The sequence below is a fragment of the Hordeum vulgare genome, chromosome 3H (assembly GCF_904849725.1).
Source record: "Hordeum vulgare subsp. vulgare chromosome 3H, MorexV3_pseudomolecules_assembly, whole genome shotgun sequence".
Taxonomy (NCBI): domain Eukaryota; kingdom Viridiplantae; phylum Streptophyta; class Magnoliopsida; order Poales; family Poaceae; genus Hordeum; species Hordeum vulgare.
In genome coordinates this window covers 524,051,947-524,123,103 of record NC_058520.1, presented here as the reverse complement: position 1 = coordinate 524,123,103, position 71,157 = coordinate 524,051,947, and the positions used below count along the sequence as shown (strand labels likewise).

The following is a 71,157-nucleotide window of genomic DNA, read 5'->3' as shown; positions in this document are numbered from 1 at the left end:
ACACCCCATAGACCAGTTTTTGCCAATGCGGGTATCGCTGTTTGGAAAGAGTTAACACCTTGCTGATAAAATATACTGGGCGTTGCACTGGATATTCCTTCCCTTCTTCCTTTCTTTCAACGACCACGGCCACACTTACTGCCTTGGAATTCGCCGCGATATACAGAAGCATAGGCTCCTTTTCAGTCGGGGCTGCCAGGACCGTCGGGTTAACCAATTGGCATTTCAGGGCCTCAAGCGCCTGGTCTGCCTCATTTGTCCACACGAATCGATCAGACTTCCTTAATAATTGATAAAGAGGAATCGCCTTTTCCCCTAGGCGACTCACAAAACGACTTAAAGCCGCAATGCGACCTGCCAGCCGTTGAACTTGATTAACATTCGCCGGCTTTCCAAGAGAGGTAACCGCTTCGATCTTGTCCGGGTTAGCCTCGATGCCGCGCTCCGATACGAAGAAATCCAGCAATTTTCCGGCAGGTACACCAAAAACGCACTTGGTAGGATTTAACTTCATCTGATATACCCGTAAATTATCAAAACTCTCCTTAAGGTCTTCCAATAGTGTCTCCCCCTCGCGAGTCTTGATCACAATATCGTCGACATAGGCATGGACGTTGCGACCAATTTGGTTACGAAGACAATTCTGGATACAGTGTTGATAAGTCACCCCCGCGCTTTTGAGTCTGAAGGGCATGGACACATAGCAAAAGGCCCCGAAGGGGGTTATGAAGGCCGTCTTCTCCTGATCTTCCACGGCCATCTTGATTTGGTGATATCCTGAATAGGCGTCCAGAAAACACAATCGTTCGCATCCCGCCACCGAGTCAATGATTTGATCGATGCGGGGAAGAGCGAAGGGATCTTTGGGACAAGCTCTGTTGAGGTCTGTATAGTAAATGCACATACGGAAAGTGCCATTCTTCTTGAGTACCAACACCGGGTTAGCCAGCCATTTGGGGTGTAAAACTTCCACGATGAACCCGGCGGCTAAAAGGCGGGCGACTTCTTCTCCAATCGCCTTGCGTCGTTCCTCGTTGAATCTGCGAAGGTACTGCTGGACAGGTTTGCATTTTGGGTCAACGTTAAGATGGTGCTCAGCGAATTCTCTCGGTACACCAGGCATGTCAGAAGGTTTCCATGCGAAGATGTCCCGATTCTCACGGATGAATTCGATGAGCGCGCTTTCCTATTTGGGGTCCAGACCCGTCCCAATGGTGAACTGCTTGGATGAATCGCCAGGCACGAAATTGATTGTCTTAGTGTCATCCGTCGGCTTGAACTTGAGGGGCGACTCAGAATCTGTAGTCGGCTTCTTGAGTGGTGACATGTCAGCCGGGTCAACATTGGCCCGATGGTGCTTGAGCTCTTCCGCCGCACAGGCGAATTTCGCATAAGCCGCGTCCCCTTCTTCACATTCCTTTGCGATCCTTCTATCTCCATCAACCGTGATGGGTCCTTCAGGACCAGGCATTTTGAGCTTGAGGTAGACATAGCACGGGCGGGCCATGAAGCGGGCGTAAGCCGGTCGCCCGAACAGCGCGTGGTATGGGCTTTTCAGCTTGACCACCTCGAAGATTAGAGACTCCGACCTGTAATTCTGCGCAGTTCCAAACGCTATTGAGAGCCTGACCCGGACTATGGGATAAGCCGACTTGCCCGGGATAATTCCATGGAAAACCGTGGTCGAAGGCATCAAGTCTTTCTCCAATAGGTTCATCCTCTGGAAGGTGTCGAAGTATAGGATATTGATGTTGCTGCCACCATCCATTAACACCTTTGATAGGGTGTAACCCCCCACTTGGGGAGCCACGACCAATGCCAGGTCGCCCGGGTTATCTATTCTTGGCGGGTGATCCTCCCTGCTCCATGTTATGGTCTGCTCGGACCAGTGGAGATATCTCGGAATCACCGGCTCAGTTATACTGTACGCCCGGTGACTTACATTTTTATCACGCCTGCAAGAATTAGTGGTGAAAACGTGGTACTGCCCATTACTTAGCTGTTTTGGATTGCTGCGGAAGCCCCCATTGTCATCCTGGTCTTGTGGAGCCCCCTGTGGGGGCGGCTGCTGGAAAACTCCCGCCGGGTTGTACCGCCGCTGGTGGTGCACCGGGTACTGGCCGCCGCCTGGTTGCGGGCCTCCCTGAGCCCCCTGTTCGGGAAAGCCGCCGAAGGGGTTCTGTCTTTGGTTGGACGCGGCGAGTTGGTCCTGGCGCCGGTTTGGATCTTCGTTTTGGCTCTTCTTGATTGCCTCCGCCCGAAATTCTCGCATCACGAAACAGTTTTCCCAAGAATGACTCGCCGGGCCGTCAGTCGTGGCGTGGTGCGGGCAAGGGCCCTTGAGTAACTCTTCTTTTTGCCATCATTAGCATTGGTGTTGGTGACCAAATCCGAGGGCTCCTCCTACGGTCTACGCTTGCCATTGGTCCCCTGATTGTGACGGTTGCGCCCCTAGAAACGGGTATGATTTTTGGACGACTCGCCCTTTTTGGGCGAGTTAACCTTGCCATCCTCGCCAGGATCCTTAGTATCATCGGCCTCTGCATACCTAGTGAGGGTGTCCATTAGTTCGCCCATGTCTTGGACTTTCCGTTTGAGTCGCCCCAACTTTTGTACCAAGGGCTCGTAATGACAATTGTGCTCGAGGATGAGCACAGCTTGAGCCGCCGTAATACCATCTGACGAATGAATAATTTCCGCCACCCGCCACGACCAATGGTGGGCCGATTCGTCCGGGCGCTGAACACGGTGTTGTAGATTGACAATCGTCATTGGACGTTTGCAGGTTCCCCGGAAGTTTTTGATGAAACGCTCTTTTAACTCGGCCCAGGACTGGATGGAATTGGGGGGCAAATTTTTCAACCAGGTGCATGCCGACCCCTCGAGCATCATCGTGAAGTATCGGGCGCAAACTGCCTCGTTCACGTCGAGCATGTCCATGGCAATCTCGTAACCCTCGATCCATGACGTTGGTTCGAGGTCTGGTGTATAATTAGGCACTTTCCTTGGTCCCTTAAAGTCCTTGGGCATCCTTTCGCTCCGAAGGGCCGGGGATAAGCATGGTACCCCAACTCGCCCTCCGCCCCCTACGAGGCGGGCGGAGCGTCTTGGATATTCGGGAGATCTCGGCCCGGTGGGTTCCGCTCGGGCGGGTTGTCCTGCGGGAAGTGTCGCGGCCCACTGTTTACGGCAGGCTGGTCCTCCGGCCTGCTTCTGGTATAACTTGCCTGAGGGGTGGAGTGCAACCTCTCGAGGCTATGTGAGAACTGGGCGTTTTGAACCACCGCTGTTTTCAACATCTCGATGGCGTTCCTCGCTTCAATCTCAGCTGGGGTGTTGCCGTGAATTGGAAGGGACTCCAGGTGGCGAGTTGCGGCAAGCACGTTATCCACCGTATTGGAGAAGTGGCCTTGAGGGGTCCGGAAACGAGGAATTTGACCCTCAATCGGCTGAACCGGCGGGTTAGGTGGGCGGCCCGGTCCTCCCGCCGGGGCGGCTCCCATCCCGGGGGTTCGTGGAGTGTCGAACAGACGGATCGGGTTGAGGTCATGGGGCAGGCGACCCTGGTGTCTCCGCTGATGGACGGCGTCGGACGCGCACTGCTGTCTTTCGAGCCGCCAGTTGTCAGTGTTTAATCGCATCCTTTCGGCCGCAATTTGGGCTTGTCGAGTCTCGATCTTGGCGGACTCCATCTCAGCATCCTGGTGGGCCTTTGCCACCGCCTCTCTGAGCTTTGCTAACTCTGCGTTTATCTCCTCTTGGTTCTCTGGTGTTAGGGGAGTCGCCATTAGTCTCGTGATTTCCGCCGCTAAATCCACCAGGACTGCGGATGCACTTCTGGATGTCCCGCCGGTCCCATCGCCTCCGGTAGGGTTTTGTGCGGGTTGAGTTGCCCCAGCCATGTAGATGGCGATCTGGCGGCGGGTTCGGTCGAGGACTTCTGGATCCATGGCCAGCGACAAGCCTCCGAGACCGTCCCCATGGAGAGACCGGATGGAATCTGAGTCGCCCATGGATGACTCGTCGTCAGAGTTGACCGGGGTAACTTCCTGAGTCGCCAAGTGTTCTGGTTCCTCCGATCCCTGCGTGAACCCCACAAAGACCGGGCGAGTTAAATTCTGTGTTATGACTGGGCGGACGTGCCTGGCCGGCTCGACGATGTCGGTGGAGATGTCCGGCTCAGGAACGGATGATCCGGTCATGTCGATGAAGATGTTGATCTTGCCGAAGGGGACCCTGTAGCCAGATTCAATCGAATTCGCTTCAGGTCCCCATCGCTGGTTGTCGATGTAGGTTATCCCGCGGCAGCTCCGAGTCATGAGCGCCGTCGCATAACTCCCAAACCCTGGTAGGGCTCCCTTTGAGAACTCAACTCCACCGTGCGTAGGCCCCACGGTGGGCGCCAACTATCGTGGTTTTTTCACGGTAGATGTCCTTGTGAAAGGACTTAGAACTGGAGCCATCGCACCTTGGTGGCGACTCAAAGGGGTTTAAGCGGGAGAGACACGGCGATTTACCCAGGTTCGGCCCCTCTGAGGAGGTAATAGCCTACGTCCTGCTTTGGTGTGTATTGATATGGATTCGATTACAAGGAAGGCGTAACTCGCCTAAACCTAGCACTCGATGATTTCTAACCCCCCTCTGTCCCCCGGGACCTCGCCTTTATATACAGGTCGACTCCCTCGGGTTTAGAAGGATTCCTTCCTTCCTACAACTCATGACCATTGTGGTCTCTAAGTCGTCATCTTCCAAAGCTAGGAGACCCGCCAAGAGCCATACTCGTCGTATGACTTTGATTCGGCCCAGACAAGGCCCAACTAAATATCTGGATGAATCGCTCGCTGGATACCCCGGCCCAATTAGGGCGGGTCATCCACGGGTCACATCCCCAACAGAGGTGGTTAAAGAGTTCATCGTAAAGGGTTACGTCGATGCAAGCTTTGACACTAATCCGAATAACTATGAGTAGTGAAACGGATTCGTATAGTAGAGTAGATATTTGGAGTATTTCCGAATAGCACATAGTAGCAGCATCTATAAGATGACATAAAGATTTGTAAAGAACGCACGGATCTGAAAGTTTCAGAACCATTGATTAAAAACCTTTCTCACGAGCAAGACGTGATCAGACCCTAGAACTATATGGGCGTTGGATTCGTTGGAATCACATGGTGATGTGAACTAGGTTATTGACTCTAGTGCAAGTGGGAGACTATTGGAAATATGCCCTAGAGGCAATAATAAATTAGTTATTATTATATTTCTTTGTTCATGATAATCGTTTATTATCCATGTTATAATTGTATTGATTGGAAACACAGTGCATGTGTGGATACATAGACAAAACACTATCCCTAGTAAGCCTCTAGTTGACTAGCTCGTTGATCAAAGATGGTTAAGGTTTCCTGACCATAGGCAAGTGTTGTCACTTGATAACGGGATCACATCATTAGGAGAATCATGTGATGGACTAGACCCAAACTAATAGACATAGCATGTTGATCATGTCATTTTGTTGCTACTATTTTCTGCGTGTCAAGTATTTGTTCCTATGACCATGAGATGATATAACTCACTGACACCGGAAGAATGCTTTCTGTGTATCAAACGTCGCAACGTAACTGGGTGACTATAAAGATGCTCTACAGGTATCTCCGAAGGTGTTAGTTGAGTTAGTATGGATCGAGACTGGGATTTGTCACTCCGTGTGACGGAGAGGTATCTCGGGGCCCACTCGGTAATACAACATCACACACAAGCCTTGCAAGCAAAGTGACTTAGTGTAAGTTGCGGGATCTTGTATTACGGAACGAGTAAAGAGACTTGCCGGTAAATGAGATTGAAATAGGTATGCGTATACTCACGATCGAATCTCGGGCAAGTAACATACCGAAGGACAAAGGGAATGACATACGGGATTATATGAATCCTTGGCACTGAGGTTCAAACGATAAGATCTTCATAGAATATGTAGGATCCAATATGGGCATCCAAGTCCCGCTATTGGATATTGACCGAGGAGTCTCTCGGGTCATGTCTACATAGTTCTCGAACCCGCAGGGTCTGCACACTTAAGGTTCGACGTTGTTTTATGCGTATTTGAGTTATATCGTTGGTTACCGAATGTTGTTCGGAGTCCCGGATGAGATCATGGACGTCACGAGGGTTTCCGGAATGGTCCGGAAACGAAGATTGATATATAGGATGACCTCATTTGATTACCGGAAGGTTTTCGGAGTTACCGGGAATGTACCGGGAACGACGAATGGGTTCCGGGAGTTCACCGGGGGGGCAACCCACCCCGGGGAAGCCCATAGGCCTTGGGGGTGGCACACCAGCCCTTAGTGGGCTGGTGGGACAGCCCAAGAAGGCCGTATGCGCCATTGGAAGAAAATCAAAGAGAAAAGGAAAAAAAAGGAGGAGGTGGGAAAGGGAAGAAGGACTCCACCTTCCAAACCAAGTAGGACTCGGTTTGGGAGGGGGAGACCTTCCCCCTTGGTTCGGCCGACCCCTTGGGGCTCCTTGAGCTCCAAGGCAAGGCTCCCCCTCTCCCACCTATATATACGGAGGTTTTAGGGCTGATTTGAGACGACTTTTCCACGGCAGCCCGACCACATACCTCCACGGTTTTTCCTCTAGATCGCGTTTATGCGGAGCTCGGGCGGAGCCCTGCTGAGACAAGATCATCACCAACCTCCGGAGCGCCGTCACGCTGCCGGAGAACTCTTCTACCTCTCCGTCTCTCTTGCTGGATCAAGAAGGCCGAGATCATCGTCAAGTTGTACGTGTGCTGAACGCGGAGGTGCCGTCCGTTCGGCACTAGATCGTGGGACTGATCGCGGGACGGTTCGCGGGGCGGATCGAGGGACGTGAGGACGTTCCACTACATCAACCGCGTTCACTAATGCTTCTGCTGTACGGTCTACAAGGGTACGTAGATCACACATCCCCTCTCGTAGATGGACATCACCATGATAGGTCTTCGTGCGCGTAGGAAATTTTTTGTTTCCCATGCGACGTTCCCCAACAGAAATGCCTCCGGAACAATAGAATAGGAACTAGCTCATACGGAAGAAGAGAATGAAGAAAAGAATGACAACTACCGTCGCAAATGAACTTGGCAAGCATCCTTGCAAGAAGAATTGAACGGAGTTGTTCGAAAAACAACAACGAAAAGAACGAGATAGTAGTGGGCTTATGGAAACCTTTTCAAACTAATGAAGTGACAACAAGCCACTAACAGAAACAAGGATTGATTGGGAGTAACAAGATATGAACAATTTCTTACACCAAGAGGATACATTGAGAACTTGAATTAATGACAAGCACCATGATAGCAACAATCCATAGGAAAAGCTTTAGGTGAAATCCAAACCCAGATAGCTCAATGAAGAAATCATGGGTTGAAAATATCTCATGATCATAGAATTGGTGGGTTTAATTATCTCATTCTTGAAAGGAAATCTCTTCGAGGCTCCTACACTAACAAGAATGCTATAATACCACCTCAAAGGATAAAGGAAGAACAAATGCACTGAAATGCAAGGGAAAGAATGCTTGAGGTTCTCCAACAAGAATCTTGAAGAACACTTTGAGAATGAATTGTCATCATGAGCCGCTTCGGAAGAAGAATTCAGATTACTATGAACAAGAACAAGAATTATGTTATGCTTATCCTTCATCAAGTTTAATTGATGACAAGCAACGGATCTAGCATACAACTTATTCTTCTAGAAAGAATCTTGAAGAGACAGAGAGATAAGCACCACTTGAAGCATGATTGAAGAAAGCACTGGTAAGAATTTACAATTGAATGGGGACACCAAGAATGAACGGAGATACAAGAGAATGAAGAGATCATGAGCCACCGGAGAGAAGAAAAACTTAAACAAGGCACCGGATAAATGAGAGACGAACGAAGAGACAACAATTGAGAAGAATTGAGCATGAAAGATGAAAGCTGAGAACGAAGATTCTTCTAAAATGATGGCCTTCGGAGGAACGAGAAATAAAAACAACTCAGAGAAGCACCGGATAGCACGAAAGGGATTACTCATGATTGACAACAAATGAGAGGATACACGAAGCTGAGATGACAGTCTTCACAAGAATGGAAGAAGACTGAGAGAAACACTCCTTCGAATTTGCAAGCTAAGAATGAAGACGAGAAACAACACCAAGAATAGTTGAGACACTCCGGACTAACGAAGAATGAAAGGTTGAGCCAAATATGAGAATTAATTCGAATAGATCTCGGAGAAGGGATATGACTGATGAAATTCATACTTACGTCATGGTTGAAAAGAATTAATGAACTCCGGTAAAAATTACAGAGCTATATAAGATCCTGGGAGAAACATGTGGGTTATGGGACCACTCAAAGAAACCACCATTAGAAAAGATTGCTTAGAAGAGAGATATTGCACTGGTATGAAGAGAACTAGATGAGGTTAGCACCTCGAAATAATTAAAGAATTGAGAACAAGAAACTCTGAGATATCTTCAACACACCGGATAGAAAGATAAGAATGAATAACAAGATAGGATGAAAAGAATCTCCAACATGGGAAAGAATTAACAAGGATGAAAAGGATATGATGAACACGGACAACTGAATTAAAATCACCGGTAAGGATGACAAAATTGCCAACAGATGAACACGAACCTCGTGAGAATCTTCACAATGAATCACCGGGTAAGAGAGAAAAGAACAAATAGCGGAAGCACAATGAAAAGAAAACTCTTGGATGAAAATTGAATCATTGAAGAAAAAGGGTGGGAGGGCGGGGAAAAACAAACACAACTTGAGACAGATGAGATAACTCCGGAAAGAATTGAGAGAATGATCTGGCAAAATAGGAGAGGATGGAATTCACTTGAAGAGAAACACACCGGTTGGAAAAGAATTAACATGACGACTCCGGTTGACAAGAATTGACATGACAACTGAACGAACAAAAGAATTTGCATTCTCACATAAAAATACGAGAACACCTCTTAGGAAAGATCTGAAATCACCACTTGACATCGAAGCAACTTAAATTACCATATTCCAACAAAACAAGGATGCGGCTTGCAATTAGCCAGAACAAACTCATGAGAAAGATTTCGTCCGATATTTTCTTGGACAGGATCGCACGGGCTCAATTTTACAGTAGCCATCAAGTGCAAGGTAGTGCGCCCGACATACGAAGCGTCCCCGAGTCGTAGCAAGCTACAAGGACTCTTTAAGACACAACGTGTACCGCTGTAAGTCGACCGTGAACAAACGAATCCACTAGATGTCGAACCCCAACCTAACATCATGCATTTGTTAGAAGATTGTCCTATAAGAAACTACTAGAATTCCCACCTATGAATTCCCGAAATATCTGATCATGCAATCTGGTACACGGATACAAGGAGTAATAATCACACAACTCCTATACTAACCCGTCACCTGTATCACATCCACCAACACACAACTAGAATCTCGGACCTTCATCTACAACAGACCCTCGTGATCACAACGATACAAAGTATGGCAGTACTCCCGAACAATCTCCACCAGTACTGGGGACATCGGGGTTATCTCGCCACTACTAGTATTGAAGCAATTACGAACATCCTTCGTTCTTAGATACTAAGAAATCTGAATGATGGCGATGTGCGCAAGAATCCCCTGGAGCTCAACTCCCCTGAAACTCAAAGCAGATAGGAGGCACCAGGACAGGACTCCGTCACATCGAAATCATATAGATTTCACAAATACCTGCATGATCCTAAAAAAAATTTGAGCGAGAAAAGGAGTAGAATAAATTATGACGTCAAGATTCCTCACCAAAGCAAAGAAGAGGAGAAAAGAGAATCCTACTCTCCGGTATATAACAAGACTCAAAGCAGTTTTTTCACTAGACTCGACTCGGCCAAGTTCGATCCATCAAGGGGGCTCCTAGGTCGGTACTGCTCTGATACCAACTTTTCACGCCCAAGATGCGACCCTATCCTCAATTTGGCACGAAGGCCTCGTCAGGGATAGAAGCACGTCTCGTCGTGTCGCAAGAATGGATATCGTTACAAGTACATGTACTGAAAAGAAGAGATATATAAATAGAGTTGGCTTACACTCGCCACAAGCTACATCAGAGTCACAACAGTACAATACATAATCATCATGAAGAAGAGCAGGGTCCGACTACGGACGAAAACAAACGACAAAAGAAGAACGACGTCCATCCTTGCTATCCCAGGCTGCCGTCCTGGAACCCACCCTAGATCGATGAAGAAGAAGAAGAAGAAGAAGCAACTCCAAATGAACAATCAACACGCTCGCGTCAAGTAACCTTTACATGTACCTGCAACTGGTGTTGTAGTAATCTGTGAGCCACAGGGGACTCAGCGATCTCATTTCCAAAGGTATCAAGACTAGCAAAGCTTATTGAGTGAGGCATGGTTAAGTGGTGAGGTTGCAGCAGCGGCTAAGCATATATTTGGTGGCTAAACTTACGAGTACAAGAAATAAGAGGGGGAAGATCTACGCATAACGGACGTAAACTACTGATGATCAAATGAATGATCCTGAACACCTACCTACGTCAGACATAACCCCACTGTATCCTCGATCGGAGAAGGAACTCACGAAAGAGACAGTCACGGTTACGCACACAGTTGGCATATTTTAATTAAGTTTACTTCAGGTTATCTAGAACCAATGATAAACAAAGTTTCCACATTGCCACATAACCGCGGGCACGGCTTTTCGAAAGATTTAACCCTGCAGGGGTGCTCCAACTAGTCCATCACAAATTACCACAAGCCGCATAGAAATCCTCAATCACGAAGCTCGCGATCTCGTCGGATTCCCTAGTGGAAAACCTCAACTCTGAGATTACCCAAAGCATCACCAGAGTCCCGATGCACAAGATATTTCGTCAAAGGTAAAACTAATCCAGCAAGGCCACCCGACGTGTCGATGATCCTGATAGGAGTCGCGTACCTCGTTCTCAGGACACGACGGATGGGTCACACTAGAAGATACGAAACTTCGGGTTGCCCCGCGGTGGCCCCGTAGTCTGCCAATTTGGACCAACACTCATGAGGAGCACTGGCCCGGGGGTTGATTAAATTAGTCCGCGGGTGCCGGTGAGTCCCTATGCATTATTATTAGGTTATTAGGCAAATGTAGTACCAAAGTTGGGCCTTGCCAGACCAGTCTTAATCTAAAACAAATTATCAAGGGGGTCCCCATAGCAACCCCGATCGTGTTAGGAGCGCTCATTTATGGAACATAACACCAGTAGCCGAAAACTAAGGGGGCAAAGGTGGAACAAAACACGAGGCTAGAAAGGCCGGGCCTTCCACCGTTTACCAAGTATATAGGTGCATTAAATTAAATAGCATTTAATATGGTGATATATCAAGGAACCCATGTTATCACATGGAAGCAACTGCACCTGCAACTAGCAACGCTAACACAAGGTTAAGCAAGCAGTAACATAGCCAATCAGTGGTTTGCTAGGTTGAACAGGTTGAAGGTTTTTATGGCATTGTTGAGAGGCTGATATTTAACATGTGGTAGGCAACGAGACATCATCGATAGCATCAAAATAACTAGCATGGCAATGATAGTAATAGTATCTGGGAAAATGGTCATCTTGCCTGAGATCCCGCTTGGAAGAAGAATGCCTCCGTGAAGTAGACGAACCGACGTAGTCGAACGGGTCCTCACAATCCGGCACACTGCGGATCTCTATCGAGACGGGGGAAACCAGAAACACAAACCAACACAAGGGACTCACCACACGATGCACAACACAAATGATGCATGAGCAGCTGAATACATGCAAGTCACGGCATGACAGTTCACACAAACACACACTACACGTTAAGTGAAGTTCAATATGCAACGAGTTGCATATTGACGAAACTCCACGTTAATTTATTTAGTTTTATCCCGATTAGGTACTCGGCAATATTAAATGTGGTTAAACATGGCAAGAGTTGAAGCGTAATTAATCTACCTTTCTAGGCATTTTAAATGAGGTCGTAAATGACATATAGCATCTCCGAAACGACCTCACATGTTAATTTACAATTCTGTCCAGATCTGAACTAACACATTTAATTGGTTGTTAAACAGCAAAACAAATAGGTTCACGTGATTCTACGCGTCTTTACAAGCAATTTATACATAGAGAACATCTCCAACGGAGCTATGGATCAAAAGATACAAGCACCGCAAGATATGATGGCATGAATGCGATATGTGTGCAACGATGGCCACGAGCACCTCAAAACAAACAACCAGCAAGAGAAAATGAAACTACACAAGATTCTAAGCAAGTTTCATATAGGACACGATCAAATTGGAGCTATGGTTCAACAACTACAAGCAAAACAAGAAATCACTACAATCTGCCAAAATCAGCCACATAGCATCTTCTACGCCCCACAACTATGAGCTACTCAACTCCAATATACTCAACCAAGACATGACACGAAAGAGGGAAAGAAGCACTACAAAAAACAACTAACAACAACTAGCATGGCATCATGGATCACTAGGGAAAGAAGTCACAAAATGGTTTCCCACACACTATTTCAGACTTAGTGAAAATTACACTTCATGAAAGTGCAGTTTTCGATCTAAAGCCATATTGACAGCAGCAAAACCATAAGCTACAGGACTCCAAAGGGCATGAAAATTCACAGCATGCTAGAGAAACACAAGGTTTACAACTAACTCCATTGGACCAACCTCAAAAGAGCTACAAATCAGAAGATACAAGCAAGACAAGACAGCAACAAAATATAACAGATTCCAGACTTAGAAATATTTCAGCACCTCCAAAACAGCACTATTTCTAGCAACTTGAGAGCAAGCAAACCACACCTAAACATGCATTTCTATTGCAACCAAAATTACCAGGGGCTAGACAAAACATCCAAGATCAACTCTCTAGTTGACAACTCCTTCAAACGAAGCACGAAATAAATCCTACGAAAAAGACAAGAGGGCAACATAGCGAACTAACTTACTCGAAAGCTAAAACTAATTGCACAGAAAAATCCTAATTTTTCTACCCCGAAAACATATAAAATATGTGGGGTTGCGCAACAAAAATATTGCCACACGTAAATGCGAGATAATAACCTATACACCGAAAATAAACTAGCGAAACATCCCTACACGCAAAAAAATACCAATGACTACTCTAAAATACATCGCAATGGGGTTCTTAAAAGGTGAACATTTCTACCACGACATTCAGACTATTCGGACACGCACGAGAAAATAACATGGGACCAAGACAATATAAAAAGCACACATATCTAGGCATATGACACGTCAAACAACGTTAAATAAATATGCAAGTTTTATAATAGGATTCTACGCGCAAAACTACACCAAATACATATCTAATTCATCGCGATCCGACAAACGGTTTAAAAGTTACGGGCGTTTTAATATTGCCTATTTTTTTGGAATTTTATCAAATTCCGAAAAAAATACCTAAATTATCTAACCGAGCCTAATCTATTTCTCATGGGCTACACAGGTGGCGCAGGTTAACTATTTAGCGCCTAGTGCGCAATATAGGTGACAGAGGGGGATCTCACCTTGGAGGCCAAGGCCCAGGAGAGGAGGAGGCTGCAGGCCGAGGTGGGCCTTGGAGGTGGAGCTCGGCCTCGAGGAGGAGGCACGTCCTGGGGTCGGCCGGATCGGGCGACTCGTGGGCCGGCCTGGGCCCAGCCGAGCGGGGCGAGCGAGCTGGCCTGCGGGGAGGCGCGACGAGCGGAGGCGCCATGCTCGTCTCTCCCGTGCTCGGGCCATGGCGGCTGGCCGGCGGGATACCGGAGGCAGCGGCGGGAGACCGGCGGGGACCGGATCTGGGGTTGGCCGGCCGGATCTAGCCGGTACCCTGGCCGGAGGCGATGCGGAAGCCGGCGCGGGGGCTGCTCCTGCTCGGGGCGAGCCGGCGAGCGCTGGGGCGACCGGAGGACTCCGGCGAGCATCCTGTAGACGGTGGGATCGACGAGGGACGGCGCGGCGAGGTCCCAGGGCGGCGCGGCCGAGTCTTCGGTGGGATTCCGGTCGGTGGGAGCTTGCAAGAGGAGGGTCGGGGCGAGCTCGAGGCTGCCATGGGAGGTGCGGCGAGGGAACTCGGGGTCGGGCCCAGATGGGCTTCGACGGGCTTGGTTCGGGCCTGGGCGGGCCGACGGCTGGAGGAGGGAGACAGGAAGGCTAGGGTTTGGTGGGGTGGCGCGGAAAACGAGGAGGGATTAGGGAGAGGTTGTCTAAAATGCATGGGGGAACTATATATAGACAAATGGGGGCTAGGTTACCCGGAATTTCGTTCCGGATCCAACCGCGGGGTCGGATTCGAGTAATTCCGAATGCGGGACGGACGAGTGGCCATGAAGAGTGGTTTACCAGAGACGAGAGGGAGAACGGGCGGCGCGGCAACGATTTTTTAAAACACTGACAGACGTCCGACGGTACACCGAATACGGTGCCGCTACGGTTGACCGTTCGGGTACCAGACGGTCTCCGATCGCGACGAAATTCGACAGGCGGCCTGGCTATAACTAATTACGACCGCATGCCAAGTTTCATCCCGATTAGAGAAAGTTTTAAACGCACTTTTAAAAAAGGGTTTGATGATGCCGCGGGCGCGTGCGTGTGCGGTCGGGCTCAGAACGGACAACACGAGAACCGGCAACTAACAACGATGAAAGTTTTGAAAACTGGCGGCAACGGAGATGCCGATGCAATGCTAATGATGCGCATGATGCAATGATGATGCGACAAAAGAAAATAGACACACGACGAAAACGGAATAGAAGGGGAATCTTCTGGAACGTCGGCATCGGGCCGTCGCAAAGTGAGTAGAAGCTATCCACACTAGTAGTGCTGATCACAACACCTCTATCAAGATGCTAAAAGAAGTTATCTTCCCTAGATTTGGAGTCCCTAGATATCTAATGACCGACGATGGTTCACACTTCATTCATGGTGCTTTCCGTAAAACGCTTGCTAAGTACGATGTCAACCATAGAATTGCGTCTCCCTACCACCCTCAGTCCAGTGGTCAAGTAGAGCTAAGCAACAGAGAGATTAAACTAATTCTGCAAAAGACTGTCAATAGGTCTAGAAAGAATTGGTCTAAGAAGCTCCATGATGCACTCTGGGCTTATAGAACTGCCTATAAGAATCCCATGGGCATGTCTTCGTACAAAATGGTGTATGGGAAATCATGTCACTTACCTCTTGAGCTTGAGCATAAAGCTTATTGGACAATCAAAGAGCTCAACTTTGATTTGAAACTTGCCGGTGAGAAGAGGTTATTTGATATTAGCTCGCTTGATGAGTGGAGAACTCATGCATATGAGAATGTCAAGCTGTTCAAAGAGAAGGTTAAGAGGTGGCATGATAAGAGGATACAAAAGCGTGAGTTTAATGTAGGTGATTATGTCTTGCTATATAACTCTCGTTTAATATTCCTTGGAGGCAAGCTTCTCTATAAATGGGAAGGTCCCTATGTTGTTGAGGAAATATATCGTTCCGGTGCTACCAAGATCAACAACACGGAAGGTAATTGTCCGAGAGTGGTAAATGGGCAGAGAATCAAGCATTATATCTCAGGTACTCCCATAAATGTTGAAAGCAATATCATCAATACCATAACTCCGGAAGAATACCTAAGGGATATTTATCAGCCTGTTTCAGACTCCAAAAACGAAGAGGCATGTGATTCGGTAAGAAAACAGAGTGCACGAGGAGGCGACAAGCCTGCACGGCGCGGGCCCACCCCTGGCCGTGCAGTGAGGGCTTGTGGCCACCTCGTGCGCCTCCCGGACTCCGTTTTCGTGCAGGGTACTCCTTCTGGTCTGGAAAAAATCATTATATATACTTCCATTTGGTCTGACCCCTGCATCACGCAGATTTCCTCTGTTTTTCATTTCGAGCCTGTTTCTGTTGCAGATCTAGATCGCTATGACTTCCTCAAAAGCTCCAATGGACAAGATCTTCGAGAAGGTCATCAATCCCTACCTCACGGAAGTGCTGCAACACCCTCAATCTATCAAGATGCGTGAGGGGATGTTGCACATCCGTGATGTTGAGGGGCCTAAGAAGACCGGAAGCGTGGAGACGAGGCTGGAAGCAATAGAGCAACAAGTCTTCAAGTGCCAAGGGATGGTGGAGCATGGACTCAACGCCAACCACATGATGATCACGGAGTTCACCAACAAGCACAGGATTGATGCCAATGACATTGGGAAGCACCTCTACAGGCTCTATGACAGGGTTGATCAACTCCAGGGCCAGATCTATGACCTACAAAACCAAAACTGTGAGTATGAGTATAGGTTTAAATCAATAAAGTTGGCTGTAGATTTGAGGATTCCGGAGACTCGTTCATCTTTCCATGGTGGAGCACCTATGCCTTGGAAGACGGAGGATCAAACTCATGTTGCAACAACTCCACCATCACCACCAAAGGAAGACAACTGAGCATTGGTATGGGCAATCCCCTTGGCTTTTGCCAAGCTTGGGGGAGTTGCCCAGGTATCATATCACCATCACATCTTTTGCCTTTACCTTTGTTTTAGTTTGTTCCTTTTCAGTTTTCTCTTTCCCTACTAGATTAAAAGTCTTAGTGTTTTAGTCTTGAGTTTTGCTTTGTGTCACCCCCGGTGTATTCTTGATCGTGAGCCATATAATAAAGAGTGTCTTAATTGAAGGGCTTTGCCTCTTGCCACGATCAAAAGAGTGAGAATAGAACAAAAGCATGAAAGATCATGTAATGATCTTATGGGAAGTGATGGCTTCACATATAAAAAGAATGAGGATTGAAACTTGTTGAGGGTAGGCAAACATAGACCTTGGTCATTGTTGCAATTAATAGGAAGTGATAAAGAAGGAGAGGTTCACATATAAATATGTCATCTCTGACACCATCTATGATTGTGAACACTCACTAAACTATTACATGTCTAGAAGTAGATGTTGGACAAGGAAGACAACGTAATGAATTGTGTTTGCTTGGCTATGAACAATGTTATACGATTAGAGATCCCTTAGCATGTGACGATTGCTTCCACCTCATATTAGCCAAAACTCCCGCACCAAGTAGAGATACTACTTGTGAATCCATAAACCTTCAAACCAGTTTTGCCATGAGTGTCCACCATACCTACCTATGGATTGAATAAGATCCCTCAAGTAAGTTGTCATCGGTGCAAGCAATAAAAATTGCTCTCTAATATGTATGATCTATTAGTGTGTGGAAAATAAGCTTTATACGAACCTGTGATGAGGAAGACATAAAAGCGGCAGACTGCATAATAAAGTTCTTTATCACAGGAGGCAATATAAAGTGACGTTCCTCCGCACTAAGAGGACACGCATCCAAACCTCAAAAGCACATGACAACCTCTGCTTCCCTCTGCGAAGGGCCTATCTTGTACCTTTACTTTTTGCCCTTGAAAGAGTCATGGTGATCTTCACCAATTCCTTATCTCGCCTTTATCTTGGCTAATGTCATATGCTTGGGAAAGATCTATATTCATATGTCAACTTGGAGGTAGGCATTCATGAATTATTATTGTTGACATTACCCTTGAGGTAAGCAGTTGGGAGGGAAAACTGTAAGCCCCTATCTTTCTCAGTGTTCAGCTAATACTTTGATCTCATGAGTACCACATGAGTTGTAGCAATTGTAGAGAACGAAAGAATGATTGAGTATGTGGATTTGCTTTACAAGCTCTTATTTGACTCTTTTTGATGTTGTGATAAATTGCAATTGCTTCAATGACTAAAGGTTATCCGTTGTTACTTCTCGGTAAGGTTCTTGATCCATGCTTTACTTTGTGAAGGAATTATCACTTTAGCATAGAGATTATATGTTGGTATTGTTGTTCTGATCTTGATCATGATGCATGCATGTTCGTATCTTGTTTTGTCGACACCTCTCTCCCTAAACATGTGGACATATTTATTGAGCTCGGCTTTCGCTTGAGGACAAGCGAGGTCTAAGCTTGGGGGAGTTGATACGTCCATTCTGCATCATGTTTTCATGTTGATATTTATCGCTTCTTTGGTTGTTATTTCACTTCACGGTACTATTCTTATGCCTTTTCTCTCTTATTTTGGAAGGTTTACATGAAGAGGGAGAATACCGGCAACTGGAATTCTGGACTGAAAGTGGAGCAAAGTTGAGATACCTATTCTGCGCAACTCCAAACGCCGTAAAAATCAATGAGGAATTTTTTCCCCGATTTATCAAAAATACTGGGCCGAAGAAGTGCCAGAGGGGCACCATGGGGTGCCCACAAGCCTGCACGGCGAGGCCACCCCCCAGGCCGCGCCATGGAGGCTTGTGGGCAGCCCACTGGCCCACTTGCTTCCCTCTTTTGCTATATGGAGGGTTTCGTCCAGAAAAAAATCAAGGAGGAGCTTTTTCGTGGTTTCGCCGCCGCCACGAGGCGGAACTTGAGCAGAACCAATCTAGAGCTTCGGCAGGACGATCCTGCCGGGGAAACTTCCCTCTCGGAGGGGGAAATCATCGCCATCGTCATCACCAACACTCCTCTCATCGGAGGGGACTCATCACCATCAACATCTTCATCGGCACCATCTCATCTCCAAACCCTAGTTCATCACTTGTAACCAACCTCCGTCTCGCGACTTCGATTGGTACTTGTAAGGTTGCTAGTAGTGTTGATTACTCTTTGTAGTTGATGCTAGTTGGATTATTTGGTGGAAGAGTTTATGTTCAGATCCTTGATGCTAATCATTACCTCTCTGGTCATGAATATGATTATGCTTTGTGAGTAGTTACTTTTGTTCCTGAGGACATGGGATAAGTCATGCTAATAGTAGTCATGTGAATTTGGTATTCGTTCGGTATTTTGATATGTTGTATGTTGTTTTTCCTCTAGTGGTGTTATGTGAACGTCGACTACATAACACTTCACCATTATTTGGGCCTAGAGGAAGGCATTGGGAAGTAGTAAGTAGATGATGGGTTGCTAGAGTGACAAAAGCTTAAACCCTAGTTTATGCGTTGCTTCGTAAGGGGCTGATTTGGATCCACTAGTTTAATGCTATGGTTAGACTTTGTCTTAATTCTTCTTTCGTAGTTGCGGATGCTTGCGAGAGGCGTTAATCATAAGTGGGATGCTTGTCCAAGTAAGGGCAGTACCCAAGCGCCGGTCCACCCACATATCAAACTATCAAAGTAACGAACGTGAATCATATGAACATGATGAAACTAGCATGACACAGATTCCCGTGTGTCCTCGGGAGCGTTTTCCCTCCTATAAGACTTTGTCCAGGCTTGTCCCTTGCTACAAAAGGGATTGGGCCACTTTGCTGCACCATTGCTACTTTTGTTACTTGTTGCTTGCTACAAATCATCTCACCACATAATCACTTGTCACCGACAATTTCAGTGCCTGCAGATTTTACCTTGCTGAAAACCACTTGTCAGATCCTTCTGCTCCTCGTTGGGTTCGACACTTTAATTATCGAAAGGACTATGATTGATCCCCTATACTTGTGGGTCATCATTGGATATCTCTTGTCGTTATGAATTCAACAAGCTTGAGTTTGCTCGATTCGGAGTTCGTATGCGAAAGTTATGGCAGTTTCAGTATCCAGCGGTAGTACCACCCCTCGTGCTAGCGGTAGGGGGCGGTAGTAATTACTACCGCTCCCGGGTGGTAGTACCGCTCCCTCGGACGTTTTGGGAGCGGTAGTACCGCTCCTGGCAGTGGTAGTACCGCTCCGGTCGGGCTGTGAGTGGGGGTAACGGTTGGATTCTTTCCCCCGCTATTTAAAGGAGGTCTTCTTCCCCATTGGACCTTATCTATCCGTTGAGCTCGTGTTCTTCCCTCATTGTTGACCTTCTTAGAGCTTGCTAACTCTCAATCCCTCCAATGATTCTTGCTAGTTCTTGAGGGAAAAGAGGGAGGAGATCTAGATCCACATCTCCACCAATCACTTTCTCCTCTATGTGAGGGGAACCCCTTGGATCTTGATCTTGGAGTTCTTTGTGAGCTCCTTTTTATTCCTCTCATATTTCTCCATAGCTTTTGTTGTCGTGGAGGGATTTGAGTGTGAGGGACTTGACCACTTCGTGTGTTCTTGCCGTTACATTAGTTGCATCGGTTTAAGTTCTCCACCGTGATACGTGGAAGTGAGAAGTTGAGAAGCTTATTACCCTTGGGTACTTGGTACCCCTAGAAGCTTGGTGGTGCCTCGGAGCTCAATCATTGTGGAGTAAAGCTCTGGGCAAGCGTTGGGGTCTCCAATTAAGTAGTGGAGATTACCCCGCGCATTTGTGGTCACCTCGAAGCCATATGCCATTGTGGTGAAGCTTCGTGGTGTTGTTGGGAGCCTCCAAGTAAGTTGTGGAGATTGCCCCAACCTTGTTTGTACGTGTTTGGTGACCGCCCTCAAGGGTCCCTTAGTGGAATCACGGCATCTTGCATTGTGCGAGGGCGTGAGGAGATTACGATGGCCTTAGTGGCATCTTGGGGAGCATTGTGCCACAACACCGCTCCAAACGGAGATTAGCATCCGCAAGGGCGTGAACTTCGGGATACATTTCGTCTCCGCGTGCCTCAGTTATCTCTTACCCGAACACTTTACTTATGCACTTTACTTTGTGATATCCATATTGTTTATTGTCATATATCTTGCTATAACTTAGTTGTTTATCTTGCTTAGCATAAGTTGTTGGTGCACATAGGTGATCCTAGTTGTTTTAGGTTTTGTGCTTGACAAATTAAACGTTAGTTTTATTCCGCACTTGTTCAAGCCTAAACCGTAATTATTTTAAAGCGCCTATGAAAGTGCAGTCATGCCCTTAATCGTGTTTTGGTGTTGCTGACAACACACATATAGATAACTAATCACTAATCCCATTTAAGCTATTGTGAATGATCATGTGTTGATAAGGACAAGTTCATGTGCTAACAAGGACAAGATCAAGATAAGCATTCCTGAGCACTACATGCTTGATTCTTGTGGATGTTCACATGGTGGACAAATGAAGATGAATACATAAGCTAGGCTTTCCACATTGTGTATGGGAGAGCTACTTGAAGACTTCATCATGTCTTGCTTTCAACTTGAGACAAGAAGGAACAACAACATCAAGCTTAAGTGAAAGGGCTAACTCAAAGGTATCAGTCCCTTTGACGTTAGTGGTGCGGAGTGATGATCAGCGAATAAAAGTATACACTCAAGTATGGATCATCGGCACCCCTTTTATAATTCTTGAGTCTTTAGGGATCCCGCACTATTAAGAGGGGATCACAGGTTTTGCGATGAACTTGCTCAAACTACATCTCCACTATTCTGCTCAGACCACATCTCCACTGCTCTGCTATTATCTGAAAACAGAACAAATGCCTCGGACATCCGGCTTCCTCCGGACGTCGAGGGCCGGACGACCGACTGCTTCGGAAATCCGGAATCCTATACCAGAGAAATCAGAGCCATATAACTCAGACTTCCGGCTCCCTCCGGACGTCCGAGGGCCGGACGTCTGACCAGCTTCGGAAATCCGGAGCTTTGCACCACAGAAACTTGAGCCATATAACTCGGACTTCCGGCTCCCTCCGGACGTCCGAGGGCCGGATGTCCGACCACTTTCGGAAATCCGGAATCTTGCACCAGAGAAGTTTGAGTCGAATAACTCGGACTTCCGGCTTCCTCCGGACGTCCGGTCCCTGTTCAACTACACAGTGGTTCCAGATATATATACATCCCTCGGACGACCGACCCCTGTTGGACGTCCGGTTCCTTGTGGACGTTCGGACATCCGAGAACTGCCGGATGTCCGACCCCTCTCAGACTTAAAGTGTCCCCAACGGCTGTTTTACTCTCCCCACTATATATACCCCCCTCCCACTTCGTGAGAGGGTGCCCAACACAACCATATCCTCATAAGGACACATTTATACCTCACACACATTTGCTTACACCAAATCTTAGATCCCAAGAGCATTTGTGAGCCCCTTTGAGAGTTGTTCCAATCAAAAGATAGATCGTCTCCCTCTCCTTCTCTCAACCCAAGCTATTTGAGATTTGAGCAAGTTTTGAGCATTCCCCGTGATCTTGTTACTCTTGGAGGTTGGAGACTCCTAGGCGGTAGGAGTTCTTCGGAGAGGAATCAATTCGTGTGATTACCCCCCGGAAAAGTTTGTGAGGGTTTGGAAGCCACCTCAAAGGCTTACCACTAGTGGTTGAGAAACGCCTTCGTGGTGTTATCTCAAAGGGAGAATAGGGTGAGCCTTCGTGGCGTTGGTGTGCCTTCGTGGTAACATCCACCTCTCTAACGGTGACTAGCTTCCCTCCAAGGAAGTGAACATCGGGATACATCTTCGTCTCAGTGACCTTGGTTATCCTTAACCCTAACTCCTTACTTGTGGTTTACTTGTGTTACTTGAGCATACATACATTGCATATTGTTTGTGCTCATTATATTGTGTTGGCTATTTCTTGTACAAGATTAATCGTTCAAGCATACCCTCTATATCCACACGTTCACACTTGCAGCTTTTGATATACCGTGTGCTATAGTGTGATCTAGTATCTTGTGTCGTTCACCTACTTGTCGGGTGATATAGCTCAAGTAAGTTTGTGTAACTTGCTTGTGCTTGTTAGTAACTGTATTGTGTCCATCTTGGTAGATCGTGTTGTTGATACACGTTGCGGTGCCTATTGCATTTAGGATTTGTGCTTGAAAAGTATCCTCTTAGTTTATTTCCGCATTAGGTTTAAGCCAAATCCGAAGAAGTTTTTAAATAGCCTATTCACCCCCCTCTAGGCGTCATCGAGGTCTTTTCAATTGGTATCAAAGCAAGGTCTCTCTTTAATTAGGTTTCACGACCTAGAGAGTATCGATGTCGACTATTGGATTAGTGCACAATGACACCTTTGACTTTGATGGCACAAATTATACCCTATGGAGAATTCGTATGCTTCATCATTTTCGGGCCATGGGCCCAAATACTTTACGAATTGTTCTTGTAGGGATTGTCGACAAAAAAGATGATGCATCTTCATCTACTAATGAAATGTATCTTCATTGTGAGGCTTTTCTTGCCATTCATCGAACCATAAGTCCTGAAGTGTTTAAGTCTATCTCGACTTGCAAGACAGCTCATGAAGTTTGGACTAAACTTGAAGATATATATGGTGGGTCCAATCTTGATAAAGACGATATTATGATGAAGGAGTTGGTGCATGAGCTCTTCACTCTTTTCGATCATAAAGAGTCCACCACTACTTCCATATCCGATTGCTTGCACACCTCGGCATCTTCAATCTCACAAGGTAATGACATGGTGAGTGAAGAAATATATGTTGATGAAAATGTCATAGCCTCTATGGACACGAGCATATCTAGCACCACACATAGTGTAAATTATTGTGCTGATAGGTCATGCATTTCACCTAAAGATCCCTCGACAAATGTCTCTGGTGATATGCCTGCTCTCCTGTGTCCTCTTGATCAAAATATCTTGTTTCTCCCTAGTTGTTCTATGACTAATCATTTAGGGGAAATCAAGAAATATGAAGTATTTTTGACTAATGAAGAATCTGATTCACCAAAAGAATCATCATCAACTCCTCCAGTTCACATGTGCCTCATGGCAAGAGGTAATAATGAGGTATCATCTTCCCTGTGCAATAACGATGATATTTGCGATGAGGATGATGATGATGACTTGACTGAAAATATCTATGTGATCAGTAAAATTCTTCATAAAGCTAAAAATAACGCTCTTCAAAGGTTCCAAGATGTTCTTGCTTACTTTGAAAATTGTAATGATTCACTTAATCATGAACAAGCTAAAAGTGAACAACTTGAACATGAACTTGAGAAGAGTCATCAAGCATGTAGAGACTTAAGATCTCCAAAAGGAGAGATTGAAGTTGCTCATGATAAACTTAAAAAGGATTTTGAGGTCCTTCTCCTTGAATGCAAGAATGTCAAGGGAGAGCTCATCAAAACCTCTAAGATCTATGAGGAGCTTCAATCTACTCATGAGAAGTCTCTAATCGCTACTTACTCCTCTCATGTTGTTGATGATACTTGTAGATCTAACCCTATCTCTTTTGAAGTATCAACATTGAAGGAGAATGTTGAGCTACGTGCTCAACTTGATTTACTAGCTAGAAATTATGGGAAGTTGGAAGAAAACCATGTAATGCTCACAAGCTCTCATGCCGATCTTCTAACATCCCATAATGTGCAAAAGTTAGCTCATGAGGCTATCATCACCAAGGTAACATCAAGTGAGCCTCATGTGGACAATGGCACCACTTCTAATCAAAGTACTATATTTCCATGTGCTAGTCCTCGTAATTCGTCTACTCATAATGTTGCTACCTCATGTGATGAATTACGTTCCTTGCCTTGTTGCTCTAACATTGAAGCTTACACTTCCTCTAGTACTTGCGTTGATACTAACCGTGCAGAGGAAATCGAAGAGCTCAAGGCCCAAGTCACTTCTTTGAAGAAAGACTTGGAACAGTGTCATGAAGGGATGTCCACACCCAACAACGTCCTCTGTGATCAAACATCTCCGAATGACAAAAATGATGTTGGAGTAAACTCAAACAAGAACAAGAGTGGCCTAGCACAAGTTAAGAATTCGGCCAAAATCATTTGCTTCAAGTGCAAAGTTAAAGGGCACCATGTTAGATCTTGCCCTCTGAAGACGAAGTCTCAAAGTCACAAGCAACAAGGGAAGCGGCCACAGACTCAATCACACACTCAGCTGCAAGTTGAAGGAAGGCCTCTTCCCAATAAGACCCAAGCCAACACTCCCTGAGGTGAGAAATCAACTGGGAAGAAAACAAAGGGTAGATGTTGCTACTTATGTCGTGAGAAGGGTCACGTCGCTTCGTCTTGCACGAGAGGTAACTTATCCAACCCAATCACTATTGATGATAGCTATTCCCTTGGGAAGGATAAAGTTGGCAATGTGTTTGCCAAGTTTGTTGGTACTCAAAATGGTGTCAAGAAAAGAACCATTTGGGTTGCCAAGCCTATTGTGACTAACCTCATAGGACCCAACGTTGTTGGGGACCAACAAGCTCAAACTTGATCAATAGGTGGCTTTGGAGGACATTGGAGACTTGGATACACAATGAAGTTTTGAGGACTCTTCATCATTCATATTATCTCAAGCCAAGTCATTTGGATTATCGAGCCCATATCCCATATCCAATGTGCCTCTTTGCGGTAACTTGTACTTAAATTGTTTACATTGAAAGTTGCTTGCCCCACTCCTTCTCATGTCTAGGTTTGACTCCTAGCATGTACTTTGACATGTTGCGCCTACTAGTATGATTGTTATGTGTTATCTATCATGTGTAGGTCGTTATGTATGTCATATAGTTATGTGTAGTCCTGATCATTACTTGCATCCTAGCTGCACCGATGTGTGGGTCTTTTGAGACGTTAATAGCTCATCACATTAAGGGGGAGTGTTCTGCTCTACGCACATCACTAACCCAAAATGTGTATATATGTATTAGACTCCATCTGGTATTCATGGTGCAAGATTATCCAATCAATTCGTTTGATGTCAAAGCCATCCAAAGGTCAAATTGGCATCCACTTATCAGCTTAGTTGGATGATTGATTGCCTTGTATGATAAATACATGGATTATCACATTATGGGAGTGTGATATGCTTTGTGCACGTCACATCCCCTGGTAAGATAAAACATCCGATGTATGCCACTCAGAATCTACCACATGGGGTTATTCTATAACTGTGTGGCGTGTCATGCTCCACATGTTTTAATTCGCATTATAACCCTGTTGATGCCTAAATCCCTTAGATGTGCGTGAGTATGACGCCCTACTACACCAATACTCATGGCTTAGCCGCTAGATCATATCTAAAAGAAGGGCATAGTTGATGCATGCCTTTCGAATTATTTTCTCCACACTATGATCTAACTAATTGGGATGTTAATGTATGACATCTAAACATTATGCTTATGGTTGAACTCCCATATCACACTTGTGTGAGTATAAAAACGATCTTTGTACTTGTTTGGCACCTACCACCACTGATAATTCTAAATGCCATTGTGTTCTCTCACGCATGGTATCTCTGGCTTGGTAGTGTTTTCCATGGTCATTTTATTTCGGCTTTGTCTTCATTTGACCTACTTAACTTGCCGAGAAATTCATGTCTCTCTCGGTAATCTCCCATGCATGTCTTTGAGCTCGCACTATTTATTTCATAATGTTGTGGGAGTTATAATCATATTACCTACACTTATACAACTACTGGGATGAGACATGCATGTAAGGTTCTGCAAAATGCATACCTTACATGGTTTGATGCCTTGACCGGTTCATGTGTTGAACTTGGGGTGCTACCATATGTTGATTTGTCACCCTGATCCATTTTGGACGACGTGAATGTTCTGTAATAGAAAATTATGTGTTCATTTGTCCAAATTGTTTGTTCTTGGATTTTGATAGGCTTGTGTAGGCATATCTACTATGTGTAGATGCACATGTCGTGTCTATCGTATCTTTGATCCAATATATGTATATGGTAAATCAGACGTATCCATTAAAAGGTTAAGGTGTGCTTGAAAGTAAAACTTATATCTATATGCACATAATTGAGTGATCTTACCCTATATATATTGTAGTTGGACTAACTACTTCAGACCCAATAAGTTTGGGGACCATATTGTGCTTAATTGGTGGTTTAGGTACTTTGGAGAAGCATTGCTATCTTGACTTACTCTCAGAAGAAGATGGTGCTGGTCACGAAGAAATTAGAGTCAAGACAAGACTCGGCTACTTCTACGCCATACCAATGCTTTTCCGGTAACAAGTATTTACTTCATGCATGTACAACATTAGAGTCAACACTGTGTAGGTTGCATCATGGCATGAACATAATACTTTTTCCACTTTGTAATTTCCTGCATGTCCTTGTCAATCACATTGATGAAATGCTTAGTGTTGGTGTTCTCTTAGCACTTCATGGTCATATGAATGAGACAAATTTGTGCCATGACCCTTGTGTCATGAGCCTTGATCTTATCAGAGGATAACTTGTGCATGATTCTATGCACTCATTCGTTTGACGGTATTTTGGACCCACACTTATCATAGTAATCGTATTAAAATATTTACATCATACCATGTACAAAATATGTTAGTGGAGAGGCCCCTTTGGTTGCTACACATGCGAGAATACTCCTTATCACCTCATCATCCAAATCCCAGAAAGTGCTTCTGCCTTCTCTCTCGGTCGTCCGACGGATCTCGAACGTCTGACGGCTAAACGCACTCCGGACGTCCGGCGCATGTCGGTCGTCCGACAGCTAAATAGACACATCGGGAGCTCTATAAATAGAAGGGCGCGGGCTGGGCCTTACCCTAGCCCCCACGCGCCTCCTTTTCTCCCAGCCGCCGCCGCCAGCACCAGAGGAGCTCGCCCACGCCGCCACCGGTGGCCCTGCTCTGGGATCTAGCTGATCTCCTCTACGGGATCCGATCTCCTCCACGGGATCCGTCTTCCCTTCCTCTGTGGTCTCGATCTGCAGGTATCCGTTCGGTCTCTCTCGCGATTGGTTCCTCTTTCTCCCAAGTTCATGTGTTCGTTCATGTGGTTTGACCGTGACCGTCCCCATTGGGTTTCCAATCGTGTAGGCCATGTTCCATCATGCCCAAGATTAAGCACACCGCCCGGAAGAACACTGCTGGCTCATCCGCTCGTGCCCCTACTGGCACGGGGTCGGATGACTCCGAAGAGCAACGCCGTCCCTTCAAACGGACCGCCCGGCGTCCTCCTCCTCAACAGCTCCCCTCGTCGTCTGGTGGCTCTGACTTCGAGGATGAGCTTGCAGCTGAGGACCGTGCTGAACAGCCCGCCGTTCGGAAGTCTATGTCGAAGCCTGGGTCTCGCACGCCCTCCTATATACCACCACCTCCTCCTGAACAGCCCGAAGGTGAAGCTCGTCGCATCTCTCTTGAACCTCCTCCTACTTTAGGTCGTGAAGTCAAGGACTTCACCACGGTTCCTAAGTCTTCCTACTTCACTTTCCGCCGCGACGTTGACCCATTTTCTGTTGTACGTGACTCCATGGACTCACGTTTCCGCACAAACGTCCAAGAGGACATCTTTACTACTGTCATTGTTCCTAAGGGTCTCTCTGTCCATCACTTTATTGATCTTGAGCATATTCGCACGCACCCGGCAAAGTACCCGGGTGCCATTGAGCTCATTGAGTCATCGGGGCTTGCTGCCCCCTTTGCTTTTCGGTGCAATTTTAAAAGTGCTGCTATTCACCATTTTTATGCCACATGTTTCTTTGGCCCAAACAACATTGTTAGCTGGATGACCTCTGACGTTCAGTTCACAGCCTCTTATGATAAGTTTGTTGCCACACTCGGTTTCCCCGACTCCGGCTTCAAAATCCATAAGAATGATCCTAACCATGCGCATAAGCCAATTGAGGCGTGTGGGTTTCTCCTCAAACCGCTTCGTGAACTTGATGCAGACGAACGGATGAAGGATCTTAACCAAGTATCCATCTGGCGCTCTCCCTACTTTATCATCTTTTAGTGTCTTATCCGCACCATCTATCCCAAGATGGGTGATAGGGGATCCTGAAGTGGCTACTGTATTGACATCATGTCTCATTTGCACGAGAATCCCAAGCGCAAAATTAATGTGCCTCACTTTCTATGGCATGAGATTCGGCTCGCTAGTTTTCAATACAAGCGAGCCTTCCCTCATGCCCCCTTCATCCAGGCTTTTATTAACCGTGTTGCTGAATTCACTGTTGCTGCCACTCACTCGCATCACAAGTGGGTCATTCCCGCTCACATGGCGGATAACTATGCTCCCAAGAAAACCCCACCATCCACCTCCACTCGCCGCACTGCTTCCCGGACAGCAACCCCTTCATCCAGCTCAGCTCCTCTCGGTCGCTTTGCCAAATTCATTGGCAAGGCACATTCTGCTATGATGAAGGCCTTCTCTTTCCAGTGCGGTCAAACTCATGATGTGGTTTCTCGCCTCGTCTCCTCCAAGCATGCCCTCAAGGCTCGTCTGAGAGACTCGGGCGCTCTTGATGTGAGTGACGATGAGGATCTTCCTGCTGCTCCTCCTTCTGACTTTGGCTTCCCATCTGGTCCTAAGTGGGCTGACTTTCTTGACGAGGCTAGCGGCAGTGGCTTGCCTGAGGATGAGGATGATGAGGATGATGCCTGATGATGATGATATTGATGAGGGAGATATTTGAGTATGTGGTAGCATTGTCGGGTTTCCCTCCTTTTTGGTCCTTGATGCCAAAGGGGGGGACATTATCTTATCTTAGTTTCGATTTTAGTTTCTCTCATGTATATGGTATGATGTATTATGTTGAACTTAATGATGTGTCATCATGTAACGATACTTATGGATGATGTGCTATGCCATCACTTATGGATGATGTATTGTTGAACTATCATGTGATGATGAGATATCATGATATTATCGTTGTGTCATATGATGATGAGTTTTATGCTATCCTATTGATTCATATGATATGCCTTGATTCATATGATATGCTATGAATCATTGATTCTTATGATATGCTATGTATTGTTGAACTATTATGGTGTTATATCATGCTATTATCTTTAATGCACACATTAAGGGGGAGCTCCCACACTTACCTATTTTACTATGCATATAATAAGGGGGAGCTTCATAAGCATCGTAACAAATCTCTCCTAAGCCACACATGTTTATTACTATTTTTGAGAGCTATATGTATGTTGTCATCAATTACCAAAAAGGGGGAGATTGAAAGTGCAGTCATGCCCTTAATCGTGTTTTGGTGTTCCTAACAGCACACATATAGATAACTAATCACTAATCCCATTTAAGCTATTGTGAATGATCATGTGTTGATAAGGACAAGCTCATGTGCTAACAAGGACAAGATCAAGATAAGCATTCCTGAGTACTACATGCTTGATTCTTGTGGATGTTCACATGGTGGACAAATGAAGATGAATACATAAACTAGGCTTTCCACATTGTGTATGGGAGATCTACTTGAAGACTTCATCATGTCTTGCTTTCAAATTGAGCCAAGAAGGAACAACAACATCAAGCTCAAGTGAAAGGACTAACTCAAAGGTATCAGTCCCTTTGACGTTAGTGGTGCGGAGTGATGATCAGCGAATAAAAGTATACACTCAAGTATGGATCATCGGTACCCCTTTTATAATTCTCGAGTCTTTAGGGATCCCGCACTATTAAGAGGGGATCACAGGTTTTGCGATGAACTTGCTCAAACTACATCTCCACTATTCTGCTCAGACCACATCTCCACTGCTCTGCTGTTATCTGAAAATAGAACAAATGCCTCGGACATCCGGCTTCCTCCGGACGTCCGAGGGCCGGATGACCGACTGCTTCGAAAATCCAGAATCCTATACCAGAGAAATCAGAGCCATATAACTCGGACTTCCGGCTCCCTCCGGACGTCCGAGGGTCGGACGTCCGACCAGCTTCGGAAATCCGGAGCTTTGCACCAGAGAAACTTGAGCCATATAACTCGGACTTCCGGCTCCCTCCAGACGTCCGAGGGTCGGACGTCTGACCACTTTCGGAAATCCGGAATCTTGCACCAGAGAAGTTTGAGTCGAATAACTCGGACTTCCGGCTTCCTCCGGACGTCCGGTCCCTGTTCAACTACACAGTGGTTCCAAATATATATACATCCCTCGGACGACCGACCCGTGTCAGACGTCCGGCTCCTTGTGGACGTCCGGACATCCGAGAACTGCCGGATGTCCGACCCCTGTCAGACTTAAAGTGTCCCCAACGGCTGTTTTACTCTCCCCACTATATATACCCCCCCTCCCACTTCGTGAGAGGGTGACATATTTGCTCATAAGAACACATTTCTACCTCACACACATTTTCTTACACCAAATCTTAGATCCCAAGAGCATTTGTGAGCCCCTTTGAGAGTTGTTCCAATCAAAAGATAGATCGTCTCCCTCTCCTTCTCTCAACCCAAGCTATTTGAGATTTGAGCAAGTTTTGAGCATTCCCCGTGATCTTGTTACTCTTGGAGGTTGGAGACTCCTAGGCGGTAGGAGTTCTTCGGAGAGGAATCAATCCGTGTGATTACCCCCCGGAAAAGTTTGTGAGGGTTTGGAAGCCACCTCAAAGGCTTACCACTAGTGGTTGAGAAACGCCTTCGTGGTGTTATCTCAAAGGGAGAATAGGGTGAGCCTTCGTGGCGTTGGTGTGCCTTCGTGGTAACATCCACCTCTCTAACGGTGACTAGCTTCCCTCCAAGGAAGTGAACATCGGGATACATCTTCGTCTCAGTGACCTTGGTTATCCTTAACCCTAACTCCTTACTTGTGGTTTACTTGTGTTACTTGAGCATACATACATTGCATATTGTTTGTGCTCATTATATTGTGTTGGCTATTTCTTGTACAAGATTAATCGTTCAAGCATACCCTCTAGATCCACACGTTCACACTTGCAGCTTTTGATATATCGTGTGCTATAGTGTGATCTAGTATCTTGTGTCGTTCACCTACTTGTCGGGTGATATAGCTCAAGTAAGTTTGTGTAACTTGCTTGTGCTTGTTAGTAACTGTATTGTGTCCATCTTGGTAGATCGTGTTGTTGATACACGTTGTGGTGCCTATTGCATTTAGGATCTGTGCTTGAAAAGTATCCTTTTAGTTTATTTCCGCATTAGGTTTAAGCCAAATCGGAAGAAGTTTTTAAATAGCCTATTCACCCCCCTCTAGGCGTCATCGAGGTCTTTTCAGCCTATTCACCCCCCCCCCCTCTAGGCAACATCCACTCCCTTTCAAAGGGGGTCCCCATAACAACCCCAAGCATGTTAGGAGCGCTCAATATGGAACATAACACCGGTACACAAGTAACTAGGGCAACAAAGTGGAGCAAAACACCAAGCCAAAAGGTCAAGCCTTCCACCTTTTACCAAGTATATAGGTATATTAAATTAAATAGCAATAATATTGTGATATATGAAGGAATCCATGTTGTCACCTGGAAAGCAACTTGCACCTGCAACTAGCAACGCTATAGTAAGGGTTGAGCAAGCGGTAACATAGCCAAACAAAGGTTTGCTGGGATGTGGAGGGGGTTAGAGGCTTTTTATGGCAGTGTTTGGAGGCTTGACTGTTGGAAATACGCACTAGAGCCAGTAATAAATTATGTATTATTATATTTCCTTGTTCATGATAATCATTTATTATCCATGCTATAATTGTATTGATTGGAAACTCAAATACATGTGTGGGTACATAGACAACACACTGTCCCTAGTGAGCCTTTAAGGACCAGCTCATTGATCAAAGATGGTCAAGGTTTCCAGACCATAGACATGAGTTGTCATTTGATAACGGGATCACATCATTGGGAGAATGATGTGATGAACAAGACCCAAACTATGAACATGGTATGTGATCATGTCGGTTTATTGCTACTTTATTCTGCTTGCCAAGTATCTGTTTCTATGACCATGAGATCATGCAACTGCCGGGCACCGGAGGAATGCCTTGAGTGTATCAAACATCACAACGTAACTGGGTGACTATAAAGGTGCTCTACAAGTTCTCCGGAGGTGTTTGTTGGGTTTGCGTGAATCGAGACTCGGATTTGTCACTCCATATGACGGAGAGGTATCTCTGGGCCCGCTCGGTAATACAACATCACAATGAGCTTGCAAGCAATGTGACTAAGGAGTTAGTCACGTGAACTTGTATTATGGAACGAGTAAAGAGACTTGTCGGTAACAAGAATGCACTAGGTATGGAGATACCGGCGATCGAATCTCGGGTAAGTAACATACCCATGGACAAAGGGAACTGTATACGGGATTTATTGAATCCTTGACATCGTGGTTTGACCGATAAAGATCTTCATAGAATATGTAGGAGCCAATATGGGCATCCAGGTCCGCTATTGGTTATTGACCGGAGAGTGTCTCAGTCATGTCTGCATACTTCTCGAACTCGCAGGGTCTGCACACTTGAGGTTCAGTGACGTTTCGGTATAGTTGAGTTATGTATGTTGGTGACCGCAGGATGTTCGAAGTCTCGAATGAGATCTCAAACATCACGAGGAGTTTTGGAATGGCCCGGAAACGAAGATTGATATATAGGAAAGAGGTATACGGGTTCCAGAGAGGTTTCAGGCATTACCGGTAAAGTACCGGGAGTGACGAATGGATTCCGGGAGTCCACCGGGAGGGGCCATCCACCCCTGGACCGCCAGGGAGTCAGGTGGGCCTGGCGGTTAACCATGACGAGAGCATGCACCGTCGTGTAGTCACGACCCTCGATGCACTCCGATCGGAATGTTGAAAAGCTACAAGCACTCAAGATGGGCGTAGCAATGACCAGATCCTTAGAACAAGGGAGCGACAGACGCACTCATGCAAGTCTTGCCAGACAAAAGGAACGAGGCTGAGATAGAAGTCCATGCCAGAAGCAAGCAATATAGCTCCGATCAGAGAAACAATCGATGCTACAATAGCTCAGATCAGAGCGAAATAAAGAGAAGAGAAGAGGGAAAAAAATCCTCTAACCGAAGGCGGAGATATTAGAGGAAAGTGGTTTTCTGGGATGAGATCTGAAAGAATCGAAAGGATGGGATGGGGAGATTAGAGTTGAAGATGGGTATCAATGAAAGAGGAATCAAAAAGCAAAGATCGAGAGGAGCAAGAACGACATTGTCGCCAAACTCCGACAAAATCGCCAAGACACGCTTATGCAGTCTTGACAAGGTTCTCCAAGTCATGCAATTGATTGATCCGATGGCTCCAGTGCAGCTGCTTGCGAAGTATAAAACATGCATGTATTGTATGCATCGAAATGGTAGAGAGGTCGGAGCAATTCGGATATTGCTTTTGGCTCTAGGAAGTATATGCTCCTGCACGCAAGAAATGTGTTTTGTTAAGGTCAACATTTTTATTAAAAAGTAGATGAACGATGCGGTGTATGTTACCTTTAAATGACTTTTTTTTTTCACCGACGAAGTGCTGATATCATTTTTCCCATGAAAATTGACAAACACGCTTATTACACTATCATGAGCATTAAAAAAACAAAGTTTTAAAATTTAATTTCTACTTCCTCCGTTTCTAAATATAAGTCTTTTAAGAGATTTTACTAGAGGTCTGCATACGAAGCAAAATGAGTGAATCTACACTCTAAAGTATGTCCATATACATCGTATGTAGTTCACTAATGAAACCTCTAAAAAGACTTATATTTAGGAACGAAGGGAGTATTTTTTTAAATTTACTGTGGATATCCTCCCTAGAGCCAAAACTCCACGTCCGAGGTAATTCTTCTTTTCTGAAAAAAAAAGAGTATACGTATTTTAGCAATTTGTTTAAAGAAATTTCGAGCGGCACTGCCGGCACTGGTTGGAACGGGTCTAAAAGCCCCACGACCCGACAGCACATTCCCCATTCTCCTTATCCGAAGGCGGCTCCTCTCTTTCCCCTCTGTAAAACCCCTCGCGCAGACGGCGGCCATGGCGATGGCGTCGCCGCCAGCCTGCTCCCTCCTCCTCCCGGCCATTTCTTGCGCGCCGGCCTACGCTAGTGTCCCACGAGCACTCCGGTTCCTCACCTGCCCCCGCGCTGTAACAGCCCACCGACCCCTTCCCACGACCTCCTCTCCTAAGGTCGCGGCGCCCCCCGCCGTCGAGATCCCGGAGGAGTACGCGGATGATGTCGAAGCGGTGAACATTGCGGTGGACGTCACTCAGGTGCGCTGTCTATTCCTATCCTGATTGTGTTTCCTGCTTCGTCAGAGTGGTATAAGAGGCCACCGAAGCCATTAAGAATCAGTATTGTACTTGAGAGTGAGGGTTCGCTGCATTGTCATGGAATATTTGATACATTTTTCTACTCGATTAGAATGTGAACATCTTCTGTCGTCACCAAAAACATGGATTTAAAATATCAACAGAGGCCTTCTTTTTACTCTATGAAGCAATCTATGTGAGGTATATTGGGCTAAATCCCAGTTTATTCTGTCTATCTTGTTGATCAGCTAATTGGAAAGACCCCAATGGTATATCTCAATAATGTTGTCGAAGGTTGTGTCGCTAATATTGCCGCAAAGCTTGAGTACATGGGACCTTGCCGGAGCGTCAAAGACAGGTATACATTGCTATCACACTATATATTGCAGTGCTGTTCGTGCCGCCTCTTACTAAATATGTTTTCCAGGATTGCATTAAGCATGATTAGTGACGCAGAAGAGAAAGGATTAATTTCTCCAAACAAGGTTTGACTGTCCATCTCATCTATACTAAATTTTAGAGTATTGTCACCATGAAGGTACTAAATTATGCAGATATTGTATACATTTGCAGACCATTTTGGTAGAACCAACTACTGGGAATACTGGTATAGGACTAGCTGCAGTAGCTGCTGCTAGAGGATACAAAATGATAGCAACTATGCCTTCATCGATAGATGTTGAGAGACGCATTCTTGTACGCGCATTTGGAGCAGATATTGTGTTAACTGATCCGACAACAGGACTAAAAGGAGCTGTTGACAAAGCTGAGGAAATAGTTTCAAAGACACCGAATGCGTACATGTTTCAGCAATTCGACAATACAGCTAACAGTGAGGTTGAGACTTTGGGCTATTATCATTTACTCATATGCTATCTGTGACATGGCACATGTGAAATTCATTTGCCAACTTCTTTAAATGATCTATTGAGAAGCCACTTGGGTAATTACAGATCCACTTTCAAACCACAGGCCCAGAAATATGGGAGGACACACTGGGTACTGTTGACATACTTGTTGCGAGCATCGGGACTGGTGGCACTATCACTGGCACCGGGCGCTACTTAAAAATGATGAATAGAGATATTAAGGTTTCCAATCTTACTCTCTCACCAAGCTGTTTCAGATTTTAAGAAAATTGCATTAAAATGACTATGTGTTATTGTGTCAACAACTTCACCCATTTTCTGTATATCTTTTCAATGTTGCTGCATTACATATTAATTTTTCTCTCATTTACTCCATGCTTAAGTTTGTGAAGTGCTTAATGTGAGAAGATATGCAACTTGCATTTCTTGGAGGCCAAGGGCCAGTATATAAATATACGGAGTACAGGCAGGAATATACAAACCCCCTTATATAACGATAATAGACAGATTCACTTTGTCTCATAGGTGTAGATGCACCTATTGTCCACTCTCTGGTTAATATGATATCCTATACATGAAACTAGTATATGTCTACACTTAGATCTGAGTGTTGCTCCATTGCTAGAGACACCCATGCCTGCCCTCCCACCCATGTTCGAGGCCTAGCCTCCGAAGGGTGCTCATAGTTGTTCTAAAAAAAATGCCACACGTGCCAGCGCCTATTTCCTGTTGGTCGAATTTATTTTGTTTATTGCTCTGCCAAGAAGTGAAATGCAGAATTTTGAAGGAAAATATACACCTTAGTTGGAAATAGCTCACCGATATACCAATTGTGTAATTTCGCTTTTAGGAGGACTTACATACATGCACTATACTATGTAACTTACATGAACATACAAAGTTGATACAAATATATCCACGATTCATATGATCTAGCATATGGCCTAACATTCCATAACCTGAAACCTGCAACTGTTTGACAGTGTTCATATATTTTGTAGTCAAATTTAATCTGGTATAACATTTGTGTTTGTCCTGTCATTATCAGGTCATCGGGGTAGAACCTGCTGAAACTAGTGTGATTTCTGGCGACAAGCCAGGTAAATTTCATAGCACATAGCAACTGGATGTATTTGACATATGAGCTTATTGCATACAACTTCCTTGGAATTGACACATTAATGTCACAACAACAGGTTATATTCCAAGCATACTAGATGTTCAGCTCCTTGATGAGGTTGTGAAGGTCTGGAATGCAACCCTTGTATTCTGTTTATGTTTGCAGAGTTAGTTGACTCTTCATGGTTCTGGTCAGCTGTGATGTTGATTATGATAGTTGAACTTGCAGGTTACCACTGCAGAGGCAGTTGATGTTGCGAGGCTGCTTGCACTAAAAGAGGGCTTGCTGGTAAGGAAGTGCACAACCAAATAAATTATTACCGAGTTATCAGTTTGGCGTTCACATGGGTTGTTTGTTTTCACAGGTTGGCATTTCGTCAGGTGCTGCAGCAATTGCTGCTATAAACGTGGCCAAAAGACCTGAAAATGCTGGAAAGCTGATTGCCGTGAGATATTTCTGTCTATTTGAATATGTTTCCATTCTGGCATGGCTACTGGTTTATACATGCCCTCCTATAACCCACTCATCAGATGGTTAATCAGTGACATGAATCTGCAGGTTATCTTCCCCAGCTTTGGAGAGAGATATATCTCTAGCATTTTGTTCCGTCCGATATACAACTCCGTTCGAAGGATGAGGAAGCGATGATCAACTTCTCCCATTCCAAGAAAGACGGACCCGACAGGCTTCCACGGCATGACAAACATAACACATCAAGCAGAGCAGCATTGTAGAAATGCTCTGGCAGCAGAAGGACACTGGTCGTAAATGTTTGAAATTGCGCAGAGTAGCTGCCGAGTGGGCTTCAGCACTGCATCGACTTGGTTCCATAAAAAACCGAGGGAAGGGAAAATCATGAGTTGTTGTATGTTATCTGCCTCAAACGTTTGGAACTCGGTGAAACATGCCGAATTAGATGTGGTAGTTCGCTTAGGATCAATGTTTGAGTAGTCTATAGGGCCAAGAACAAAGCAGACTTGTCATCTGATATTTGACTGATCTTACTAAATGGTCTCCTATATTAGCTGGCGATTGGTTCGTTCAGATTAAGCTCCTTGATTAAGTTTTTGGGTTCAGACAAATGGTTGTGAGTTGAGGATATTGCGGCCAATGAAGTTGAACGTGAAATCTGAAACAAACAAGTATTCCGTTTGACTATTCCATTTGAGATTCAGGGACCAGTGAAGCTGAATCTGAAAGCCGAAACACCTCAAGTGAACTACAGCGGCAAAGCTGACTAGTGAAGCGAATCCACAGGTGATTCGAATCCAGTCAAAACTGAAACAAACAGGGATCCAATCAAAACTGAAACAAGCAGGGCCGGCGAATCAACTTTGACGGTGAAGCAATCCAGAGATAGTTCGAATCCAGTCAAAGCTCCTGCATACTCTCTCCTTAGGCCCTGTTTGGATTCTCGTTTTTTTCCTTCTAAATACATTTGTAAAACATACAGATCTCTGTCGGTCGTTTTGGTTTGGAGCTAAAAATAGCTCTTGACCTGTAAGTTACGCGCGGAAGTTAAATACACTTGTAATAAATTACAACCATACCGAGCGTGATCTTAGGTTTTATTTTAGAAATTCAATGCCTAAACACGGCCTTAGAGTATGGTTAATAATAGTCAGCTGCTGGTTATAAGTCATTGTCATGACATCTATAGTTTATTTTATAGCCAACATGTACAATAATTGATTAAAAAATTGTATTTTTTTATATGACACATCTTTCATTCTTATAAAATACCTAAAAATGTGTGTTAGAACTGGTTCTTAACTAAGAGTGCGTTTACCTTTTCTTTTCTCTTTTCTTTCCTCCAACTAAAAAAAATATACTGGTTTATTTTTTACATTTCGCTGACTCAGCTATATTGTACTTGCTTTTAGCCCTTTGTAGTAGGAATTGTACACAGATGTTAAACCATTATAAATAATCTATCATTTACCCAAAAAAATTCTATCATTTGAAAAACTTATAATGGTGGCCAGAACGATAAAATCCAGTAGCACTGCAGATGATAAAATCCAAACGTTGGGACCCATCGTCAGGGACCGATTTGGCGGCGCGCCTTCCTGATTTCTCTAGCTCGCCGAGGCCGAGGCGCCGACGAAGGGCCTGGATTGGAACAAGCCCAGCCACTACCGCAGCGAAGGAAACCGCCCCGGCGACGGCATAGCCTACCTTTCTACACCCCGCGCTGCTGCGCTCCGGCGGTGATTGGGTCGAGCCGAACATGTCGGTGTCCGATCTGCCCGACGAGCTGTGGGCGCGCGTCCTGGAGCTCGGCGCCGCCTCCGCCGCGCTGGGGTTCCGCGACCTCTGCTGCCTCGCCATCGCCTCGCGCCGCCTCCGCCGCCTCTCCCTCCACCCCTCCCTCTGGTCGGGTCTCATCTCCCGCGACTTCCCCTCCCAATCCCAGCCCTCCTCCTCATCCTCCTCTTCGCAGCAGCAGCAGCAGCTCGATCCCAAATCCCTCTACAGGACCAAGTAGTTTTCCGTCCCTGCCTTCCACCTATTTGTTCGCCCCGTTTGGGCGCGTGACTCATGCTCTGCCGCAGGTTCGAGAGGCACAAGCTGCGGATGGCGGAGGCCAGGCGGCGGGCGGTGTACGAGGCGGAGGGGCGGGTGCTGGCGTGCCGGAGGCGGCTGACGGAGCTGGAGGAGTCGATGTGCGCCGAGGGGGATAGGATGAAGGCCACCGCGCAGGAGCTGGACAGCCTCGAGAGGGTCAGGTCGGTTCTGTTTCCTAACCTCACCTGTGTTTCTTCTTCTAGAGTGAAATTCGCTCTTATATGCTATAAAATCATATGAGATGTAGTAACCGGAAACAGCAAATTACCTGACTAACTAATGCAGAGAGTAGAAAGACTCTTGGAATTGTCTGAAATTGCTTCCATGTTTATTTGAGCTGCTTATCTATGCAAGAGCTGGTCCGACGTAGTCTCTTGACTCAAACGTTCAATTATAAACAGCTGTTTGTGCTGCCTTTTGAGCTGAAAAATGGGGAATTATCTCACATCAAATACTCTATGGCTGTTGTTGTTAAGCTTCATGCACTAGCCAACGCAACCAAAAGCCCGAACTGATGGAAAGGGCTAGTGTAATCCACATATACTGTAACATGGTATCGGATACAGCCCAACTCTACTGGGGCCTTTGGTCCTCGCCCTGGCGTCCAACATCACGCCTATCCGGTGATGTACCCCAGTGCACCGCCTACGCTCGCTCCCTATAGGACCAGGCCGCATTGTTCCATGCCGCACCAAGCCACGTCTCGGCCTTCCCTCCTCAGCCCGAGTGATTCATGGACATGGGGATGGCCTTGCACGCCGACAACGACCCAGGTATATTGACCTCGTCTTATTCCCCTTTAGCTCGTTCTGCTAGTCATATCGTTGTCGGCAAAACGCCTTCAATCATTGCTACCCGCAATGCTCAACCCCCCCCCCCCCCCCCCCTGATCGTTCCATCTCTTTAAATCTTATCAGAAATTTATTTTACGCTCGCAAATATACTCGTGATAATCTATGTTAAGTTGAGTTTGATCCTTTTGGCTTTTGCGTGATGGACCTAGCACCAGAGCAATTCTTCAATAGCCGCGGTGACTTATATTTCTTCTCCAGCAGTAATAGTGGCGCATCATCATCAGCACTCATCGTCTCCTCGCAGGGCGTATGGCACCGATGGCTCGGCCTTCTCGTTGCTGCCACTATGGCTCATTTTTCTTTGGATTTTTATCTTGCAATAAGAACAATGCCCACCTCAGAAGGAAAATGGACCATAATAGCAGCGCCGAGATGGCGAAGCTGCCGTTGCCATAGGTCCTGTGAGGAGACGATGAGTGCTGCTGATGGTGCATCGCCGTTATTGCTGAAGAAGGGATATAAGTCACCATGGCTATTGTACCTTACAAGAATTGCCCTGGTTGTTAGGTCCCTCTCACAAAAGCCAAAAGGATCAAACTCAATTGAATGTAGATTGTGATGAGTAAATTTGTGAGCCAAAATTATTTTTTTGACAAGACTGGGAAAGATGAGGGTGCCCACTGCGATATGACTAGCAGAGCGAGCTAAAGGAGAATAAGAAGAGGTCAATATACCTGGGTTTCTGGCGACGTGCGAGGCCACCCCCCTCTCCATAAACCACTTCGGGTTGAGAAGGAAAGGCTGAGTCGTGGCTTGGTGCATCATGGAACATGGTGGCGTGGTCCCATCCATAGGGAGCGCGCTTAGGTGGAGCCAATGCATCGGGGTACATCACCGGATAGGTGTGGTGCTGGACGCTAGGGTGAGGACCCTGACAAAGTTGGGCAGTATCCATAGAGTGTGTGGCAGAGGGAAGGGCATCCCCATATGAACGAAGTAGTCGAGCCAGGGTTGCTGCCCAACGCCGTGACCACGGCCACCACCGCCGTTGGGAGCCCGGTCGCCCTGCCGAGCACCGGCACGGTCGTCGTTGGAGTGGACTGCAAGCCCTCTCCGTGGGCGTGCTTGTCGATGGAGATTTCGGCAAGGACGAGGCGTGAGTAGGCTTGAGCGAAGGTAGACAGGGGCATTGTCGATTCAAAAATCGTGGCCTGCATCTTGAATTTCTTTTTGAGCCCGTCGAGCATTTGCAGTGCAAGCACACTGCAGTCGCTAACTGGTGACTGGATGTCAAAAAGAGTTGTGGTGATACCATGTAGGTGTCGACAACACTCACTATTGGACAGTTCACCGCGCACGGTCGCCCAGAACTCCTACTCGACGTGCATGGCTAGTCCGGTGTCCTTGTCGAAGAAGTACTTGTGGAGGCGAGTCAAGATCGTGTACGCTGTCGTGGCGAAGAATCACATCACTATGGTGTGGTCGTCGTTGCGCCAGACAGGATCATGGAGCCGGTCAGCAGCGCCTCCCTAGACGTAGCTGTGTGCATGGTAGCAGGTGAGCAACATTTTTATGAAGGAACGCTAGCAGGAGAAATTGGTGCCTTCAAGAGTCAGCTTGAAGTCCGCTGATGTTCAGGCCGTGGATGGAGGAGGAAGGGCCGGTGGCAGCAGGGAGTGACGCAAGAAGAAGCGGGCTGGAGGGTTCTGATGGGAGGTCAGAATGTGGAAGACCAGCCGTCTGGGGAAAATCAGCGGTAGCCGGAGCGAGAGGGCACGCAGCAGCAGCAGCGGAAAGGTTCGCAGCGGGGAGCTCGCCGCCTCACTGGTGATGGGAAGGGTCTCAGAGTAGTGAGTGGGGCTGGTTGACATGGCTCTGATTAACAAGTTGAAGAATGATTCACGCACACCTTGTATTCACTGAGTGCCATGGTACATATACATAGGGGAGAGACATAGAAGACTAGGACGTGAAGTTACAACAGAAACAGTTACAGCACATGTGCAGACGTGACAACTCAACGTTCAGTCCAATACAACCATATTTGACAAAGTAGAACACCAAGAAACATGTAGATATTCAGTCCAATACAACCATACCTGACAAAGTAGATTGCAGTGGACTCTTCACCAATTCTTACATGCATTTAGGTTTTTGGTAAAGGTTTTGCTTCAGTGTCTCGAGCTGCAGTTCTGTTGTATGAAGGAGACAAATAAAAACTTGTGAAGCACCTCATTTGGAAATTAGGATAATTGACAATGCTTACGGATGCAATTGGGTTTGCTTTTAAGTATTGATGTCTTAACATGATTGCACAGATTTAAAACAAGGTTTATTTATAGTTCGGCAGGCGGTAGGTTATACAAAATACTCCATTACCTGCTCACCTGATGAAAACAAATAATCTCTGCAATCTTTCTCAGTCAGGGAAACTGAAGATTTAGAAATCAAGTATAAGAATATATCCTTTCCGTGATTTTTGCTTATTCTGGTATGTTTATGCACGCTTTCTCATGAGTATATACTGATAGCCTAATTCATTATTGTATGAGATTTTGATAGGAGTGCTTCGGTGGCATTAAACGTGTGGCAACCACAAGTAGTTCATGGGCGTCAGAAACAGTTGGTTCAGCAATGCACCGTTCCTGTTGATTCTCGTTTCAGTGCTCTACACATGGAGCTGAAAGTTTGTAAGCAACAAATATCAACTTACAAGAATGCTTACGTATGTGACCTTTGATTTTTCTAAAATTGCGCAAGATTGACAAGGCTAGCCTTACTATAATTGTGCTTTGCTTCTCTTGTTAGAACAAGGAGAAGCTCAAGCTGAATGAGTACGAGGAAGCATTGAGCCGAGCAAAATATCATCCTATGCAGAACAGTAATCACACAAGCCCACCTGGTAATGAACCACAAGCAAAGAGGAAGAGACTGAAGTAAGACCATCGTTTACCATCAGATCTTCATTTACCTCGAGGCGGCACTAAATAGCTTTCCGTAGTTCTTGACAAGGCCGGGCATATTATGTTACTCTTCTGGTGCCGGTTTTTATTACAAGTTGCACTCACTTTTCATGGTATCACCTTTTTATTTTTTACCTTTTTGTGCAGATGAAGGCATCCTCAGTGCAGCAAGTGCCAAGATATTCGTTTGGGGGGAAAAGGGTGCTAAATGCATTGTGGATTCTTCGTGGGTTCGTTTGTCTGCGCATGTGTGTGCACATGATGTACGTGGCATTGTTCCTTTCCAGGCAGAATGAACGAATGAAGCTCAGCTGATCCCTTCCAAATGCCGAAAGAAAAGAATCCTATCCTTTTCCTTTGGCGGCGGAAAGGCAATTTCCCCACCAACTGGTGCCGAGAGAATGTTATTCTCATCGAATGTGCACCGCGCAGCCGCCAGCTACTCCGTGTGGACGCCAGCTATTTTCAGAGCGGAATAGTCCGGCCCTGGCGCTTGCTCCTCACGAAACTGTGGGGCGGTCAACTATTCTACTACAGCAGAAGGTCGACTGGTCAGATCGGATTTCTTCAGCTGACCGTTGGTTTGTAGGGAGCGTGCTGTATGAGACTGCTGGCCCGGTACTCTTCATGTTAGCCGCCTTGCGTTTCGGGTTTGGACACGTCACGTGTGGGTTAAGTGCAACCCATTCATTTGTATGCTGCTATACTAGTACTATAAGCGGTCAACTTACTCTTAGAAGCATCCTCGTGCATGACGATCGACGAGCAGCCTGTAAACCTTTTGCGACTCTTAATTTGGAGTATCATCATCTTAGAACAAGTTATTGGAATATGTCAGCCAGCTGACCAAAGAACTTAAATTAACTGGAGTAGTATAGAAAGATACAACGTTCAACACATGGCCTCGGAGATGACGACGAGGCGGCGGCGGAAGAGGGTCGCGTCGGAGGCCGGGTGAGGCGGCTAGCCGGGGATAGCAGTAGCACCGCCCACCCCACACCCACAGCGATGCTGAAGGCCACAGCAAGGTCGAAATAATCACAATCGTCACGCGTCGGTCGGACGTGACACCCCCAAAACGGGCCAGGAAAGGATCCCGGTCGCGAAACAGCCGCGCCGATCGTACCCGCCGGCCCATCACCATCCTGCCCGGTCCCAAACAGGACGAATACTGTTTTTTTTTTTTAGCTGTGGACAAATACTGTTCGTAGTACGAGTCCCGCCACGCCCCGTCTGAATTTTCTCCGGGCGCCCGGCCGACGTGGCGCGCCTTCCGTGCCGCGCCTTCTCCCCGCCGCGCTGTACCCGTTGACCCGGCCGCCCCGCCCCCCACACCCTCCCCCCCGCTGCGCCCGGGCCCCGCGCGCTGGCGCCCAGCCTGTCACCCACTTCCCTTTGCCCGTACCCCTGGCCCCACCCGTCAGGCGACACGGCTATATAACCACGGGACCCGACCCGACCCGCTCCGCCCTCTCGCCTCCCCCAGCAGCCAATCCAATCCGCGCACACCCTCTCCCGTCCCGCCTCGCCCTGATCCGATCCCCAAATCTCTCGCCGGCCGTCGACCTCGCCCCTTCTCCCCGGCCCCGAGTCGCAGCTCCGGCGAGGCCGACGCATTAGCGGCAGGGCGTGACAGCGCCCTCTCGCCGGCCCCCTCCCCGCCCGCCGTCGTCCCCGGTCGCCGGAACCCGACAAGTTGGATATCTAAGGCGGCACCGCAGCGTTGCGGCGCCCACCGCGCGGACACCATGTCTGCGGCGCCAGCCGCGTACCCCGCCAGCCTCCGCGCCGTCGCGTCCGGCAACTCCTCGGCCTCCTTCTTCCCCTGCTCGCACCGCCTCAAGCTCTCGTCCTCGCATCGTTTTAGTAGTAGTAGTATTGGCAATACTAGTAGTAATTGTCTCTGACGTTTGCCTCCCCCTCGTCGCCCACGACCTTCGGTTCGATCTGCTTCCCCTGCTCGTCCTGAGGATTGTCTGGTTGTGAGGGCTCGGTGCTTTGTCTCTGCCTCTTGTGTTCGCGCGAGTTTGGTCTTGTCTGTGTCTGTCTTACATCGGCAGGTCCGATCCAGAGCGATTTCGTCCGTTGGAGGTGGTGATTTCTCTCTCTCCGGGAAGAAAGGTGCGGGAAATTTTTGCCGTGTGATTTTTTCTATATGTGTGAAGAAAATATGCCAGCTTACTCCTCTGGTGGAATTGCAAATGCAATGAAATTGTGTGCATATTGATGATGAAATTATGTTTCTTTTGAATATTTATTGTCTTATGCAGTTAGACTCGTTAATTATATCATGGAGTGAATACCCTTGAGGAGTTAAACAATTTTTGTGCTTTAGTTGCTTGATAAAATACTACTACTCCCGTCCCGCCAATCCATATTAATTGTCGCTGATCGTAGTAGGCACACTAGTTGGATATCTATTTTGCCAGAAATGTTGCCTTAGATCGAATAAACTTGAAATATGAGCAATATATGTGCACCTATTTCTATCATATGGTGGTATTAACTTCATCTAGTAATCTAGGGTGTGGTACTGGAGATGTCCTTTACTTGTTCTATTCTAATTTTTATTCTTTCCTGCTAAGCAGGAAGCTCTTTTCTCAACTTCGGATTTAGTTTGTGGATGGGCGGACCTTTGGTAGACTGCAGTGCCGAAGGTGTGAGCAGCGGCTCATGTCTCAGCCGCAGCATCTGCGAGAAAGCAGGTTTTGAGCACAGCTCTTGTGCTCTCCCTGAAGATGATAAGTTTGAAGCTGGAATAGCATCTGCGAAAAATGATTCCGTTGTCAAGGAAATCAGTTTGGCTCTTGCTGAGGTGATGCGTGTCTATGATGACAATGATGATGAAGAGACAGATCTGAGTGAAGACTCCGACGAAAATGGGGATTCACTTTCTGTAGAATCAGATTCGGCTGATGATTTGGTTGATATTGACACTGAACTGGTCACATCGCCAGCCTTCACTGCTGGGAATGCATCTGAATCATCAACTGTGAAATCAGAGAATGGAAATTCTTCAATCAATGTAAGTATTTGATTGCTGTACACGCATGGACTCTCTTTCTTGTCTGCCTTATCTTGCTATACATAGTCAAAGTGTTTGTTCTTGTTATCCTTGTACCAAAATATTTGTGAGTAGGCCAATAGCTATGCAGCTCTCCATGTAAAAATGTGCTAGAAGTGTTGGAGGCCTCTTGTTTCTTATAACAAATTACTATTACTTGTCATTTAGAGCTAAATGTAATTCTGCTCTTATGCTTCACTGTTCCTTTTTCTACCTGTTAGGAGGTATCATAGCTTGTCTTTATCTTGGTAAATTGATTGTGTTGATACCAGCTGTGAAGTCATCTTTGATATTTGTTTGAATTGATCCTAGAATGCTGTTCATTCTTTTCTCTTGTTTCTGCATATCTTTTTCTTTCATTATCACCCAACTGTTGATCTGAATTCTGAAATCGATGACCTCATAGTGCTACTGCTTATATGAATATCAGTAATTTTGCTTGTGTGAAATGTTCTGTTCTCTACTTGGATGACCATATAGTGATTTGTAACAACATGTTCTGTACGTGCAGGGGACTCAACTGTTGGTTTCTGCAATGAAAGGAAGCCGTGCAAAGCGGGGAATTGTCACAAAGTTGAGTGTTTCATGGGCCCCCGACGTATATGATCCTCCTGTTACTTCTGACTCACACACAGTGAAGCCGCACCAGAGAAGTTCAAGGAAGAGCCACTACAAATACAAGCCCCCAAAGGGCAGCAGCAGCCGCACTAGCAGTGGCAGCAAAAAAGATAAGAAGCATTCTCACCACAGCAGCAGCAGCAGCAAAAGAGATAAGAAACCTTCCCACCGCAGTAGCAATGGTGGCAGCAGCAGAACTGATGCTAGTGATCCTCAACATCGGAAGGCATATGGCATCATCACTAGCAGCAGAACCGACACTAGTGTTCCTGAATATCATAAGTTATCGCCGTGGCAGCCACCGGCTAGCGCAGCAGTGGAAGAAGCCATGCCCCCCGTACCTGTACTGAAGGCCATGGAACCGATAAAACGTAGTGCCAGCTACTGCAAGGAGCCGCCATTAAGCTTGAAGGCCATGGAACCGATCAAACGCAGCTCCAGCTGCTGCAAGGAGCCGCCGATAAGCATGCTATCACGCCAATTTGTGGCTGCCAAGTACAAAGGGATGTTCTCTTTCTTGAGTCAGAACCAACTTGCTTCTTGAGCAATATTGCGGAGGCCTCCCACGCTATTCACATGCGTGCTTCCGGTTATTATCAGCAAAGCTTCATGTTGGACGGTGTTTTGATCTGTGGACTTTTGGTTGGACATCAGTGGACATGGTTTTGAAAATTCTTTGGTTGACGTATGCACGATCTTGAGATTGTCAAGTATCTTTGCTCATTATTCTACAAAAGACGACACTGTCTTTGCTCATTTATCTGTGTAATAAGCATCTTATGTGTGTTACAGTATCCGTTTAATAAGCATGTTATGTGTGCATTTTGTTTTCTGTTCGTGTTCGGGCATTATTACATCAGTCAAGCTGATTTATTCAAGAATCAGACGTGAAGACTGAAGTAACCAATGGTAACGATGTATTTGTCGATGTAACCATTCAAATACACAACATTTTGGTATTCTTACATCTTGTGATACATGTGAGCTTCTGTTCTCGTACGTGCGTGCTTGCTCTGCCAAGCTGCCATCCCTTTGACAGTCTCCACCAGACCCATAAAGTTCAGCCGTGCCGCCAAAGGCAAGCATTGCGATTACGATCTTCGCTTACAATTACGGTCAACCGCCGGCACCAACGCCTTTCAACCACGACATGTTCCTCGGCTGCCTTGCACGAGCAGCTTTGGACCACGACATGTTTCTAGGCCACCTTTGCCTGGCAAACACGACATGTCCCAGTATGCCGACCTGGGATAGCCCGCTCTTCTACAGCTTTGGACCTTTGGGGGGGCCTGAAATTCTTAGACGCTCTGCCTGCTGGGACTGGGAGGAAGCACACCATGTGGACTGAGCTATCATAGTGCCCCTGAAGTGGCCATATTGCCATAAAGAAACAAGTAAACATTAATCAAACATTTTAGGTGCATGTGCATGTGCATGTGCATCCAATGGTAGTTGTAAAACTGACTTACAAATGGATGGTGTAATGAGTGACTCAACCAGCCTTTGTTAACGATATTTAAACAAGCCATGACAGCAATGCAGTCGCTTTCTCTTTCTCTTCTACAGGTTGATATAACATCCACTCCATCACTAATGTAGCTTGTTTTCTAGTTAGATAATATACCAGGCACTAGCACTGGAGATACAGAGGACAGGACGCAACATCGAATTCTGGTAAGAAGAGGAGTACCTCGACGATGTAAAATATGTTTCAGTAACATTGGAGCACCCGTAATCTGCACAAGTCGCTTTCATCACTTCCGGAACAGTTTTCCTTGAAGGCATCACAGCTCCGGGGCCTTGTATAATCAGAAATAGGCGATTCAACACGTTACGCAAACACCAAAAGTCCTTGCAATTTTTTTTTTCTCCAATGAATCTATGGGAACGAACACTGGCCCCTCAGGATGATTTCTTGGTCATATGATTTGCTTGTTATTTTTGCCGCTTCATGGCAATCCGGGCAAAATCTCAACTTCTTTTCCTCTTCGCCAACATCAGGCTTGTGGCCAGACCGCCGGTCAGCTCCCTCGACACCAATCTTATCCCCTTGATTTCAAGGAGTGAACCATCACTCACCATAAAGAAACAGGTAAACAACATGTATAGATGGTGTAATCAGCGACGCAACCAATCTTTGATAATGCATGGACAGAGACATTTAAAAAGGTTATGATAGCAATGGAGTTGCCTTCTCTTTTAGGTTGATACAACATCTACTCTATCACCTTGTTTTCTGGTTAGAAAACGCTAGGCATTCACACTGGATATACAAACGACGGGACAAAATACCTCAATGATGTAAAATATATTTCGGTGGCATTGGCACCCCCCATGATATGCACAAGTCCCTTTCATCAATTCTGGAACAATTTTCGTTTTAAGGCATCACATCTCCGGGCTATGGATAATCAGGTATAAGTGATTCAATACGTTACGCAATCACCAAAAGTCCTTGCAAGAACAACTTCCTCCAATAAATCTATGGAAACGAACACGGTCCCTGACAATGATTTCTCGATCATATGATTTACTTATTATTTTTGTCACTTCATGGCAATCCGGACAAAATCTCAAGTTCTTTACCACCCGAATGACATGGGGTGCTTTTGTCCTCAGTAACCCATATGCGATGGCTAGCCTTTCACTATGTTCACAAAGTGCAATTTCTTTTTCCTCTTCAGCAACATCATGTAGAACGGCTGCAGTCCAAGGCTTGTGGCCAAATCGTAGAGCCTGGTCAGCTATTTCCCTCAGTACCACTCTTATCTCCTTAATTTCAGGGTGTGAACCATCACTCACCACAAATTTGTGCAGATAGCCATCTATTTCAATTGAACTACAGCCAGCAACAACAGTAACATTGTTGTCCTTCATCTTTTTCCTCATATACCTCACTCTGTCCCACTGGGAGTTCAACGCATACAAATTGGAGAGGAGAACATAGTTCTCTGGATTCTGAGGTTCCAACTCAAAGAGCTTTTTAGAAGCCAATCCTACTATATCAGTTCTGTTCGAGCTTTTACTCGCCACAAGAAGATTCCTCCAAATTACTGAATTTGGTAAGATGGGCATGCCTATAACAAATGAATAAGCTTCATCCAAAAGGCCAGAACGGCAGAGAAGGTCAACCATGCAACCATAGTTCTCCATTGAAGCTTTAATTCCCATTTCTTGCATAGTAGACCAATATCCCCGCCCATCATCAACTAACCCATTGTGAGCACAGGCTGACAACACACCTATAAAGGTGACATTATTGGGTCTAATCTGAAATATAAACACGAGAACTTAGGAAATAGCTATTGTAATGGTTTACAAAGACTGAGTGCTATGATGATTTCTTGTGAAATGAAGTTGAGCATGCGAGCTGATAAGTAGAGAAGGGTTGCGGCATTCTTCCCTAAGGGTGCACATCCATCGATTCCCTTATCTAGTGTAGTGCTCTGTTCAGAGACCAAGGAAGCTATTAGTTTGAGTTCCTGATTTCCCTGTTGCCGACTAGATTGCCTACTGACTTTCATGATGGAAGAGAATACCGACTTGAGGGGAGGCAGTACAGAGCAGCAGCCTAGGACTAAGCAGGAATTCAGGTTAGCTTTTCTGTTTTCTGAATCTTACCCACCAGAGAGTCCTACTCTCAAAAGGGTGCCTTGGCCATCCAGCCTTATAGAAGAATTGATCCAAAATTTGTGAGCCGATAGTAGGGAAAAGATAGCAGGTTTTAGAAAGGAAATATTTTAGTGGTTAGATTACCTCCATCCCGGTTAACGATGGGGATTTGTGAAGGTATCAAACTTAAGCTATCTATAGAATTTTTTTTATGTAGCTTCACGTCTACCTATACCAAAGGGTTTCTATAGTGTGCCTAACTAGTGATAGTAGCAAATGGTCAATGGTTTGCATCTATAGAGTTATGAATTGCCTAGGGTGATCTTTCTACCCCAATGGTCTACCAAAATGGAAATGCCTTCCATAAGATGATGAAATCGTTTTTGTACCTTCTGCCTCTGAGGTTTCCCTTCTCTTCCAGCATTCTTGAAACCTGACAATCAAACTATTGCTTATGGAGGACAAGTGAAAAGTAGATGCATTCCATTTTGATTGTCCTCCATATGCAAACCATTGACCATTTGGTATTGTCACTAGTTCGGCATACTATAGAAACCCTTTGGTATAGTTAGACGTGAAGCTACATCAAAAAATGACATTCTATAGATAGCCTAAGTTGGAGGTAATCTAACCATTGGACTATTTCCTTTCTGAAACCTGCTATCGACTCACAACTTTTTGATCAACTCTTCGATAAGGCTGGATGGCCAAGGCGCCCTTTCAAGACTAGGACTCTCAGGTGGGTATGATTCGGAAAACAGAGAAGCTAACCTGAATTTCTGCTTATCCCTAGGCTGCTGCTCTGTACTGCCTTGCCTCAATTCGGTATTTTCTTCCATCATGAAAGTTGGTAAGTAATCTAGTCTGCAACAGGGAAATCAGGAACTCAAACTAATAGTTTCCTTGGTCTCTGAACAGAGCACTACACTAGATGAGGGAATCGATGGATGTGCACCTTTTAGGGGACGAATGCCGCAACCTTGGAAAATATCTTGTATAAAATCGATGGACAGACCCCTATTGTGAACCAAGCTTTATTTGAAACAATTTTAGTCTTGGAAAATATCTTGTATAGAATTACTTGAGTGCAGTCATCATCAAGAGTCATGAGTCAAGTTTACGGTAGCACAATACAAATCCGAAGCTAAACAAAGATGAACTGTCAGTGCATTTTTCCCATACAGATTAATGCATATGACCAGGTTATCACCAAAAGTTGACCAGGTAAACAGAACTATAAACACATAAGTGCAACATTTACCTTAAGCTGGAGCATTCTTGAGAAAAGGCCCAACGCATCCTCTGCAAGCCCATGCATCGCCAGTCCAACTATCATTGCACTCCATGCCTTGGTATCCCTCTCCACCATCTCATCAAATACCAACCTTGCCCGCTCTATCAAACCGCACTTTGCATACATGTCAATCAACGCGGTGCTCAGCTCAAGATCGACCGTGATCCCCTTCCTATCTATAAAAGCATGCACCCACCTGCCCAAATCAAGAGCGCCCGCCTTGGCGCAAGCCGAGATGACGCTAACCATTGTGACCTCATCCGGGTTCACCCCAGCAGCCTGCATGTCCCGAAACAGGTCCAGTGCTTCATTAACCATCCCCGCTCTGGAGTACCCGCCGATCATGGAGCTCCACGCGACCAGATTCCGGTCCTCGGCCATGCCATCAAACAAGCTTCTAGCCAGCGCAACCTCCTCACACCTGGCATAGAGGTTAAGCAGCCCGGTCTGCACGTAGGGGCTCGGTTCCAGCCCCTGGCGGAAAGCCTGAGAGTGCAGCTGCCGGCCCCCGCTGAGAGCCGGCACGGCGGTGCACGCCTTGAGCGCGAACGCGAGCGTGAAGCTGTTGGGGGGCGGGGAGCCCGCACGCAGCATGCGGCGGTAGAGCAGGAAGGCGTCCGCGGCGGGGTTGGTGGGGGTGGCGAGCGCGCGGATGAGGGAGTTGTAGCAGAAGGCGGTCGGCTCGGGGATTTGGTCGAACAGGCTGCGCGCGTACGAGGCCGCCGCGGCGGTCGTGGCGGAGGCGGCGCAGGAGGCGAGCAGCTTGGAGAGCGCGAAGGCGTAGGTGAGGCGCGGGAGGCGGAGCCTGAGTAGGCGAGCGTGGGCGCCGCGGAGCGCGCGGAGGCTGGGGCATTGCCGGACCAGCGACACGACGTGGGCTTCCAGGAGGTGGCGCGGGAGCGTGGCGGCCTCGGGCGGTTTGAGCTGGTGATGCATGCGGGGAAAAACGCTCGATTTTCTTTTCTTCACGACGCTGTGGCGCGGGTGCGCTACTTATGACTGATGCTAAGAGCATCTCCAACAGCACCGCAAAACAAGCGCCACGTTCAAAAATATTCTTTTTAGCGCGCCAGCGACGCGGCGGGATGATCCAACGGGCGCGCAAAAACCGCACGCGCGCTAAAACCGCACGCGCGCTAAAACAAGTTGGGCGCGCTGTCCATAGCCTCATCCCGCGCTGGTAATTTGGAGCGCACACTTCCGCGCGCGGCAGACTCGAGCGCGCGCGCGAACTTTCTCTCTTTCTTCCTCCTTCGCATCGCGCGCGCCGGCGCCAGCGCCCCTGCCACCATGGACGCGCAGACCGGCACCCCGCTCACCTCGCTGTACAGCCGCGAGCCCCCTGCCGCCGCCGCCACCGCCGAAAACCCTAGCGCGGCGAGCGTTGGCGCCGCCACCGCCGGAGCTCCGCCGACCGTCGGCCTCGCGCGCAGCCTCTTCTTGCCGCCGCGGATGACCACGCCGACGGGTGGCGTCGCGCCGGCGCCGTCCCGTGCCGCCATGGTGGGGTCGAAGAAAGGAAAAACATCCGACAAGAAGAAGGCGGACGGTTCCGGGAGCTCGAAGACGAAGAAGAAGCTTGCAGGACGGCGGACCGGCGCGGCGTCTACCGAAGCACGGGCGAGCTCACTCGTTGAGCCGGCGGCCGACGTGCACCACGTGTTCGACGAAATGCCCCCAAGGTGAAAAAAATTCCAACTTTTATTTTCTTGTTATTTTTTCAATGCATCATCATATAGATAGCTTATATTTGCATTGTTTAAAAACTTTGTAGTCTCAACGATGATGCATACATGTCAACTATGGGTGTTGGGTCCAACAATTCACATTGGTCTCAAACCAATGACATCCCTTTGGACGACCATGAGTTTGAGGTGGACGAGGAGGGTGAGGGCATTGTCGCGGCGCCGAAAGGAAGAGCGGACAATTACACCACCAACGATGACAAACTACTATGCAATACTTGGTTGCAAGTGTCGAGGGATCCATCGATTGGAGGTGATCAAAGTAGAGATGCTTATTGGGGGCGAATGAAAGAATACTTTGATGCTCAGAACGTGAGTGGAATTGACCGTTCCGAGAGATCACTTCGGTCCCGATGGTCGACAATCAACTCGGATTGTCAAAAGTGGGCGGCCGCACAAAAGGCAGTTGACAAGCTTAACCCAAGTGGCACAAATGAGGATGATAGAGTAAGTGGCATCTCATACATGTTCATCATACTTGTTTTTTGTGTCCGAAGTGCTAACTTGTTTTGTTTTTCTTGTAGTACAACATTGCACAAAACTTGTTCAAAGAAGAGACGAGGACAACCAAGAAGGGGAAGATCAAGAAAGGAAAGATCTTTACCTTGCCTCATTGCTATGAAGTGTTGAAGGATGATGAGAAATGGAAGAAGCGTGAAGATTTGGATGATTTGCATTTGAGCAACAAACGCAAGCGAACAATTGAGTTGAATGATGATGATGAGGAGGAGGATGCATCAAGTGATGAGGGCAAGAGAAGCCCCACACCCAACTCGGTTTCGTACTCGAAACCAAAACGACCGGATGGGTGCAAGAAGGACAAAACCGAAAAGAAGAAGAGGAAAGGAGATGATGAGCTCACAAATGCTATGGAAGCTATTGTGAAGGCAAGAAAAGAAGCCAACGAGGTGAGGAAAATGGCAAGGAACCAAGATGCCGCGGCCGAGGAGAGGAGGTTGGCGGCCGAGGAGAGGAGGGTGGCCGCCGAGGAGAGGAAAGTGGCATTGGAGGAGAGGAAGGTGGGCATGGAGGAGCGAGCTAAGTTGTTGGAATGGGAGAAGCACTTGTTCTTCTTGGACACATCTTTGTTCAATGATGCGCAAAAGGAATATGTCAACCTTGCCCGTGAGGAAGTCTTGATCCAAAAAAGAGCCTTGATCCGCGACATGGGTGGCGGTGGCCTTGGCAACATGGGTGGCGGTGGCCTCGGCGCCATGGGAGGCATGGGTGGCTTTGGAGCCATGGGATGCATGGGTGAACCTCCGGCCGCCATGGGAGGCATGGGTGGCTTTGGAGCACCCTCCGACGCTATGGCCGTCATGGGAGGCATGAGTTTTGCTTCTCACATGGGAGGCATGGGTGCACCTCCGGCCGCCATGGGAGGCATGGGTGCACCTCCGACCGCCGTTGAAGATCTTGCCAACACCGTCGGAGCTTCACGTGATGCGGTGCGTGATGAGGTTAGGGAGGAAGATTCATCTACGGAAGCAGAAGAATCGTCTTCGGAAGATGAGGACGAAGACGAGGAAGATGATGAATGATGTGTATTTCATTTATATGTCTTGAACTTGTTTGCATTTTGAACTTGGTTGGATGAACTTGTGGGCATGAACTTTTATGCATCTCAACTTAGTTTGTGTCAAATTCACATGTTTGCATTTTTGCACGCTGCTGGAGCTGCGCGCGCGCTGCATTTTAGCGCTGCTGCTGGAGCCAGCGCTGCGCGATGCGCCAAACCAGCCGAAGCGCGCGCGGCAAATAAATTTTTTGGATGCGGCGCGAAGCGCGGCTGTTGGAGATGCTCTAAGTACTCACTCCGTTCCTAAATATAAATATAAGACCTTTTAGAAATTCTACTATGGACTACATACGGAGCAAAATGAGTGAACCTATACTCTAAAATATGTCTATATACATCCGTATGTAGTCCATAGTGTAACCTCTAAAAGGTCTTATATTTAGGAACGGAGGGAGTATAAAGGAAAACGTTTAGAATCAACCGGCTGATTTATCTGCAAATCAGCCGAGTCTTCACGCCACGCGTCGTGGTCCACGCACCACGCAAGACACCCACATGTTGCCTTTTCTGTTTCTTTTTTTACTCTCAACCTTATCTCTTCCCCTCCTAGAGCCAAATTCATTTCTACTTCGTCTTCTACCTCCATCCCCATGCTCCGCCTCTCCTCATCACCCCGGCCCTCATCGGACCAGCCCGTGGAGCGGCTTTTACAGCACCCGGTGCTAAGCTCACACTCCGGTGACGGGCTTTTGCAACGACGACCGCGACAAGGGCCGATGTGGGCGCTGCAACTCCGATGATGTTGCCTTCAAGCTATTGGGAGCATCGCCTTAGCTACAGTGGAGCAACGCCGGGCTGCAATGAAGACTCGTCGGAGTTGTAATGGAGCTTAGTCGGACACGCCTTGTTGCGTTGAAGCTACGTCAGAATTTCAATGAAGCTTTTCGCGGGCGCGCCTGTGCTGCGTTGAAGCTCCGCCGAAGTTGTAATGGAGCTTTCGTCGGAGCATCGGTGCTGTGTTGGAGCTCCACCGGCTGCAATGGAGTTTCTCGAAGTTGCAATGGATCTCATCGGACGTTGTCGGTGCTGCATTGGAGCACCACGCGGCCTCTGGTCCATGTCGGGAATTTAATCTGATGGTGAGGGCTCGTTCAATCGAACGACTACCTAGGGGGATTACGACTGGTACAAATCATGCGACAGATTTGTAGCAGCCGCCAAGTATAAATGTCTGAGGTGAAAAAGAGAGAAATCGTTTTACAAAATCAATTAAAACCAGCTGAATGATTACTCCATGGCGTAAACCTCCTCTAGAGCGCAAAACGTGCCCTGGTGGGGGCTACACACTGCTTCTCCACGTCTCATTCTTATCCTCACGCGAGACGCTCTAGCCACATAAAACAGCAACTAGGTCATTGACCCCAGCTCTTCCCTACCTTTGCGATCTAGTAAGGCCCTGTTTGGAACCATAATAGATTATGATAATCTGAATTATGAAGATAGATTATATAATCTGGTTTACAAAAATAATCTAGATGGACATGTTTGGAGGTCAGATTATATAAACTGTAATCCAGATTTTACGTTGCATAATGACCTGTTTGTCCTTTTTTTTAAAGGTGACGGTGGCAGGAATGTAATTATCTCCAACTTTACAAGGGTAATGGGTTATTAGCAATACATAATCTGATTTTAGCTGGGGGGAGTAGATTGTGAGTTTTTAATAATTTGTCCATCTAGTTTTTATAAGAGATAAATACACTGTAAGTGCCTTAACTTGTCTGATGCGGTCACTTTGGTTTCTAAAGTTGCAAAATACGCAAAATTGGTGCCGTAACTTGTCCCTCCGTTCAAATACAGTGCCTCCTCGCGTATTCAGCCGTATACAGCGCACACGTGGCATGTCAGAATGTCGTGGGCCCACATGTCAGTGGCTGGTGGTGCGCCGTGATGATGTCATGCTGATTCTTTTACGGGGAACCCCCTGCAGTTTAGTTTAAAGTCGCAAAAAAGCCCTTGTTCTCCCTGTATATGGCCAGTTCCCTCAATTCCCAAATCAAAAAAGGAAATCCCTAATTCTGTACACGCGGCGACGGCGGCGGCGCCATCTTCTTCGATTCGTCCTTGGCTAAATTTGTGCCTAAGCTTGTCTCCTTCTTCTTTCGACAGGTTCAAATGGATATCATCTAAGGCATCTTCAGGAAGTTCACCTTCAAAGTCATGCACAATCTCCTTCTCTCTATGATCATCAACATCTTTGTCTACATTGTTATCAAACATATCATCATCACCTTCTGCTACTTCGTAATCACTCTCATAAAAGTCCTCATCTGTTTCAACTTCTTCATTGGCATCATCTCCATGTTCTATTGTCATTTGCATCTTCAGCACCACTATCATCAGTCTCACAATTGCCATCTCCTTCCTCAAATTCCTGATTTGTAACATGTGAGCTACTGCCTTCACCAAATGACATAAATCTTTTTTGCTTTCTTGTAGTTACATCTCATATGTCTTGGAATTTCTGGTTTGTCAAAGCTGGGTACGTTTTCTTTACCCTTTGCGACTTAACTGGAGTAATAACCCTTGGGAGCTCAGGCATCCCCACTCCCAACACATCATCAGTGCTTAGTGACTCTAGGGTGTCAGCATGATCTACCAGTAGGAGCAAGTTTTTGTGATCCACTGTTGCAGCTATCATAAGGACAATGTCTGCATCACATGCAATCAACTGTAGGCCATCACACAAAGAATTCCTAGGTTTGCTCCAGTACACATCAATCTTGGAGATTGCTCTGTTATATCCCAATTGGAGAAGGAAATCGTCAATCCACAGAATTGACCAAGTATCAGTGTCAATACCATCAAACCAATCGACTTCATGATCCATGTAGGTCATGTTGCTATCACTTTCACAGAAAAACCCTTTGTGATGGATCTCAACTGAGAACATTCCATCAAATTGTACTGCACAAATAAGAGAACTATCACTGCCACATATCCAAGATCATCCCCTTTCAAATAAGAAGTCCCCTCCTTGATAACCCCCCAAAAAACCCTAGCCCTATTGCCTGAAAAGGGAGGAACAACAGACAAATAAAGGTACTAACAGTAGGAAGGAGGTCCCTCGCCTGGACGTCGACGACGCGGGCCATCCATCGCCGCGACCGTCGCCCGTTGTCGTGCCGTGCCGCACCAGCTTCGCCGCCGCCTTGCAATGATCGGGAGAAGAGGAGAGGGCACAAAGCGGTGGCGACTAAGACAGAAGAGACAGGGGATTAAGGGTCCGTAAAAGAAAATCACCACGACGCGCCACCAGCCACTGACATGTGGGCCATGAAACTCTGACATGCCACGTGTGCGGTACATACGACTTAATACGCGAGGAGACACTGTATTTGAACGGAGGGACAAGTTACGGCACCGATTTTGCGTATTTTGCAACTTTAGAAACCAAAGTGACCGCGTCGGACAAGCTAAGGCACTCACAGTGTATTTATCTCTTTTTATAATCTACATCATAATCTTTCATGTTTGTAGACAGGATGGATTATAAAAACTGGATTATATAATCTGAGTGGTTCCAGAGAGGGCCTTATTTCCCCAGTGCCCATCTCATCGGTGAAATCGAAGCTTCCCGTGTGTTGCAGTGGCCAGCTAAGGTAGATGATGCGCCGCTGCAAGCTGCCGTGGACGGGGGGATCCGCGGGGTTGCTGTAGTGGAGCGCTCGTCGGACGGCCCAAAGCTCCAAGGCAACATGCGGCGGCTGTAGTGAAGCCTCATCGGCGGCTATAATGGAGGCTCACCGACGGCTGCAATGAAGCTTAGCTGGCGGCCAGAAGATGTTGTGCAGCGGACGATGCTGCAATGGAGCTTCATCGACGACCGCGGTGAAGTTGCACCGGCGGCCAGATCGGGCACGGGAGGGGGGTGCAGTGTAGCATCGCCGACACGATTCATGCTACGAGCATGCAACACTGCTTTCCCATGGCGATGCGGTGGTTCGCTGCAGCTGCGATGTCACAAGGACGTGTCTACGCGTTGACCGATCCAACGACTCTAAGGGGTTGGATCCAACAACTTGCAATCCAACTAATTTTTTAGGGAAATCAGTTGGTTAATCCGTAGCAGTAATATCTGCTTTGTTTTAACACAATTTACCTCATAACATATTTCAAAATATCTACTTAGTAGAGATAAAACAAAAGGCCCATGCTACGGATAAGAAATCATCCGCCTAGTTAGTCGTCGGATCAACGTGTTGGTGGCCGTTCGATGTAGCAACGTCACGACGACAACAAACCATCTTAAACGCAATGCTGCTCACACCCGACAAAGCTTCCCTGCAGCATAGCATGGCATGACCATAGCTCCAAATCATTACCGACAGGCGACAGCGTTTGACGAAGCTCCACTTCAGGCCCGACGGAGCTCCAACGCAACACCGAAGGCGTCTGACGAAGCTCCATTTTAGTGCCGGCAGAGCTCCAATGCAGCATCGAAGGCGTTCGACGAAGCTCCATTGCAGCACTGGCGGAGCTCCAACATGCAACACCGAAGGCGTTCGGGGAAACTCCATTGTGGCGCAGGCGAAGCTCTAACACGCATCACCGAAGGCGTCCGACGAAGCTCCATTGCAGCATCGTTGGAACTCCAACACAACACTGTCGACGTCCGGCGAAGCTCCACTGCAGCGCCGGCTATGCTTCCACCAGAGTTGAGGGAGATGCCTTGACGCACGTTCCGATGAGCCGCACGGCTACCCTTACAATATTAGTGGTATTGCTGCAAGCAGTAGCATCATATGTGCTCATCGCACTCTCCTCCACTGGTAGCACCGACAGCGTTGCAACGCAACACCGTTGTGTTGCGACGGCTGGAGTTGAGAGACGTCGCAGCAATGGTGCTGCTGCAAAGACATGCATTGCGGCATGGAATGACTGTCGCGAGCAAGAACCTTATTGTCGTGCTAGCTGGAGTCGCCCTCCCGGCCTCCGCTCGACCTTGCTGCAACTCCGTCGTTGTGTTGCCGGTGTCAATTCTTGCCTGGTTGCATCAATGGCGACGGTTAGCCATGGCGTGTATGCAGGAGCAGGGTGTCTGCTTCGCCCCATGTTAGCAACAGAGGCGGTACTGGGGCAGCATCACGTGGCAGTCAACGACAGCCCCTTCCGGTTCCCAGCTGTGGTGGTCGGTGGTGCTCGCCATGGTGGCCTCTCCTCTAGCTCCGACAAACGAGGACGATAGGGGGGAAAAGAGAGAACGTGTGGAGAAAGGGAGATTGCGAGTAGATAAGACTCGGTTGGAGAGGTGGGTGGTGGGGACACGTGGTGTGGTGCGCACACGATCCGGTTTACGTTAGGAAAAAAAATCTTACGAATGACTTCAAACATTTTTCAAAATGAAAAGACCATCCATTGTACATAATTTGTATTGCCTTCTCCAAATTACATGACGGGGTTAAGATAAAACGGTGGTATCAACCACTGTACATGCATGAGTCGATTTTAACCTACCAATATTTCTTTCGAAATGCTAAAAGGACCGTGTGCGCTTTTCACCCCCACGGAGCCCACGCAGATAACACATTCTTTTACGTAGTATAAGCAGTAATAGTATCAAACAAGATGACGTCATTGACATGAAAACCTAGTCCTAAAATTGAAAAATGCATTGCTTACAAACAATTCTGCTTCCACCTTTTTCCCCGGGAAACAACTTTCTACCATGAAAAGCAAGTTTCTAGTATGAGCGCTCTTTTCTAGCACAAAATAATAAGTTTAGAAATTTTGAGAAAAACTAAGAGCAACTCCAACCGGTTGATCCAAGCAGACGGTGATTTTGTCCGCTTTTCGTTCGTTTGGGTCATCTGCCCGCTCTGTGTTTGCCCGTTTTAGGATTTGGATCGACAGTGCGCCCAACGCGTTTACCCATATTTGTCCGCGTGTGATCGGTTAGCCGACGGTTTTTAACAAATACAAACACTTTGCATATTTTTAAAAAACAAATGAAAAAGCATGGTTTCACAACCGAAATAAAATATAGCAAAGTTTACAAGTCCAATAAAAATTAAATTATCTTAAAAAGATACATCTATTGGTTGCCAACATGATCCCATATATGTTCAATCAAATCATCTTGCAACTGAATATGAGTCTTCCAATCACGCATTTCATGATGAAATTGGGTGAACTGTGCAAACGATGTCGCCCCTCCGCCATGCTGAGGCACCACATTGTCACCCTGAAACTCAAACCCTTGATCGTGGAGACGCTCCAGACGCTCATCCTCTACGATCATATTGTGCATGGTCACACAAGGAGTCATCACTTCCCACAAATTCTTGGTGCTTGAAGTTCTAGCAGGATACCGAAATATGCCCCATCGAGATTGCAGAACAGCAAAGGCACGTTCGACATCCTTGCTAGCACTCCCTTGCTCTTGGGCAAATCTTTTCATCTTCTCTCCGACAAGGTTGGAGATTGTCTTCACAATAGTGGTCCACTCTGGATAGATTCCGTCAACTAGATAGTGTCATTTGTTGTGGTTGTGACCGTTGATGTTAACATTGACTGACGGGCTGTTGCCTTCGGCAAGCCTTCCAAACACCGGCGAACGTTGAAGCACGTTGGTATCATTGTGTGATCCGGTCATGCGAAAGAAAGAGTGTCGGATTCAAAGATCTTGAGAGGCCACGGCCTCAAGTATGACAGTGCAAGCCTTGACATGGCCCTTGTATTGCTCTTGTCAAGCAGAAGGACAGTTCTTCCACTCGAGGTGTGTAACACCCTGATTTTTCAACCTTTTTCTTTTCAAAATATTTTGGAGTTTCACTTGCAATTGGTGGATTTTCAAATTCTCTCAAGCAAGTTGGATTGTGAGTCTCTGATTTCTTGTCCCAAGCAACCCAAAACCTTTCTCATCTTGCCAAAACACTTCTTGGAATAATTTGCAATATTTAACTCTTTTAAATAATTCTTTTTCTATTTTGGGGAATTATGGCATCACCATGGGTTGTGAAGCAACCTATAGTTGGGATAAGATATTAACCCCAAAACTTTTTCCACATGTTCTCAGTATCATATGATTTCAAAATCTTCAAAAACATTTCATTGCCCAATGCAAAATTTTGGCTAGAATAATTATTTATTTTCTGGCCAGAATTGTCAATTTGTGAAGAAACCCTATTTTTCTTGCTTTAGAAAATTCCCAATAAATTCCCTTAGCTCCAAGGGATCATATTTAGTTCAAATATGTAAAAAATCTGATGGTCCAGTACAAGTTTTGAGCAGGAAAACTATGCTAAGTTTCTGTTAAAACTGAACCTTTGTGAAGGAAGTGCTAGCTAGGGGTGCACCAATGATTTGTAAATTTTTGGACATGTGTGCACTACTAAATAACACTCCTCCACCAAGTTTCATCATTAGCACGACTTGCATGTGAGTGCCATGAGCTCATTTGCATTATGGACCAGAAAGATGATTTACAAAGGAACTATATTCATTTGATCTTCAAATCCTTTCAAACTTTGCCAGTTTGTAGTCTTTCCTATGCTGATTAATCCAAACATGCTAGCTTGCCCTAACCCTAACCCATTTGAGCTCTAGATCCTCCCCAAGTCTGCAGGCAGAAGATGTAGTTGATTCTACACTTCGCAGGAGTGTGTGACTGGTCGAACTAGTGATGCATGGTGACTAATAAGAGTACGGTCAACGCAATGGACAAGGTCCCCGGGCTTGCGTGGCCTTGTGGCAGTCGTAACCGTGGTGACCATGGTACTGGCATGCCACAACGCACGCTTTCTGCAGTCCCTATGGCAGCCGAGCCGCTCGTGCCGTCATTCGCTGCCCCCTCCTTGTCCGTGGTGTCGAGGGCATTCCTAGCAGCGGGGTGGCACCTCCAGAAGGCCCTGGGTCATCGGAGAAGGTCGCCGCCGCTCCCTGCCAAGCTCCTCCACAGACCGAACAGTCGGCTCCGGCCACTGTGGTCATCTGCGAGTCCTTAATGGCGTAGGAGGCGTCCCATCAATGCTCTGCCCTCCTCCATCACCTCAGGTCGCTCCGCGACGGCCAGCTCACCCCCCTGCTCCAGTGGCCGAGCTTATCCTCGCTGCTTTGGGAGAGATCGTCCGAGCTCGTCGCCGGCCTATTTAAGGGTCGCCCCGACCCCTTCGAGCTCTCCATCCCCCTCCTGCAGCCTCCAATTGGCCTCCCAAAGAGCGAGCCAAGGCCAAGAGGCCCTCTGGACTCGAGTCATCGTCGGAGCTCCGCCGCTTGCAGCCCCTCCATCACCAGCTCCAACCACCCTCCTCAGAGCCCTTCCAACCACACCATCGAGCTCAGGGCTTCCCCCTGGTGCTCCTCGACCCCTCGCCCGAGCCAATCTCCGCCAGAACCACCGTCTCCGATGACCACCCGAAGTCGCCGCCGCTGGAGAAGAAGGGGACGCCGCCGTCTGTACATCTCTCATCGCGCTGCAGGTACGTGCGTGTTCGTCGTAGACCAGCCGTTCCATTCCTCCTTTTCCCAGGCATCGCCGTCGTCTCCAGCGCCGGCGACCGTCGCCGGAGAGCCGCCGCGTCCCTGTCTCGTCCTCCCTCTCTCTGTTTAAAAGAGGCAGGCCCCACCTACCAGTGGCTGAGGCCCGCGGCCGAAGCGGTAAGTGGAGGCGCCCCCTCCAGTTTACGTCTTCGACGTGGCCTCTGTCAGGTTCTTTTTCTTTTTATTTACTTTTAGAATTGACCAGCAACTTTGACCATATGTATCTTTTTATTCTTAAGTCCAAATCACTTGATTCTTTTTACATTGAGTTGGTACTGATCCCCTCTATTTTCTGGTAAAGTTTGGTATTTTTCTTACACTCACAGAACTTCTGATTAATAAAAAGGTGTTATATGAATTTTTCTTTTCTTTTGCTATTTCAAATATATTTCAGAAGGAAACTTTGAAGACCAGGAGTATTTGAACAACCCCACTGATCAAGGCAAGCCAGTATATCCATGTGGTGTAGTATTGCATAGCATAGCATATTCTTTTCATGCATTATTCTCACATATTTGCTACAAATAAACGCATAATAAATTATCAAATATAAATATATGCTTACTGTTATAAATCACTATGTTTGCAATAATTTAGTGGTTGATCTAGAGTCACCTGCCCGGGCATAACCGTACAACCACATCTTCCCGATATGGGACGGCCGTGACTTGAGCTGATTGCGTGATCTTTCACCGGTACCTCCAAAGAGGGAGGGTTATGCACGCGTTCTACCTTGGCCCGATAGGCGGTGATAACCCTGTGAGCGCAGTTGAGTTGTGTTGGGCCCGTCCCCGATTGGGACAGTTCAGTTTGGCCACGACGGTGGCAGGTGTCATGAGGACACAGGGGCACCCAGGGCAAGACTCCGGGGGAGAATGATTGTCGGTGGTACGATGAGAGAGTCACAAGTCAGGCAAGTTCCGTTGGATCAATGTTGGTCCACCCGAATGGGATCACGAGGTCAGTGCTCCATAGTGTGGGTAAAGTGTGCAACCTCTGTAGAGTGTCAACCCTATACGAATAGCCGAGTCCACGGTAATGGACATCCCGATCAGACCTCAGTAGATGGTCAACCATGTTAATATTAGTAATGATGGAAGAACTCTTCAAATGAGTGGAGATGCTTGATGAGTATCCTAGTGGTTGTGAGACAACCCCAGGCATGAGTAAGTTGATAATCGGTATAGCCAGTGGTATTATTTATAACTTGTTGCCATGCTATTGTTTGTTGCATTACTTGGTTATTGTGAGCTTGCGAGTACATTCCAAGTACTCACCCGGCGTATCATGCCAGATGCAGGAGAAGCCGAGGACGGAGGTCCTGATGATCCGTACTAGGAAGTGTCTGTTGGAAATATGCCCTAGAGGCAATAATAAAATGGTTATTATCATATTTCCTTGTTCATGATAATCGTCTATTGTTCATGCTATAATTGTATTAACAGGAAACAGTAATACATGTGTGAATAAATAGATCACAATATGTCCCTAGCAAGCCTCTAGTTGGCTAGCTCGTTAGTCAATAGATGATCATGGTTTCCTGATCATGGGCATTAGCTGTCATTGATAACGGGATCACATCATTGGGAGAATGATGTGATGGACAAGACCCAATCCTAAGCATAGCACTAGATCGTGTTGTTCGTATGCTAAAGCTTTTCTAATGTCAAGTGTCTTTTCCTTCGACTGTGAGATTGTGCAACTCCCGTATACCGTAGGAGTGCTTTGGGTGTATCAAACGTCACAACGTAACTCGGTGACTATAAAGGTGCACTACGGGTACCTCCGAAAGTGTCTGTTGGGTTGGTACGAATCGAGATCGGGATTTGTCACTCCGTATGACGGAGAGGTATCTCTGGGCCCACTCGGTAGAACATCATCATGAGCTCAATGTGACTAAGGAGTTAGTCACATGATGACGTGCTACGGAACGAGTAAAGAGACTTACCGGTAACGAGATTGAACAAGGTATAGGTATACCGACGATCGAATCTCGGGCAAGATCTATACCGACAGACAAAGGGAATTGTATACGGGATTGATTGAATCCTTGACATCGTGGTTCATCCGATGAGATCATCGTGGAGCAAGTGGGAGCCACCATGGGTATCCAGACCCCGCTGATGGTTATTGGCCGGAGAGGTGTCTCGGTCATGTCTGCCTGTCTCCCGAACCCGTAGGGTCTACACACTTAAGGTTCGATGACGCTAGGGTTATAGGGAATTGTTATACGAGGTTACCAAAAGTTGTTCGGAGTGCCAGATGAGATCCCGGACGTCACGAGGAGCTCCGGAATGGTCCGGAGGTAAAGATTGATATATAGGACGGATGGTTTCGGACACCGGAAGTGTTTCGGGCATCACCGGTAACGTACCGGGATCACCGGGACCACCGGAGGTGGCCCCGGGGGTCCACCGGAGGGGGGCAACAACCGCGGGAGGTAAGATGGGCCAAGTGGGGGAGGGAACCAGCCCCTAGGTGGGCTGGTGCGCCTCCTCACTCAGCCCAATGTGTAGGGGAGAGGGAAGGGGGGGGGGGCAAACCCTAAGCCAGGTGGGCCTAAGGCCCACCAGGGGTGCGCACCACCCCTCCTTCCTGCCCTGGCCGCCGCCCCCTCTCCCATCTGGGGCTGCCGCACCCCTTGGGGGTGGGAACCCTAAGGGTTGCGCCCCTCCCCTCCCCCTATATATAGTTGAGGTTTCGGGGCTGTTTGAGACACGGTTTTCTCTCTCTCTAGGCGCAACCCTGCCCTTATTCCTCCTCCTCTCTGTCGGTGCTTGGCGAAGCCCTGCCGGGAGACCTCGTCTCTCCATCGACACCACACCGTCGTGCTGCTGGAGTTCTTCCCCAACCTCTCCCTCCTCCTTGCTGGATCAAGGTGCGGGAGACGTCACCGGGTTGCACGTGTGTTGAACGCGGAGGTGCCGTAGTTCGGCACTAGATCAGAATCACACCGCGATCTAAATCGCTGCGAGTACGACTCCATCAACCGCGTTCTAGAAACGCTTCCGCTTAGCGATTTTCAAAGGTATGAAGATGCTCTTACCCCTATCTCGTTGCTGGTCTCTCCATAGGAAGATCTGAGTATGCGTAGGAAATTTTTTGAATTTATGCTACGTTACAAAACAGTGGCATCCGAGCCAAGTTTTCTATGCGTAGATTCTATGCACGAGTAGAACACAAAAGTTGTGGGCGATGATTTGTCAATTTGCTTGCCGCTACTAGTCTTATTCTTTTCCGGCGGTATTGTGGGATGAAGCGGCCCGGACCGACTTTACACGTACGCTTACGTGAGACTGGTTCCACCGACAGACATGCACACCGTGCATAAAGGTGGCTAGCGGGTGTCTGTCTCTCCTACTCTAGTCGGATTGGATTTGATGAAAAGGGTACTTATGAAGGGTAAATAGCTTTGGCATATCATCGTTGTGGCTGTCACGTAGGTAAGAAGGCGTTCTTGCTAGAAACCCAAATCAGCCATGTAAAACTTGCAACAACAATTAGAGGACGTCTAACTTGTTTTTGCAGGGTTTGACATGTGATGTGATATGGCCAAAGTTGTGATGTTGCATGTATGATGTATGAGATGATCATGTTATTGTAATAGGTTTCACGACTTGCATGTCGATGAGTATGACAACCGGCAGGAGCCATAGGAGTTGTCTTAATTCATTGTATGAGATGCAACGCCATGTGCTTACTACTTTTACTTCATTGCTAACGGTTAGCTATAGTAGTAGTGATAGTAGTAGTTGGCGTGACGACTTCACGGAGACACGATGATGGAGATCATGGTGTCACACCGGTGACGATGATGATCATGCGATGCCTGAAGATGGAGATCGAAAGGGCAAAGATGATAATGGCCATATCATGTCACTATATGATTGCATTGTGATGTTTATCATGTTTTTCATCTTATTGCTTAGAACGACGGTAGCATAATAATATGATCCCTCTTAAAATTTCGAGAACGTATTCCCCTAAGTGTGCACCGTTGCGAAGGATCGTTGTCTCGAAGCACCACGTGATAATCGGGTGTGATAGATTCTAACATTCGCATACAACGGGTGTAAGCCAGATTTACACACGTGAAACACCTAGGTTGACTCGACGAGCTTAGCATGTACATACACGACCTCGAATACAAGAGACCGAAAGGTCGAACATGAGTCGTATGGTTGAATACGATCAACATGAAGTTGCTCACCATGGTGACTAGTCCGTCTCACGTGATGATTGGACACAGGTTAGTCAACATGGATCATGTATCACTTAGATGACTAGAGGGATGTCGATTTAAGAGGGAGTTTATACTTAATATGATTAAATGAAATTAATTGTCATGAACTTAGTCTAAAAGTTGTCTTTATAAATATTATAGATGGCCAACGTCACCTCAATTTCAACGCATTCCTAGAGAAAAACAAGCTGAAAGATGATGGTAGCAACTATGCGGACTGGGTTCGCAACTTGAAGCTCATCCTTGAAGCAGCTAAAAAGGCTTATGTCCATGATGTGCCGCTAGGTGACCCTCCCGCTCCCGCAGCAGCCCAGGACATTCTGAACGTCTGGCAAACGTGGAGTGATGACTACTCTCTGGTTAGGTGTGGCATGTTATATAGTTTAGAAACGGGGCTCCAAAGGCGTTTTGAGCAACACGGTGCATATGAGATGTTCCAAGAGATGAAACTAGTTTTTCAAGCTCATGCCCGTATCGAGAGATATGAAGTCTCCGACAAGTTCTTTAGCTGTAAGATGGAGGAGAACAGTTCTGTCAGTGAGCACATACTCAAAATGTCTGGGTTACACGGTCGTCTGACTTCACTTGGAGTCGAACTTCCGGATGATGCTATAATTGACAGAATCCTCCGGTCTCTCCCACCAAGCTACAAAGGCTTTGTGCTTAACTACAACATGCAAGGGATGGAGAAGACCATTCCCGAGTTGTACTCGATGCTCAAGTTTGCAGAAGTAGAAATCAAGAAAGAGCATCAAGTGTTGATGGTCAACAAGACCACTAGTTTCAAGAAGGGCAAGGGTAAGAAGAACTTCAAGAAAGACGACAAAGCTATTGCCACGCCCGGTAAGCCAGATGCCGGGAAGAAGAAAAGGAATGGACCCAAGCCTGAGACCGAGTGCTTCTATTGCAAGGGAAAGGGTCACTGGAAGCGGAACTGCCCCAAATACTTAGCGGGCAAGAAGGCCGGCAACGTTAAAGGTATATGTGATATACATGTTATTGATGTGTACCTTACCAGCGCTCGTAGTAGCTCCTGGGTATTTGATACCGGTGCTGTTGCTCACATTTGCAACTCAAAGCAGGAACTGCGGAATAAGCGGAGACTGGCCAAGGGCGAGGTGACGATGCGCGTCGGGAATGGTTCCAAGGTCGATGTGATCGCCGTCGGCACGCTACCTCTACATCTACCGTCGGGATTAGTTTTAAACCTTAATTATTGTTATTTAGTACCAGCTTTAAGCATGAACATTGTATCAGGGTCTTGCTTGATGCGAGACAGCTACTCATTTAAGTCAGAGAATAATGGTTGTTCTATTTATATGAGTGATATGTTTTATGGTCATGCTCCGCTGGTGAATGGTTTATTCTTAATGAATCTCGATCGTGATGTTACACATATTCATAGTGTGAGTATCAAAAGATGTAAAGTTGATAATGATAGTCCCACATACTTGTGGCACTGCCGCCTTGGTCATATCGGCGTTAAGCGCATGAAGAAGCTCCATACTGATGGACTATTAGAGTCTCTTGACTTTGAATCATTTGACGCATGCGAACCGTGCCTCATGGGCAAGATGACTAAGACTCCATTCTCAAGAATAATGGAGAGAGCAACCGACTTATTGGAAATAATACATACTGATGTGTGTGGTCCAATGAACGTTGAAGCTCGCGGTGGCTATCGTTATGTTCTCACTCTCACCGATGATTTGAGTAGGTATGGGTATATCTACTTAATGAAGCAAAATCTGAGACGTTTGAAGAGTTCGAGGAATTTCAGAGTGAGGTTGAGAATCAACGTGACAGAAAAATTAAATGTCTACGATCTGATCATGGAGGAGAATATTTGAGTCACGAGTTTGGCACACACCTAAGGAAGTGTGGAATCGTTTCACAACTGACGCCGCCTGGCACACCGCAACGCAACGGAGTGTCTGAAGGTCGTAATTGCACTTTATTAGATATGGTACGATCTATGATGTCTCTTACCGACTTACCCCTATCATTTTGGGGATACGCATTAGAAACTGCATCATTCACTTTAAATAGGGCACCGTCTAAATCCGTTGACACGACACCGTATGAGCTATGGTTTGGCAAGAAACCTAAGTTGTCGTTTCTTAAAGTTTGGGGTTGCGATGCTTATGTGAAGAAACTTCAACCAGAAAAGCTCGAACCCAAAGCGGAGAAATGCGTATTCATGGGATACCCTAAGGAAACTATTGAGTATACCTTCTATCTTAGATCCAAAGGTAAAACCTTTGTTGCCACGAACGGATCCTTTCTAGAGAAAGAGTTTCTCTCGAAAGAAGTAAGTGGGAGGAAGGTAGAACTTGATGAGGTAATTACACCCCCTCTCGAACAGGATAGTAGCGCAGCGCGGGAAGTTGCTCCTGTGGAGCCTACACCAACTGAAGAGGAAGTTAATGATGATGATCATGAAGCTTCGGATCAGGTTACTACTGAACCGCGAAGGTCCACAAGGGCATGCTCCGCACCAGAGTGGTACGACAACCCTGTGATGGAAATCATGTTGTTAGACAACGGTGAATCTTGGAACTATGAAGAAGCGATGGCGGGCCCGGATTCCAACAAATGGCTTGAAGCTATGAAATCCGAGATAGGATCCATGTATGAGAACAAAGTATGGACTTTGGTGGACTTGCCCGATGACCGGCGAGCCATAGAAAATAAATGGATCTTCAAGAAGAAGACTGATGCAAACGGTAATGTAACCGTTTATAAAGCTCGACTTGTCGCAAAGGGTTTTCGACAAATTCAAGGAGTTGACTACGAAGATACTTTCTCTCCCGTAGCGAAGCTGAAATCAGTCCGAATCATGTTAGCAATTGCCGCCTTTTATGATTATGAAATTTGGCAAATGGACGTCAAAACAGCGTTCCTTAACGGGAACCTTAAGGAAGAGTTGTATATGATGCAACCAGAAGGTTTTGTCGACCCTAAGGGTGCTAACAAAGTGTGCAAGCTCCAGCGCTCCATCTATGGGCTGGTGCAAGCATCTCGGAGTTGGAACATTCGCTTTAATGAGGTGATTAAAGCGTTTGGGTTCATACAGGTTTACGGAGAAGCCTGTCTGTACAAGAAAGTGAGTGGGAGCTCTGTAGATTTCCTCATACTGTATGTGGATGACATATTATTGATGGGTAACAATACAGAAATGTTGGAGAGCATAAAGGCCTATTTGAACAAGAGTTTATCAATGAAGGACCTTGGAGAAGCTGCATACATATTAGGCATCAAGATCTATAGAGATAGATCAAGACGCCTCATAGGTCTTTCGCAAAGTACATACCTTGACAAGATATTGAAGAAGTTCAATATGGAAA

General features: G+C 46.7%; 4 protein-coding genes across 7 annotated transcripts; 3 read left to right on the top strand and 1 right to left on the bottom strand.

Moving 5' to 3' along the window:
• The first annotated feature begins 34,515 nt into the window (after window positions 1–34,515).
• LOC123444685 (cysteine synthase-like) lies at window positions 34,516–37,893 on the top strand. Its single transcript, XM_045121492.1, has 10 exons — window positions 34,516–34,821; window positions 35,109–35,218; window positions 35,288–35,345; window positions 35,434–35,697; window positions 35,814–35,951; window positions 36,778–36,829; window positions 36,926–36,975; window positions 37,078–37,137; window positions 37,214–37,294; window positions 37,408–37,893. Exons 1-10 carry the CDS (start codon window positions 34,585–34,587, stop codon window positions 37,495–37,497), a joined length of 1,140 nt encoding a protein of 379 aa, XP_044977427.1. The 5' UTR covers window positions 34,516–34,584; the 3' UTR covers window positions 37,498–37,893.
• A 919-nt stretch (window positions 37,894–38,812) lies between these two features.
• LOC123444684 (F-box protein SKIP24) lies at window positions 38,813–44,004 on the top strand. Of its 3 annotated transcripts, XM_045121489.1 has the most exons (5): window positions 38,899–39,333; window positions 39,405–39,578; window positions 42,774–42,936; window positions 43,020–43,147; window positions 43,322–44,004. In XM_045121489.1, exons 1-5 carry the CDS (start codon window positions 39,080–39,082, stop codon window positions 43,323–43,325), a joined length of 723 nt encoding a protein of 240 aa, XP_044977424.1. In that variant the 5' UTR covers window positions 38,899–39,079; the 3' UTR covers window positions 43,326–44,004. The 3 variants fall into 3 exon arrangements, with proteins under 3 accessions (XP_044977426.1, XP_044977424.1, XP_044977425.1); XM_045121491.1 differs by lacking the exon at window positions 43,322–44,004 and having other exon boundaries at window positions 38,813–39,333; window positions 42,774–42,901; window positions 43,020–43,112; XM_045121490.1 differs by lacking the exon at window positions 43,322–44,004 and having other exon boundaries at window positions 43,020–43,151.
• A 642-nt stretch (window positions 44,005–44,646) lies between these two features.
• Window positions 44,647–47,678, top strand: LOC123444683. The gene is made up of 3 exons (XM_045121488.1): window positions 44,647–45,295; window positions 45,763–46,199; window positions 46,750–47,678. Exons 2-3 carry the CDS (start codon window positions 45,798–45,800, stop codon window positions 47,398–47,400), a joined length of 1,053 nt encoding a protein of 350 aa, XP_044977423.1. The 5' UTR covers window positions 44,647–45,295; window positions 45,763–45,797; the 3' UTR covers window positions 47,401–47,678.
• Window positions 47,679–48,332: 654 nt separating this feature from the next.
• LOC123444682 (pentatricopeptide repeat-containing protein At2g02980, chloroplastic-like) lies at window positions 48,333–52,707 on the bottom strand. 2 transcript variants are annotated; one of them, XR_006631019.1, is made up of 3 exons: window positions 51,730–52,707; window positions 49,149–50,126; window positions 48,333–48,905 (listed from the first exon to the last, which is right to left on the bottom strand). XR_006631019.1 is itself a non-coding variant. In XM_045121487.1 (2 exons), the coding sequence occupies exons 1-2, from the start codon at window positions 52,696–52,698 to the stop codon at window positions 49,299–49,301; spliced, it is 1,797 nt and encodes a 598-aa protein (XP_044977422.1). In that variant the 5' UTR covers window positions 52,699–52,707; the 3' UTR covers window positions 48,333–49,298. The 2 variants fall into 2 exon arrangements, 1 of the variants encoding a protein (XP_044977422.1); XM_045121487.1 differs by having other exon boundaries at window positions 48,333–50,126.
• Between the last annotated feature and the right edge of the window lie 18,450 nt (window positions 52,708–71,157).

Excerpts from the sequence above, each read along its gene's own strand:
- LOC123444685 (XM_045121492.1), top strand. The coding sequence starts at position 34,585 with ATGGCGATGGCGTCGCCGCCAGCCTGCTCCCTCCTCCTCCCGGCCATT. Across the intron at positions 35,346-35,433 it reads GATTAATTTCTCCAAACAAG|ACCATTTTGGTAGAACCAAC; the intron begins GTTTGACTGTCC and ends ATACATTTGCAG. Across the intron at positions 36,830-36,925 it reads GATTTCTGGCGACAAGCCAG|GTTATATTCCAAGCATACTA; the intron begins GTAAATTTCATA and ends TCACAACAACAG.
- LOC123444684 (XM_045121489.1), top strand. The coding sequence starts at position 39,080 with ATGTCGGTGTCCGATCTGCCCGACGAGCTGTGGGCGCGCGTCCTGGAG. Across the intron at positions 39,334-39,404 it reads AAATCCCTCTACAGGACCAA|GTTCGAGAGGCACAAGCTGC; the intron begins GTAGTTTTCCGT and ends GCTCTGCCGCAG. Across the intron at positions 42,937-43,019 it reads CAACTTACAAGAATGCTTAC|AACAAGGAGAAGCTCAAGCT; the intron begins GTATGTGACCTT and ends TTCTCTTGTTAG.
- LOC123444683 (XM_045121488.1), top strand. The coding sequence starts at position 45,798 with ATGGGCGGACCTTTGGTAGACTGCAGTGCCGAAGGTGTGAGCAGCGGC. Across the intron at positions 46,200-46,749 it reads ATGGAAATTCTTCAATCAAT|GGGACTCAACTGTTGGTTTC; the intron begins GTAAGTATTTGA and ends CTGTACGTGCAG.
- LOC123444682 (XM_045121487.1), bottom strand. The coding sequence starts at position 52,698 with ATGCATCACCAGCTCAAACCGCCCGAGGCCGCCACGCTCCCGCGCCAC. Across the intron at positions 50,127-51,729 it reads CAAGAATGCTCCAGCTTAAG|ATTAGACCCAATAATGTCAC; the intron begins GTAAATGTTGCA and ends TTTATATTTCAG.